This window comes from Quercus lobata, chromosome 4 (genome assembly GCF_001633185.2).
Source record: "Quercus lobata isolate SW786 chromosome 4, ValleyOak3.0 Primary Assembly, whole genome shotgun sequence".
Taxonomy (NCBI): domain Eukaryota; kingdom Viridiplantae; phylum Streptophyta; class Magnoliopsida; order Fagales; family Fagaceae; genus Quercus; species Quercus lobata.
In genome coordinates, this window is record NC_044907.1 from 4,809,545 (window position 1) to 4,881,114 (window position 71,570).

The 71,570-nt window shown below is 32.0% G+C and overlaps 8 protein-coding genes across 8 annotated transcripts; 2 read left to right on the forward strand and 6 right to left on the reverse strand.

Moving 5' to 3' along the window:
• Window positions 1–4,761: 4,761 nt before the first annotated feature.
• On the reverse strand, window positions 4,762–6,715 carry LOC115984436 (transcription factor SRM1-like). Its single transcript, XM_031107461.1, has 2 exons — window positions 6,327–6,715; window positions 4,762–5,059 (listed from the first exon to the last, which is right to left on the reverse strand). The coding sequence occupies exons 1-2, from the start codon at window positions 6,713–6,715 to the stop codon at window positions 4,762–4,764; spliced, it is 687 nt and encodes a 228-aa protein (XP_030963321.1).
• A 4,883-nt stretch (window positions 6,716–11,598) lies between these two features.
• On the reverse strand, window positions 11,599–13,044 carry LOC115984437 (transcription factor SRM1-like). Its single transcript, XM_031107462.1, has 2 exons — window positions 12,614–13,044; window positions 11,599–11,896 (listed from the first exon to the last, which is right to left on the reverse strand). Exons 1-2 carry the CDS (start codon window positions 13,000–13,002, stop codon window positions 11,599–11,601), a joined length of 687 nt encoding a protein of 228 aa, XP_030963322.1. The 5' UTR covers window positions 13,003–13,044.
• A 7,361-nt stretch (window positions 13,045–20,405) lies between these two features.
• Window positions 20,406–20,984, forward strand: LOC115984438. The gene has a single exon (XM_031107463.1). The coding sequence runs from the start codon at window positions 20,406–20,408 to the stop codon at window positions 20,982–20,984; it is 579 nt and encodes a 192-aa protein (XP_030963323.1).
• Window positions 20,985–25,293: 4,309 nt separating this feature from the next.
• On the forward strand, window positions 25,294–31,040 carry LOC115983440. The gene is made up of 7 exons (XM_031106110.1): window positions 25,294–25,627; window positions 28,219–28,392; window positions 28,492–28,584; window positions 28,678–28,746; window positions 29,653–29,859; window positions 30,379–30,504; window positions 30,677–31,040. Exons 1-7 carry the CDS (start codon window positions 25,370–25,372, stop codon window positions 30,830–30,832), a joined length of 1,083 nt encoding a protein of 360 aa, XP_030961970.1. The 5' UTR covers window positions 25,294–25,369; the 3' UTR covers window positions 30,833–31,040.
• A 467-nt stretch (window positions 31,041–31,507) lies between these two features.
• On the reverse strand, window positions 31,508–32,191 carry LOC115984439 (agamous-like MADS-box protein AGL61). Its single transcript, XM_031107464.1, has one exon. It carries the CDS (start codon window positions 32,189–32,191, stop codon window positions 31,508–31,510), a length of 684 nt encoding a protein of 227 aa, XP_030963324.1.
• A 1,448-nt stretch (window positions 32,192–33,639) lies between these two features.
• Window positions 33,640–41,340, reverse strand: LOC115986497. Its single transcript, XM_031109600.1, has 7 exons — window positions 40,977–41,340; window positions 39,415–39,594; window positions 38,627–38,719; window positions 38,464–38,532; window positions 36,435–36,641; window positions 34,388–34,513; window positions 33,640–34,048 (listed from the first exon to the last, which is right to left on the reverse strand). Exons 1-7 carry the CDS (start codon window positions 41,250–41,252, stop codon window positions 33,899–33,901), a joined length of 1,101 nt encoding a protein of 366 aa, XP_030965460.1. The 5' UTR covers window positions 41,253–41,340; the 3' UTR covers window positions 33,640–33,898.
• Window positions 41,341–50,269: 8,929 nt separating this feature from the next.
• Window positions 50,270–54,251, reverse strand: LOC115986498. Its single transcript, XM_031109601.1, has 7 exons — window positions 53,877–54,251; window positions 53,077–53,250; window positions 52,681–52,773; window positions 52,512–52,580; window positions 52,163–52,369; window positions 51,023–51,148; window positions 50,270–50,651 (listed from the first exon to the last, which is right to left on the reverse strand). The coding sequence occupies exons 1-7, from the start codon at window positions 54,147–54,149 to the stop codon at window positions 50,511–50,513; spliced, it is 1,083 nt and encodes a 360-aa protein (XP_030965461.1). The 5' UTR covers window positions 54,150–54,251; the 3' UTR covers window positions 50,270–50,510.
• Window positions 54,252–66,626: 12,375 nt separating this feature from the next.
• LOC115986499 lies at window positions 66,627–70,899 on the reverse strand. The gene is made up of 7 exons (XM_031109602.1): window positions 70,557–70,899; window positions 69,279–69,452; window positions 68,915–69,007; window positions 68,754–68,822; window positions 68,344–68,550; window positions 67,289–67,414; window positions 66,627–67,002 (listed from the first exon to the last, which is right to left on the reverse strand). The coding sequence occupies exons 1-7, from the start codon at window positions 70,827–70,829 to the stop codon at window positions 66,862–66,864; spliced, it is 1,083 nt and encodes a 360-aa protein (XP_030965462.1). The 5' UTR covers window positions 70,830–70,899; the 3' UTR covers window positions 66,627–66,861.
• Between the last annotated feature and the right edge of the window lie 671 nt (window positions 70,900–71,570).

Consider the following 71,570-nt stretch of genomic DNA (forward strand, 5'->3'; position numbering starts at 1 on the left):
ATTAAGGAATATTGTATAAAAATGCAAATGAAAAAGGAAGTCACTTCTATATCTTTAATAATGAGTTAATGACACTAATTAGAAGGTATCGCCGCTTAAAATACTACAAGAGTAATGCTAGAGATACAAACTTTTTACAATAAATTTTACAAACTGCTGATGTGTTGAATAGTTATTAATAAATGAAAAAGTGATGTTAATTGTGAGGTTAGATGAAAACTAATAAGAAATTGGCTACATCAACAGTTTGTAAAAATATTATAAAATAGTTTGTGACTGTAACATTGCTCATACTAAAATGAATCGATAAGAAAGGCATCACTTTGTCCAAGGAAGATGAGTAGCAGATGCAATTGAAGACATGGATGCTACATTTTGTTAGGCACAAGCATTCTCAAACAAGGTTTTCAGACCCTGACCGTTCATTGAATCGTAAAAGGGAGAGGTTCAAGGTTTTTAAAGTCGAACCAAGATCGAACTGGAGTCGAACCGTGATGACATCACAATTAATTTAATAATTAATTAAAGTCTAAATATAGATATTAAATTTTTAAAACTAGCAAAATTGACAATATATCTATATATGTGAGGGAAATTTAATGATTTTCAAGCATATATTCAATAATTAAATAAGAAAGTTAATAAAATAAAATAATAACCATGAAAACATTAAAATTTATTTTAATTTTTCAAGTAAAGTTGAATATCTTTGAAGGATTTTAATTATAATTTTTTTTTATTCTTCGTAAGAGATGGATAATTTAATTAAGAAGAATAAAATTGTGTTAAGTTGTTTTTTTTTTTTTGGAAAAAAAATTGCTAAGGGGTTGGACCGCACGGTTCTCACCGGTTCATGCGATCCAACCCCGGTTTTAGGGGTTCACGAAATTAACAAAAAATCCAGTTCTTTATGCTTAAAAAACCGATTTTCATCTCGGTTCCTAGTTTTCACAGTCTGACCTCCTAGTTCGGTCCGGTCCGGTTCTGAAAACCTTGTTCTCAAAGCGGAGAAAGTGTTTTTGAGCATGATTTGCAATTTGTGTCATGCTTTTTGTCAAAACACAGTGCATCGCTATATAAACTAAATTTTTGATGTAAGATTAAGAATTTTATTTATTCTGGTAACTGTATACATGAGATTATAAAAAATTTGTAAGACGCTTGGTGCTTCTTCCGATTAAACAACAAAGTCATCAACATTAAGAGCCTACTTAGCTAGATATTGTTTGATCTTGTTATGCATGCCGCATTAACTATGTTGAGCATTCTCATCAACAATTGCAAAAAAAAAAAAAAATTAGCATTGACAATTTTAAAACACTACTTTTTCAATTTTAACACCTCATTTTACAATATACCAAACTTCAAAACTTCTATTTTTTTTTACAACTTCATTTAAATATTATTCATTTAAATATTATTTATTCCTTTTTTGTTTTTTGTTTTTTTCATTCTCTCTTTCTTTGGTCTCACTGTCTCTTTCTCTCCTTCTTTGGTCTCACTGTCTCTTTCTCTCCTTCTTGATGACCCACGTTGATGAGACTGATCAAGTCGACGATCCACGTTGGTCACGTCAATGATCCACGAACGCAGACCCACGAACCCAAACCCATGAACTTAGACCCACAAAATCGTCGGAGCACATCATACCATGACCCAAAACGCCAAATTGATAACCCACACAACCACTGCTGAATCTAACATCAAATCACAAACTTAAAAAAGAAAAAGAAAAAGAAGAAACCACTACAATAGAGATTGGCTTGGCTTGATGCTTCGGCCTGGGTTTCATCAAAGAGGGAGGCAGAGACGTTGAGTAGAGGGAGGGAGAGAGCAGAGAAATGGGAGCAAGAATGAGAGACGGAAGAAACGGAAATGAGAGAGAGAAAAGAAAGTCTAGAGAAAGAAGACAAAGAGAGAATATAAAATGATTTTTTTTTTTTTTTTTTTTACAATCTTGCTACAGTGGACTGCTAGAGATAGCAGTCCACTGTAGACGAATTTAAAAGCTTTGATGGAGTTAGCAGTCCACTGTAGACGAATTTAAAAGCTTTGATGGAGTATGCTTTTTAGCATTTATAGCATTTAACATGCTAAAATTTAGCATTTATACCATTTTGCATTCTTAATGAGAATGCTCTTAGGACTTGTTTTAAAGGTACATTATCGGCGCTTCTTCCTATTAAACAACAAAGTCATCAACATTAAGAGCCTACTTAGCTAGATATTGTTTGATCTGTTATGCATGCCGCATTAACTATGTTTAGGACTTGTTTTAAAGGTACAATGTATATGAAGGGGTTTTGCATAAAGCAAAGATGCTATTGCTCATTATATACCAAATAAGCTAAAGCAAATTTTTGAGGGGAAGCTAAAGCAAATCATAATTTATTATAAACTATTAATTGAGTTAAATTCAAATATCATAAAGTGTTCGTAAACAAAATCATGAATACGAAATAATAAATTTAGGCAGTACATTAATCTAGTATTCAATATTCATTATGAATCATTGATTTATTACAAAACAAAGATAATGTATATGACATTTATAAATTCATAAATTAAAATTACTCTACCCAATTAACTTTCACAATCTAATATCAACTATAATTTAGTTACTGATTATTGGCATATATTTGTAAATGGATTAAAAAAATTTGTGTTGTTATATATATACTTTATATAGGAAAAAAAAAATGTTAATCAAGTAATTTGTGAACAAGCTGAAGTTAGTTTAAAAAGAAAATTTTGAATCAAGCTTGAACATATGATCTAGATTAATGGTGAGATTAAACTTGGCTTATTTTCTTTTACATTTGGCAAAAAAGAATTGTGAGGTCTTTGAGGTGAAAACAATATTATTTAAACGTATTTTTTTTTCTTTACTCTATGAATAAAGAGAAAGACTATGAGGTGATTAGTTGTGAAAATCCTAGTTGAATATGATTATATAATAATTAATATCAATTGTGGAATCAATATATGAAGGATCTAGACCACGTCTAATTGTACATGATATATATTTTGTTTTTGTTTTTTTTTTTTTTTTAATACCGGAATTTAGAACTGTGAGCTCACATGCTAATTTTTATGTTAAAAATACATAAAAGGGATGTTGGTGCTATTGTTAAGAACATTATTACCTGCTACTCTGCTATTATAATTAGCATACACAAATTGTTAGTGTTTCAATTTATATCCCCCGAAATGCAAAGTAACCTTATTGTTGTTGTTGTTGTTGTTATTATTATTATTAGGCTAAAATACAAAATTCATCTTCTAAGTTTAACTTCTTCTTTTTTCATTTTAGTCCTATAAGTTTCAGTTTTATCATTTCAGTCCTTAAGTTTCATTCATTTCCAATTGAGTTCTCCGTTAGTTGCTACCATCCACTTACTAAAACTACGTCGTTTTGATTTTTTATTTAAATTTCTTAATTTCAAGAAAACTGAAAAACATTAATTTAAAAAATAAATAAATAAATTACTCATGGGAACGACGTCGTCCCTAGCCACTAAATAACAAAAATAATCCCCACCCCCATTGACAAAAACAAAACTACTCTGAGGAGAAGAGATGCAAGTGTTAAATACAACTTTTTAGGACGGAGAGACCGAGATCGACACTGCTGGGAATGTTTCACGGTCAAGTTACAAGGCTCAAATTCAAATCACTCCTTTTCTATAAATTTCCCCATGTCTGCAGGTCCAGATTGCACTTTGGAATGTTATTAATTTTTAGATTACCTTTTATTTGCAAAGTTTAGAATTTCCTTGGAAAACCTTTCAAGATTTGAAATAGAATTGTTGTTTTATGGGACAAGGAAATCGTTGAGAGATTCTTGATGCATGATTAATGGGAGCATTTTGGTATTGGCCATACGAGTCTGTTTCAAAATCCAGAGTGCCAAAGAAGCGAAACTGTTCAAAACCCATAGAATTTCTTAGATATCGATGGGGGTGGGGATTATTTTTGTTATTCAGTGGATTAGGGAACGACGTCGTTCTCTTGAGTAATTTAGTTCGTTTTTTAGTTTTTTTGAAATTAAAAAATAATAATTTAAAAATCCAAAACAATGCTGTTTTAATAAGTGGATGGCAGCAAATAACGGAACATTAATAAAAGACTTAATTGGGAACAAATGAAACTTAGAGGATTGAAATGACAAAATCCAAATTTAAAGGACTAAAATGAAAAAACGTGAAACTTAGAAGGTGACTTTTTTTGACTTTATTATTATTATTAAATTTTCAAACACCACAATCATAAATGTAGTAGGAAAAAAAGAACCATAAAAAAAAAATATTGAAAATAACATGCCCAAAATATGACTAGAAGGCTTTCTTCTTTTTTCTCCTTCCTTCTAGTTCTCGCTCTCCACCTTTAAACGCAAGTATCTTTTTTTTTTTAAAAACGCAATTCCTATTCACTAATGATAAACAAGATGTCTATAGTCATGACTTATGATGATCAATGGGATGATGGAATCATGGAATATGTGAAACGAGGCATATAGAAATTATACATTAAACGAACTATTAAAGAATCTCAACTATATGACACATTCACACATATAATATAATCTAGATAAAAACAACAAAATTCAATCCATACTAAATTGCTAACATCCACATTCATCTATGATATCCCAAAATAAAGGCTCCAAGTGCAATATAGGTCTTAACATAACATAAAAATTTAAAACTACAGAATATTATATAAAAGCAACAAATGAAAAAAGAAGTTCCCTCTATGTCTTCAATGATGAAACTTATTAGAAGGGTACGCAAAATAAGATGGATGAATAGGAAACGCATCACTCTGCATAGGAAGATGTGTAGCCGATGCAATTGGAGACATGGGTACATCTTTGGAAGTTGAGGCCTTGCTTGATCCAAAGGAGTATGTTACATTTTGTTGGGCGTGAGTCTTCTCGAGGCGAAGAAAGTATTTTTGGGCATGACTTGCAATTTGTGTATTGTTCTTTGTTGAAACATGCCTTGCAATGCTTTTCCAATCTCCCTTACCATATATCTTTAAACCCTCTTCGAACAGCCTGTTTATAGAGATTGAGGAATTAAGAACCAAAAAAAAAAAAAAAAAAAAATTCATTCATTCCCATGAACGTATGATGCATGAGATGTATAAGTACACGTATCAAAGCGGAGCCAGACAACAAATATCAAAATAAAATTAACAACAAAATTTTTATCAATATTACGTTAATTGAGTTCTAAAAAGAATAAATATTTCCTTAGACAATGATAAGGATAAAAATAGTACTCATTCATACAAGGCATAAAGCTGACGATTTTAAATAAGCCATCAGGCATAAGCTGACGGGTATAGCTAGAACCGTTAGCTTCCTCATGTAGTAGTCAACGACTGATGTTCTAGATTAAGGGAATGAGGGAAGATGTTTACTTGCTACCCACGATTGCATATATAAGGAAATACTTTGCCCTCTACGTTTGTTGCTACTCAAAGGATCCCTATAAGGAAAGGATTCCGCCAAATACGCCCAAGAAGACTTCTATAAGGAGAAGACTTCTATAAGGAAAAGACTTCTGCATCAAGGAAGAGATGTCAATCCCTTACTACTATAAAAGCCTCAATACTCTCACTAGCCAAGGTACGCATAATTTACCCTCTCTAGCACTTTAGAATTGTGAGAATAGTTCTAACTTGACTTTCGGAGGGTATTTGGCCAGCACCACACCGGTTCTCTCAGTTAGGTCTTCTCTTTTTGTTGTGCATGTGCTATTTCGAGTGTGCGAGGACTGTGTAGCTTATTGGTGATTTTTTCGACATTATCAGACAACATAGCTAATAACAAATTTCGTACTAGCTAGTATGCCAACCCACAAATTTTGACCAATCATGTTTCATTTGATCAATGAGTTTTCTATTTTCTGTTTACTATTTATTTTCAAATAAAGATCATATTGTTTTCATGTATATTGATATACGTACCTTAAGAAAAAGAAGAAGAAGAAGATATATATATATATATATATATATATTTATTTATTTATTTATTTATCATGTATAAAACGCTAGACCTTCTATTGAAGGGAGAGAAAATAATATCTATCATGGTTTAGGGTTCACTCCACCATGTTAACAAGTCCACAAGATACATATGGATTTAAATTCTCTACATACTATCTACAAATCTGAGTAAGTATTCAAAATTTACTTATTCAAAGAAAAACATGCTAGAGCTAAGTCTTAGTAAAAAAATGTATATTATATATATGAACAGATTCACACTAATGATAGCATAACAAAAACAAGGACAAGTAAAAGTTTTTGATACAGACTCATGTTCTTCTTTGGTCCATTGATCCCCCATTCCTCTTCTCTTCTTTGGTTTTTCTTCCACAGCAGATGCTACTTCTTTTCCTTTTTTCTTCTTAATGGGTATTTCTTCAACAATTTCACCAATTTCACTGTTCCCATAGTTAGGTACCTCAATGAAACTTGGCCTATGCCTTATAAATACTCCTTCAATTAACGACCCGTAGTGTTCCTTAATATCTAGTATACTTTTCGATGGTAGCTCACGAGCAATTCTATCGAAAATATGTGGACAATCAAGAGGAATTTCTTTGATCAATTCCTCAAATTTCTTATTCTCTTCAGGACTCCACACAGCTCGTGGTGGTGATTTGAGATTGTAACGAAGATCTGAAGAAAGCAATGAATTCATGGTGACAAACAAAAATAGAAGAATAAAGGACTAGTGTATGGTATTGGTAGTTGTACTAGAAGAGAAGGAAGTTATTCTTATATAGAGGCTCGGTTATGGTTTGGGTTTACATGTCCTATTCAGACAAGGATTAAGGGTTTACTTGGCAGTCAAATAACTCATAGTCAGATAAGGATTACGTTAAGGAATGTGTTGGCATGCAATGCAAAGATCAAAATTTACCTTTCTTAATGCATTCCAAACCTGTGTCGACAAACTTACATTGCGACGGCCATTGAAGCCATAGCCCAAACCCATAAATTATTATTGTTTTATTAATAAATCAGAAGGCAAATATGTGTCATGCTCTTTTCCAAACACAGTGCATTGTAATGCTTTTTTATTTTATTTTATTTATTTATTTAAATTTTAATATTTTATATAAACTAATTTTTTGATGTGAGATTAGCTAGGATCAATTTTATTTTTTCTGGTAAACTGTATACATGAGATTATAAAAAATTTGTAAAAACCTCGATGCTTCTTCCAATTAAACAATAAAATTATCAACAGAAAGAACCTACTTAGCTTGGTATTGTTTGATCTTGTTATGCATGCCACGTTGACTATGTTGAGGACTTGTTTTGAAGGTACAATGTACATGAAGGGGTTTTGCATAAAGCAAGTCAAAATTAATGATAAACTAAAAATTGAGTTAAATTCAAATATCAATAAAGTGTTCGGAAACAAACTCATGAGTATCAGAGTGAAAACAATAAATTTAGAAAGTATATTAGTCTTGTATTCATTAAGAATCATTGATTTATTACAAAACAAAGATAATGTATATGACAGTTATAAACTTATAATTCATAAATAAATTAAAAATTATTCTATTCAATTAACTTTCATAATGTAATATCAACTATAATTTAGTTATTGATTATTTGCATATATTTGTAAATGGATAAAAAAAAATTAGTGTTATTATATACTTTATATAGGAAAAATGTTAATAAAGTAATTTGTGAATAAGTTCAAGTTAGTTTAATTTTTTTTAATCAAGCTTAAACATATAATTTTGATTAATGGTGAGACTAAAGTTAGCTTATTTTAATTTCTTTTATATTTGGCCAAAAAGAATTGTGAGGTCTTTTAGGTAAAAGCAATATATTTAATTGTATTTTTTTTTCTTTACTCTATGAACAAAGAGAAAGACTATGAGGTGATTAGTTGTGAAAATCCAAGTTGAATATGATTGTATAATAATCAATATCCATTGTGGAATCAATATTTGAAGGGTCTATGTGTTCAGGTTACCAATTGCACTATGTGATGACATGACTTCAATGGTTTGAAATTTTGGTGGGGGCAAAATTACGAGCAGTCTAAAATGACATGGCTAAGTTGGAACAAGATGTGTCTACCTAAGGAAGAAGGGGGTTTGGGGTTTCAAGATTTAAGGGTATTCAATACTGTCCTATTGGCAAAGCAAGGCTAGCGTTTACAAACATGCAAAAATTCTTTGATTCACTGAATGTTTAAAGCTAGATATTTCCCTCATGGTGACTTCCTATCCGCTGAATTAGGTCACCACCCATCATATGCTTAGAGAAGCATTTTCTCTACTTAATCAGTTGTCTCTAATGGTCACTGATGGTAGGAGGGGAATGACGAATCTACTAGGATTTGCAATGATAGATGGCTTCCAAATCCATTCACTTTCAAGCTCACTTCACCACTGGTTGGACTACCTTTTAATGCATAGGTGAGCTCCCTCATTGAGCCTTTGGATAAATGCTGGCATATAGACATGGTTAGATAGACTTTCTCTCCTGATGATGCCATCTCAATCTTGGGCATCCCTTAGTGCTAGATTATCAAATGATCGATTGTTATGGGCTTTTTCCCCCAAAGGACATTTCATGGTTCGCAACGCATACAAGATTGTTCTATCCTTTACTACTTCTGGTTTGGTTCTTGGACCTTCCAATGGGCAAAACAGTGGAGTGTTTTGGAAATCTTTGTGTGGCCTTAATGTTCCAAACAAGATTAAAAACTTTGCATGGCGTGCAAGCCATAATATACTTCCAACCAAAGCCAAACTTTGTCATTAGAAAGTCTTAGACAATCCAACATGTGAGGCTTGCAAAAGCAAAAAGCAGTGGGCACCTATTTTGGCAATGTGACAATGCTCGATAAATATGGACATTCTCTGGAGTTCCGATTGACTCAAGTGGGGTACATTTCAATGAGTTCGTTGATCTTTTATGGCATTTAAAGTTTGTGCAGCATGTTGGCAATGAAATCTTAGAATTAGTCATCATTATTGCTTGGAGCATTTGGTTCAATTAGAATGAAGTTTGTCAAGGGAAAGCTAATCAATCGGTTAGTATAATTATTCACAAAATTAACCAGATTAGTGATAAAGGAATCTTAGGTGGCAAACTTTTGGCCTTCAAGATCATCTATGAATGAAGTGGAACTGTGGATCAAACACCTCCATGGTATAAAATCAACACAGATGGAGCGGTTTTTCTTCAACAGCAGGCAAAGGGTGTGGGCATGGTTATTCGTGATCATGAAGGCAAGGTGGTGGCTGCATTAAGCAATAAGCTTCATTACTCTCTGTGGCCTTTAGAAGTTGAAGTGAAAGCAATGGAGGAAGTTGTGGAGTTTGTCTAGGATGTTGGTATTTAGGATGCGCACTTTGAGAGTGGCTCACTTATACTCTCTAATGCTATTCAAGGCCTGTGTAATCCACTAGAAGCCATCTCTAATGTTGTCACTGGGATTTGTCATAGACTGCAAGATTTTAGATTTGTGTTTATGTCCCATGTTAGTCGTAGTGGAAATAAACCATGCATATTTTAGCTCAAAATGCCAAAGGCATTAGTAGTTTTTTAGAGCACTCATAGCAGTGGTGCTAAATAGCTATATTGCTAAAAATATAGCTATTAATCACAAAAGGAGAGCTGCAGCAGTGGAGGTAAAGTTAAAAAATTTAGCTTCTCCGCTACAATGCACATCTATCTTTAGATGTGCACTGTAGCTCAAAGGTAAAAAAAAAAAAAAAAAAAAAAAAAAAAAAAAAAAAAAAATCATATTTTAATTGATTTCTCTCTCCTCTTTTATTAAATTAAGCTTTTCTCTCTCATTCTTTCTTTTCTCTTCTTGTTCACATTGACTCTTTCTTCTTCACCGAACAACAACCTAGCACTTCTCCCTTTCAATTTTTTTTTTTTTTTTTATTTTCCTTCCTCCAGCCATTTTTTCTTTATTTTTCTTACTACTTCACCTTTCTTCTTCACTGAACCCAGCCCTTCTCTTCTCCACCTTCATTTTCTTATTTCTTTCTTCCTCCAACTCCTCACCACTCCTTAGCCACTGCTCGCCAAGCCGCCAGCGACCCAAGTCCTAAGCCGTTGCCAACACAAGTCCCAAGCCACCGATGACCCAAACCTGGTGATGGTGGGTTTTTTTTTTTTTTTAAATCAAAGTTGTGGGTGGTGGTTGTTGAGGTGGGTTTATGGTGGTGGTGGTGGGTTGTTGATTGGGTTGTGTTTGTAGTCTGTGTTCGTGGTGGTGATGGGTTGTCCCAAGCCATTACTGTTGGCTGTGGCAGTGGTGTGGGTTTTTTTGGTTGGTTGTCCTTGGGTTTTTTTTTTTACTGGATTTGTGGGTTTGTTGAATTTTGGTTATTTTTATGTGTGATTTTGGTTGGTTTTTGAGATGATTTTGTTGCAAAATTGATGGATTTAGGTTGTGTTAATGGTGGCCTGTGGATAGTGGAGGTGGTTATGGTTGTGGGTGGCAGTGGAGGTGGCTGGGGTTTTGGGTTTGCTTCGTGTTCTTCAGAATCCTTAGATGATTGGTGTTTTTTTTTTTTTTTTTTTTTGGGCAGTGGGGTGTATTATTTTATTGTGGTAAATAAATTATTTTATTTTGATGTTTATATTATTTTATTGTGTTGAAAGCTAAAATAGATCCACTGCTGTAGGATGTTTTGTAAAATGAGTAGGTAAAATAGATAAAGTGACTTTTTGTAGTGTCAAATAGCTTAAAAAATAGCTTCACTGCTATGGATGCTCTTAACTTGGGTAGAGGAGAATCCAATTATCATTGAGTTGGCTTTAACTTAGGATGTATTGAATTTATCTTCATCTTAACAAAGTTATCGGTCTTTTCATAATATATATGTGTGTGTGTGAAGGGTCTAGACCACGTCTAATTGTACATGATATATATATATATATATATATATATATATTTGTACCGGAATTTAGATTTGTGAGAGCTCCCATGCTAAATTCTTTTAGTGTTAAAAATACATAAAAGGGGGTGTTAGAGCTATTTTTATGAACATTATTACCTGCTAATCCGCTAGTATGATTAGCATACACAAATTGTTAGTGGTTCAATTTATATCCCCCTCAAATGCAAAGTAACCTATTCAAGGACCACCATCATGCGTGTAGTAGAAAAAAAGAACCATAAAAAAATATTGAAAATAATTTTTTTTTTTCGTTCGTTCTCATTCTCCACTTTTAAACACGTGTCTTAAAAAAACACAATTTCAATTCATTAATGGTAAACAAGATGTCCACATTCATGACTTATGGTGATCAATGGGATCATTATACGGAATCACACAATATGTGAAAGGAGTCATATAATTATAAATTATGTGAACTGTAAAAAACACTCAACTATATGACATATTCACACATATAATCTAGAAAAAAACAATAAAATTCAATATGTTATAACATCCACATTCATGAATGATATCTAAAAGTAAAGGCTCCAAGTACATAATATAGGTCTTAAAATAACATAAAAATTTAAGATTACGGCATATTATATAAAAACAACAAATGAAAAAGGAAGTTCCTTCCATGTCTTCAATAATGAAACTCATTAGAAGGGCACATAGAGTAAGATGGATGAATGAAAAACGCATCACTCTGCACAGGAAGATAGGTAGCTGATGCAGTTGGAGACATTGGTGCATCTTTGGAAGTTGAGGCCTTACTTGATCCAAAGGAGTATGTTGCATTTTGTTGGGCATGAGTTTTCTCGAGGCGAAGAAAGTATTTTTGGGCATGACTTGCAATTTGTGTATTGTTCTTTGTCGAAACATGCCTTGCAATGCTTTTCCAATCTCCCTTACCATATATCATTAAACCCTCTTCGAACAACCTGTTTATAGAGATCGAGGAAGAACCATAAAAAAAAAAAATAATAAAAAAAAAAAAAATTAAGAATTTCATTCATTCCGTGAAAGTATGATGCATGAGATGTATAAGTATACGTATCAAAGTGGAGCCAGACAAAACATATCAAAGTAAAATTAACAACAAAATTTCCATCAATATTACGTTAATTAAATTATAAAAAAGAATAATTATTTCCTTAGACAACATGGCTAGTACTATAATGCCAACCCACTAAATTTATGTCCATCACGTTTGATCAAAGGGCTTTCTTTTCTATTTACTATTTATTTTTAAATAAAGATCTTATTGTTTTCACATATATCAATATACATACCTTAAGAAAAAAAAAAAAGGAGAAAAAAAGAATAAGAAGAAGAAGAAGTAATTGAGTACGTGTGTATGTATATATATCATGAATTAAACACTAAACTCCCTTTTTTTGAAGGGAGAAAAAATAATATCTATCATGTTTTAGGGTTCACTCGGGTTCACTCCACCATGTTAACAAGTCTACAAGATACATATGGATTTAATTTCTCTACATACTATCTACAAATCTGAATTAGTATTCAAAATTTACTTGTTCAAAGAAAAACATGCTAGCGCCAAGTCTAAATAAAAAGAATGTATGTTATATATATGAACAGATTCACACTAACAAAAGCAAGAACAAGTAAAAACAAAAGTTTTTGACACATACTCATGTTCTTCTTTGGTCCATTGATCCCCCATTCCTCGTTTCTTCTTGGGTTTTTCTTCCACAGCAGGTGCTACTTCTTTTCCTTTTTTCTTCTTATTGGGTATTTCTTCAACAATTTCACCAATTTCACTGTTCCCATAGTTAGGTACCTCAATGAAACTTGGCCTATGCCTTATAAATACTCCTTCAATTAACGACCCGTAGTGTTCCTTAATATCTAATATACTTTTCGATGGTAGCTCACGAGCAATTTTCTCGAAAATATGTGGACAATCAAGAGGAATTTCTTTGATCAATTCCTCAAATTTCTTATTCTCTTCAGGACTCCACACAGCTCGTGGTGGTGATTTGAGATTGTAACGAAGATCTGAAGAAAGCAATGAATTCATGGTGACAAACAAAAATAGAAGAATAAAGGACTAGTGTATGGTATTGGTAATTGTAATAGAAGAGAAAGAGGTTATTCTTATATAGAGGCTCGGTTATGGTTTGGGTTTACATGTCCTATTCAGACAAGGATTAAGGGTTTACTTGGCAGCAGTCAAAAAACTCCTGATCAGATAAGGATTACATCAAGGAAGTGTTGGCATGCAATGCAAAGATCAAAATTTACGTTTCTTTTAATGCATTCCAAACTTGTATCGATAATTACATTGCCACCGCCATTGAAGCCATAGCCCAAACCCATAAATTATTATTATTATTTTATTAATAAATCAATAAAAGGCAATTTTTGTGTAAGAATTTAACAAAAAAAATTTTAATTACGTTAGTTTTTCCAAAATAATAATAATACTAGATAATGTAATTTTTTTATGGAAAACAAATCTGTTATAGATTGCCACTTAATCAATGACACGGCAGTCAAAATTTTTGCTAGGTTTAATTTGTAGGTTTTCTTTAAATTAATTTTATCCTCCGGGTGTGCCATACCCACCAAATTGGGATATTATAATTAAGGGTGACAAAATTTTACACGACTTAATGAAAAGACACAAAGTTAGTAGGTTATAAGTTTAACGAGTTTGTATCATATTCGGGTTGACGCAACTAACCTGTTTGGTAAATGTATTGTGTTCGTGTCCAACTCACGAAACCCCTTTGATTTGTTTGATCCGTTTAATTAAATGTTATTTGATCAAAATACCCTTTTAATAATCCTAAGTATATAAACTTATTAATTGTTGTGATTTATTTTATTTGACCAATTGTGATTGATTATTTGTGATGTTAAGAAGTTTTTACTTTTGAATTATTATCTATGATGCAGTTTCTATATTAATTATATTTTTTTAATTTTTTTTTGGTCAAATTGCCATGTGAATTAGTTGGCAGTCCAAGAAAAGAATTCCTAGCCGGAAAAGGATTTTGTTAAAAACTTAAAGGTGTTCTGACACAGTGACATGCGGTGTCATAAAACTACAATTCCTAGCCGAAGAAGGATTTCGTTAAAGAAGAGAAGGAGTGATTCTTGCTTTTTCAATTTTGAAAATTTGACTAGTTAATTTATAAAATGTTCTCCTGATTTGCATCTAATGGGAACTTTACATGAAAATTTGGGAACATAATCATCAATGACTCTGCAAGTTCACTACAAAAAAAGAGGGCTATAGCCACGCTTGAAAAACACAGCTATAGCCTATAGCTGCGTTTCCAAATATGGCCTATACTGTGCAACTATAGCCCCTTGCAGGGACCTAGAGCTGCGTTTCTAAAAACGCGGCTCTAGATCGTTGTATAGCTACGTTTTTTTTAGCCCTATAGTTGCGTTTTTCCACATCCATAGGTTCGGGACCTATAACTACGTTTTGTAGAAAACACGGCTATAGACTCGGTTTGAGCTGCGTTTCAAACATGGCTATAGTCTGAGGACCTATAGCTGCGTTTTATAGGAAACGCGGCTATACTACGATCTAGAGTCACGTTTATAGAAACGCAGCTCAAATTGGGCCTATAGCTGTGCTTTAAACAAAACGTGGCTATAAGTCTCGCATTTATAGGGTGTGTAAAAATGCGGCTATAGGGTTTCCAAAACGTAGCTAGATACCCCGACAGTGGTTTTCCTGTAGCCGCGTTTCTAAAATGCGGCTATAGGTTTTTTTTTTTTTTTTTTCTTCCTTAGCACATTACTGCCCAAAATAAGACCTGTAATTCCTGCCAACACTCAGATGCAACCAATTAGAACCAACAAAACAAATTGCATAAACAAATAATTACCAAAATATTAATTACATAAACGAAATAATTACATAAACAAAACAATTAAGTTCGTTGCCAAAAGATTAATTACATAAAGAAATAATTACATATAAAATACAAGTTCCCAACAAACTTTGGTTTTTACATCACAAAATGCATATCCCTCAACGAATTTCCAGCAAGCATCATGGTACAGCCAATTACCTGTGACAATGAGAACATCGGAAATAAGCTAACGTTTTAAGCTAAAACAAATAGACTCTAAACAAAACCAAGTATTTTGCTAACTGCACTTTAACAAGGTCAACATCCCTTAAATTTTTAGAGTCTTTTTGCTGTAAATCCATTTAAAAGCATAGCATCTTAAAACAAGACTGAGAGTGAGACATAGTTCACTAGCTGCACTTTTAAAGGTTTAAATCTTTCCAAACTCTATACAGTATCATAGATTCCACTCTCTTCAAATTCATATATATACATACATTTACATAATCCATATTCACTGCCATTTTATAAATATAACAACAAATGTTATAATTTCTTAGATGGAATGCTACCTTCCAATAAGGTCTTTTCACATTCAAGCTCACTAGTCATCAAATTTCAATTCTTTCAAGTTTCAACAATAAAATGCGAACAATACTCCATGTCGAGTATACCATGTTTTAATTAACCACATTGCTATTATTATCCTTCCTTTAAAAAAATTAAATTAATAATGGAGTACGTGGTTGACATTTAGCAAGTGTAAAAAGACATGGTTGACATTTTCTAATCTGATTTTATGTCTTATAATACATCTACTTCCCTACTTCTTGCTTCATAATTTGATTTTTTGTTTTTAATTTTTTCCCAATATAATCGTATATGTTACAACGAATAGTTGTATTTGTTTTACGAAATGATTCACAGTTTCATTCCCATGGAGAGTCCCCATCAAGCACTGCCATCCTGAATATATTAAAAGCATCGTATTAATATCACATAACAATGTATTGCAAAAAGTAGTGTTTTGCTAAATACACCTTCAATTTGGTACCTGAGACATTGACAAATCAGGTACACTGCCGGTAAGTTGGGCGAACATTGCATTTATGCACGTCATCACTTCGGCCATTTGTTTTTGGTGCCTTGCTTCTGATTCTTGGTACCTTGCTTCTGATTGGGCAAGTTGTTCTTGTACTTGGGCTAGTTGCTCAGTCAGTCTAAAGGATTTTTTCTCCAACTCCGAAATCCTTTGGGTTGTTCTGCTTGACAACTATGCAGTCGAGGTAAACTGTGAAGCATTTGTGGCGCTTCTTCTAGATGGGGTGATTCCAAGTCCCACCCCACGTAAACGTCCAAGGCGCCTTAGACCAAACACCTGAGCATATGCATCATCTTTGGACTAGAGAATTCCACTACCAGGCTCTCCTTATAGTCGCATGCCCTGTTGGCTCAAAAGTTCTTTCATTCTATTCTGTACGTTTTCCCACAAAAATCAAATAACATATTACACACCATAAACAATACAAACACAAAATACACTAAAATTCGATTAAAATTGTGCTTACTATGTTCTCTTGCACTTGGGGAGTAACAGCAGTCCCATCTCTCCTACGGTATACTTTTAGATACACATCTGCGCACTCGATCGGAGCCCAGTTAGCTTTCATCTACATGATGAACAAAATTTCATACAATAAACACAATTGCTCTCAGATTTGTCATGTTGTTTATCATTTGCATTGACTAAGGTGTTCATGAATTCTAAGTTTATATCTACCACCAACAAGAAAATAATTAAAAGAGTATTTTCAACATTTAGTGTGATTCAAAAGCATAAAATCAGCTTATGTGGTACACGAATACAGTAGCACTTGTAATGCATTTCTTACCATGTCATCAGAAATTTGTGCAAAACTTTGAGCCCCAAATATTGCTATCTCCTTCTGTTTACCTCGACTGACCTTGTTCTTGTTACTTAATGTTTGCAACCACATTACCGGCAAAGTATATGAAAACTAAGAAAAAAAAATGGCAAACCAACCCAACTCATCAATCCTTAAACCCACCGAGTTAGGTCAGGTTGGAGCAGCTACAGCAGATTGGTGGATTGAACTATGGTATTGATAAACTAGCTAAGAAAAAATAAAACATACATGTGTGATGTGTATATGAGATTAAAGGGAAGTCATCATCTTCCTAAGTGTTCCCCCCTCCCCTCTATCTCTCATGAACATAATCTTCCTAAACTTGCAGATTTGGTCCTCTCCCTTATGTTTCAAACTAGTCCACTATCTTTTAAAATGCTTCTATTTAGTTCCTATACTTTTAAGGTCCTCGATGTCAATTATTGGATGGAGAAGACAGACATGGCAAATAATTGAGTTGTTACAGAGCTTCACTCAAGTGATTCCATATTCCATAAACACACGTACACATAACTGATTCCTTACACAAATACGTATACGAAGTGCTTGTAGACCCACCTACCCATCCACACACACACATAGAAACAGTGAAACACTCCCACCCACCCATCAATTCACACTCATTCATGCTGAGTACACAACCTAATCTTATTTTTGCAAAACCAAAAGTACTCTGAATTCTAAGGCTAATAGTTTAACAAAAATTAGATAATGACACCCCCCCCCACCAACCAGAAGCAAAATTTAAATAAACTTTAGACGAAAATTGTAGCTCATTCCAAAATTCTCAAAAATTCATTAAAAAAAAAAAAAAACTTCTTTGGAATTTTCGATACTATGTAATGACCTTGCCTCCTGCAACTAAATCACTGATTCAGATTTACAATCACAAACATAATAAACAGACATACAGAGACAAAGATAGAGAGAAAGAGAGAGATACCAATGGAGCTAAGAGCCTGTGTTGTTGAGGTGGATACGTTGACTACTGTGAAGAACAAACCTCGTGAGATTGAGACTTGGAGGAACAATTCCTACAAATAGGCCTATATAAATGAAGCACATAATTAAAATTCCTAGTAATTATCCATTACCAAAAGATTTAACAAAAAGTAGTAGATATATTATAATAGAAAAACCCTAGATTAAAATTAAAAATTATAAATAAAAATTATAAACCAACAGCCTAGAACCTCAAATCTGCAAACCCTAACCCTAATAGTTTAAATTTGTGGTGCTCAAATTTTACATAATGAACCAAATCAACCTATAGCCCCCCAAAAATCCATAACTCCATGTGCTTAAATCTGCCAAAAAAAAAACCAGAGAGAATTTGCGCTCTGTTTGTTTCTCGGGAAAGAATGAAAGAGTGTGATGAAGAGACCTTGCGATTTTAGGGATTTTCCTCCATTCCTTCCTGAAAACCAAAAAGAGGAAAAAGAACAACAAGAAGAGACCTTGCGAAGAAACCCTAGCTTCCAACCCAGGGAGGTTGGGTTTCAAAAGCCCTAAAGATTGAAAAATGGAATTTCTTCCAAATTAGACCATGAAAATTAGAGAGAGGATCGATAAGAGAAAGAGAGAGAGGATCTATGAGAGAGAGAGAGAGAGAGAGAGAGAGAGAGCTTATCGATTGATGAGGTTGAGAGCTTATCGATTGTGGGTTGAGAGCACAGCGGCGAGATTATTAGGAGCTAGGTTGAGAGTGAGCGGAGTGTTTTTCAATTTAGGGATTCAATTGTGTTGAAATTTTAGGGTTTTTTTTTTTTTTTTTTTTTTTTTTTTTTTTTTTAATTTATAGCAAACCTAGAGCTGCGTTTGATTAAACGCAACTTAAACATGTCTGGAGCTGCGTTTAACCAAACGCAACTCTAAAAATTTTTAAGATACGTTTTTTAAACGCAGCTCCAGACATGTTGAAGCTGCATTTAGAACAACGCAAGCTGCGTTTAATCAAACGCAGCTCTATAAGTTTTTAATCTGCGTTTGTTAAACGCATCTCTAAGATATATTAAAAAAAAAAAAAAAAAAAATCCCAGGATGGCTCTAAAGCTACGTTTTTGAAAACGTGGCTTCATTCCTACCCAGCTAAACGTAGCTTCAGAGCTGAGGAACTGGTTACAATCCAAGTTGGCCAAGTGATGAGATGCTGGTAGGTGGAGAATTGAGCAAGTGGTGTCAATGAGTTCTAACTCAACTTGACACTTCCTCGTAGTTATATGTATTAGGTTGAGGGTGCAATAGTAGATTCAAGCCTTATTGGGTTTGACTGCATGTGTAGCTTACCAATAATTAAAAAGATAAAAATTATTAAATTTTTTAAACTAAAAATATGAGTTAAAAATACGATTTCAATTTAAAAAATGTATATAACAATGTTTGCGTAGCAGGGTGTATGTAACACATAGTACCCTAATTTAAAATATTTAATTGGTCAGACTATCTTATGTTGATCATAAATTCAGTTGTTATTCGGCTTGGGAGTAGATTAGGGTGAAGTATGTTGAGGTTAATCTGTGGAGAATCTGGTTTTCAAAACATATTTCCCAAAGCATGCTTTAATTTGCTAGCTTGCCATTCAACACAGACTCTCAACTAAGGAAAGCTAGTTAATTGGGGTTATAAAAGTGGAGTAATTTTTAGGTATTTTTAGAGCGTAGAGAATAATGTTCTGTACTCTAAATTTGAGAGGATGGAGTAACTAAAAATTTTCCTATATGGGTGATGTACTTTTGAACCTTATGCATGAACAGATTGAAATTTAGGGATGATATCTCTTTTGATTGCTTTCACTCAAAGGATAAGGGAAGTCATTTTCAGAAAATGTTTGCGTAGTAGAAGAATAAGTTGTTGGGATAAGTGTCCTGTGCTATTAAAAAGCTGAAAAGGCAAAAGTCTAAGATAGCTTGGCAAACAGTTGATTATCACAAGACTACTTGGATATAAATACTAAGATTCTTGGGGATAGTCAAAATCGTGTTTGATCTCTTAAAGGTCATTGTTAATAATGTTAGGGGTTGTGTAGCTTGTTTTAGAAATGTGAAGAATTCTATCTTAAATAAATAAATAAATAGAGCTATTTTTAGTTTATGGAGGATTATCCCTATGTCCATATTTATATTTTATCATGTTTAGTTTGCCTTGCTTAGCTTCGTTCTTTTATGATGTTTGATCTTTAGGCTCTTGTTTTAGCTAGACAACTAGTGCTGCTTCTTGTAGTGTATTTGTTTCTTTTCGTTAATGATACCATTGTTTTAAATGGTAGACATATAGAAGGCTCAAATACTTCTTATTAATGCGACTTTATTGAGTCATTGAAAAAAAAAAAATTTGATAAACATTTTATTGAGTCATTGAAATTTGTATAATCTTGTGGAACCTCATCATTATGGGAAAATGAATAACCTTTTTTAATAGGAATCATGACACAATTTCTTAGGGGTACGGTGGTATCATAAAATTAGCTTAAAAACTTCTTTTTATATTTTAATTTTTTCATGTTAGATACATCTATTTCTAATAGGATAAAAAAAATATTTTATACATCGAATATATGTAGGAGTGTGCAATCAATCCACCAACTCGTCAAAATAGATCCGATCCAACCTAACCTGCAAAGTTGAGTCCGGTTTTTAAAGATTAATATCCAACGTAAATCTGCCCTTAGACTTTGCCGTGATATGGAGGAATATGTGAAGGAGTTTAGGCATGAAAATCCCCCCCCATGTAAGTCTTCTAGACCTTCTACTCCCCCTTGGAAACCGCCAAAACAGGGCTGGTATAAAGCTAATGTGGATGGGGCTGTCTGTAAGGAGAGAGGCTGCTGTGGCATAGGTGTAGTGATCAGGAATGCAGAAGGGCAGCTGATGGGGGCATTGAGTAAAAGGCTGGCCCTTCCTCTTAAGGCCTTGGAAACTGAAGCTATGGCAATGCAGGTGGGGATTCATTTTGCGTGGGATCTGGGATTGAAGGATGTAGTGTTTAAAAGTGACTCGTTGACAGTAATTTCAGCCCTCTCAAGCGGTACCCCTCCTCCTTGGTCGATTCAAAAGGTGATTGAAGGAATCAAGCAAGACCTCAAGTGTTTCAACACTTGGTCTGCAGTCCATGTTCGTCGTAGGGGGAATATGGCTGCCCATCTCATGGCAAAAAATGCTATTACAGTGTTAGATAGTCTTGTATGGGTTGAGGATATCCCACCCGTTATAGCTATGCAGGTCTCAAAAGATGTATCAAGCATGAATGCTGTTTCTTTTTAATGAAATTCCAGAGTTTCTAATCAAAAAAAAAAAAAAAAAACTACAGCAGCCAAAATCCTGCATTAAGAAAAAAGAAAAATTACTGTTTAAACGACTTGTAGCAATCCCATTACCCAATTACACCACTTCCCAAAACCCCACGTTTAAAATTCCTCTCTAATTCAGTAATAATATTATTACAGTATAATAATCACCCATTACAAATACATACCTTCCGTGTACCTTAATCATACGCAAACAAAATCGCACAATCCCAGGAATCTTCACCTGATATCACACAAAATCGCCACGTGTACACCCAATACCAATTTCAAGTATATACGTCGCGTGTACACTTATCACACGCAAACCAAGCTCCCCTCCACCATTTAACACGAATCTCCAAGGCACAATGGCTAACGTGCGCCGCAGGTCCGCTTAAAAGTCAACCACATGTAAGAGTATATGAACACAATAAAAATAAATTTGTTAACTCAAATATTAGAAAAAATATTGTAAATTTTTTGTGTGTAGGTAACATTGGTCCGTTACTCTTACACACAGTGACACCCATTGAATAAAGTAGCCTATAGATACAAAAATTTTTTTTGACTAAATTCTTAAAAATCTTTCGTCTCGCAGTTTATTGATAGTAGATAAAAAAATAATGTCAATGATAAGTGTAAATAAGAACTAAAAATAGTTTGTCAAATTGTGTGTTTGTAACACAAAATTTTTTCACAACTGTAGATGTGATAGATTGTTAGTAGCGGATAAAAAAATGATGTTAGTATTTGGCCTAGATGAGAATGAGTAAATGCTTGCCAACTCAATTGTTGTGATTTTTTTTTTTTTTTTTTGCCATTGATTGAGTTACTTTTCATCAAATTTCAGTGATGACTTATGTTTAAATGATTTAAGTTAAAAGGGAAATGTTAATGGTTGTTCTAAGTGAACTATTTAAGAAAGTTTTTATGAAATAATAAAAAAAACATTTAATATTTTGATAACTTTTTTTTTGGGTAAAAATGGTGTCAACATTTTTCTAAAATGATTTGTTAATAATTACTTTAAAGGGAAATTGTTAACAATACCTTAAATTAAAAATTGAACTTGTTTGGTTGGTTTAATAGGGGATCTATCATGTCTTGAACCCAATTATAAGGATAGGCACGTGACGACCGCCGCGCTTATAAAGTAAGCACCCTACAAATGTGCAAGACCTTCTTAGCAACTAAAATTTATCCTCAAAAATTAAATCAAATAAATTCAAAATACTTCAATAATTTCTTTATGAATAGGCCTCCAATAATTTAATAGGAACAAAATCCAAACCTTATGTACAAAATGCCAATTGGCTAATAAATATAAAACTATTAGAAGACCATCTAATCCCAAAATCACTAAGCTTCTTTTCTTGTTCACAACACAACATCAAAACTCCCAAAACTTCCTATTCTTCACAATTTGAAATTGGAGGGGAAAAAGGGGGTGAGTTGACAACTCAATGAGTAACTTAAGTCCTAATAAGTTCTATTAAGTAATAGATCTGTAAAGAATAAGGTGTAAAATGTGTTTTCAAAAGTTATAATATACTATGTGTTTTCAAAATAACTAAAGAAGTTTCATAGTCTTAAAATAATAAGTTGCACATAGATCACATACTTTAATCTTACAGATATATCATAGATGGTTTAGAAAATAGTCAGTTTTCCATATATCAGAAGTTATAACTTACAATTGGTTCAAAAAACACATAAGCAGCTTTAGTGACTTAAAATAGTTCAAATACTCAAACATTTCCAAAATCATATATGTAGTTTTAAGGACTTAAAATAGTTTAAATATTCAAATGTAATTCATATTCTTAACAATCTTATGACTATGGTCACGCTATATCCCGGTGACTGGGTATTAGAGTACCAATGAATAACCTCTATTAGCTGAGTATCAGAGTACCAATGAATAACCCCAATTGGTTTGGGTATCAGAATACCAACGAAAAACCCCCATTGGCTGGGTATCAGAGTACCAATGAATAAACCCTATTGGCTGGGTATTAGAGTACCAATGAATAACCCCCATTGGCTGGGTATCAGAATCAATTTATAGTCAGTTTGTCCATAATCATATATATGAAATCATAATTTCTAACAAAAATATATCTTATTCAAGCATGTATATAAAACTCATATACTCAGTTTTAAAATATATTTGTAATAATCCTTTACTTGAAATCAGTAATACAATAGAAATAAAAATTCTAACAATTATAAACAATTTTAAGTAGTTAAAAATACATTAATATAAGCAAAATAAAACCCAATTAGGATAAGGTTACTTACCTCCAAAAGCCATACCAAAAAGAACTTCTTCCTAACATTTCTTCTAAAATCCTTAGATATCACATAAAACAATTTTGCAAGTACCATTTATTCAATAATCAAATAATTTAAAAATAACTTATAACAGTATTCGGTCAGAATAAAAACTGCTAAAAATATCTATCTTATATATTTCAAAACTATTATTAATTTATCTATATAATTTCTGTCCCCTCACTAAGCCTAACAAAAATTCCCTGTTTCTTACACCAAACTCAGATAGTCAAAATATTTTTGTTTCTTTACTTTCTACCATAAATAGTTCCCAGGAATAAAACCTATAGAACATACTATACTTATAGCCATATAGGGTCTATACGTGTTTTTTTTTTTCTTTTATTTTCTTTCCTTTTTCTCTTTTTGTCTACCACCATTAGTTCTTCTGAGTCGGGGACAAACTAAGTACTATATCATAAAAAAATCAAAGCACCAGGACATTTACGAATACACCATACCATTCTTTTTCTTTTCTCTATTTTTTCAAAAGCATGTGAGTCTGCCATTGGCCTCAGTAGCCTATTGGCACCCAGGTATCCTTGTGTCCTGATGCTCGGGGATTCTAGCCCCCGCAAAATCACCTAGCAAAAAAAAAAAAAAAAAAAAGCACATGTGAGTTTATGTCATACCTCAAAGCATGCCTAGACTACTAGGCTTTTGTATATCATCAAGTCTAGTACTTAGGCCACTATTCTTTAAGAAAAATTGTGCAGAAACTTCACACCAACCTGAACAAATCTTAACACGACATAAAAATTTGCCGTTTCTATTGCAGTTGACACTCTTTATTAGAGGAGTTTGAGTAATGTTATTTGTATTTTTTTGATATATATATAAGTAATAAAAATGTGTGAAAATATATGAAATATTGTTTAAAAATTAAAAACACGTATTTGACTATGCTTACCAAATAGGCCTAAAGTCTTGGAAAAGGTTAGATTTTCGAGATAAGAACAGTTGCTTAGCGTCCAAAATAGCAAAGATATAAATCTAAATCCTTCTTCTTCGTTTACAGCATAAAACACACTAGATATTTAGATATTTTTACTACTGGCCAAAAATACTCACATAAAAATATTATAATTTCATATAAAGCCTAAATTTGACAAAGAATGAGATTTCTTAAGCTCTTACCTCAAGTGTGCCGTCAATCTTTCACTACTCAAACAAACTCATAAGTCCCCCTCCAAAATATTTATCGTTATACTCTAACTTATTTAGCTTATATATATATATAGTTAGCGTTTCAAACCTAATTTTTTAAAAACTCTTTTAATAATATTAATTATAAAAATTGACCCCACAAAAAGATTTACTTAAATTTTTTTTTTCTAGTATTACAGAATCAAAGCTAAAATCGATCTGATTTACACTATTCTAATTTAAGTATATATTTGAGTGAAACTCTCCTCCTAGGACTTAAATTTCAGCTCTTATTCCATGTCATAAAAAACACTTATACTTGTAAAGGAACTATTACGACATTGATTTTTTTTTTCTCAAACTCTTTAACAGTTTATGACTTTATGTTTTTAAAATCATAAAGGTAAATTATAACTTACCTACATGTAGTTTGGTTAAAATTCAAGTTACTGTGATTTGAAATTTGACACTTTATCCATCTAAGGTTAGCTTAGTTAGACTTAAGAAATCTACATCTATTAAAAACAGAGTTAAATACTCAACTTTTATATGTATTTTCTCAAAAAACACAAAAAGACATAAAAATATTATAAAGAATCCAACAAAATACTTATTTCGTGAAATTTCAAGACAAGTTTTTTTTTTTTTTGATAAGCAATTTCAAGACAATTTAAACAACCTAAATTTAAATTTCGGTTAAGCCACTCAATCATAAATTTAATCCAAAAAAAAGGCTAACGTGCGCCGAGGGTCCCGCTTAAATACTCAAACATAAAAGCACCAAAAAAGCAAAAAAGAAACCCAACTCACTCTCTCTCCCGCCATCCCAAACTCTCTCACCAAAAAAAAAAAAAAAACTTTTTGATATAATTTTTTAACGGAATGGAGCTACCGGTGATCGATCTGAAAGAATATCTGGCGTTTCTAAACGGAGATCAGTCGACGGAGAAACCCGGACCCGAAGTTATCGGGCTATGCAAGGAAGTGAGTCGGGTATTGAGAGAAACCGGGGCGCTGTTGGTGAAGGATCCGCGATGTACGGTGGAGGATAACGATCGGTTCATAGATATGATGGAGAAGTACTTCGAGAGACCCGTGGACTTCAAGCGCCAACAGGAGCGTCCTGCTTTGCATTACCAGGTTCGGTTCGTCTCTTTTCTTTTGTTTGGTTGCGAAGATAATTTGATTCCCAAATATGGATAGTTAGTTCCTTCCGGAGTTTAGCTGTTTGGTTGGAAAGAAAATGTGCGAAAAAAAAAGAGATAAAGGTTTTGGTCTTTACTTAAGATCTTAGTAAGTTTATTGTTAATTTTATGAACGGTTTAGATTTAACTTAAATAAATGTAAAAATAAAAAAAGTGTAAATTAATTTATTTTAATGCTGATATGGCACGGACACCAAATCAGACTTATTGGAGTTTGATTGATTTTGTCGGAGTTTTTTTTTTTTATTTTTTTTATTGTGATTGAGGCTAAGTACCGAGATGTCAATTTATTTTTTTATTTCCATAATAAATATATTATGTACTTGTTATAATTTGTTTTCCTTATTCGATTTATTTTATATCCATATGTAATTTCATTATGCATATTTATCTATATATTTTATTATTTTTATTTGGGAAATGCTAAATCTGAAGGCTAAACTTTAGCTTTTCCCAAATAAAAACTTAGGTTATGTAACGGTTTTTTGTTTTCTATTTTCAAAGAAAAAAATTTTTATTATATTTTTGAAATAAAAAACGTGTTTGTTTAGGTGAAATTAAAAAGATTTTTTTGAAAAAAATAGAAAATATTAAAATATGTTGTTACTGTAATTTGAATTCTAATGCTAACTCATTAAATGAGACAAATTTATTAAATTAAATGCGTGCTTTTATTGACTTTTAAAATTTAGAAACTGAAAACAGGTTGTTTTTAGTTTCTATGTTTTCAATTTCCTTCACAAATTGAATTTTGAAAATAGTTTTTGTTTTTTGTCCATTTTTGATTGTCAAACAAGTTTTTTAGTGTCAAAAATAAATTTTTTTTTTTAAAACAGAAAATAAGGGAAAAAACAGTTACCAAACATATTCTTATAAATTTAAAAAAGCTTATAAATTGAGGGCAAGACTTAGTTACAATATTTAGGTGCTGTTCCTTATGTTTCTTTCTTGAGATTATGCCATGTGGATTTTTTTTTCATGGGATGAAAGTATATTTTTTAGTTAAACAGTTATATGGCTAAATCTTAAGAGGAGAACTTAAGGAACAGCACCTAAAGTACTGTACATAAATTTTATCCATAAATTGAGATTGTAGTGAATGTGATTAGTGCCATTTTCATAATATAATAAATGAATTTCTGAATTACTCTTTTTTTTTTTTTTAAATTGGTGACATGTTGATTTATGCAATAAAATTATAGCACTTTTATTTCTTGGTTTGGTATCTCGTTTTGAAATTATACTTTCAAACAAAGACTCGAAGTATATCCTTTTTAAACCTTACTGCTTTCAATATACAATCCTTTAAAATAGCCCCCTTTTTTTTTATTGGTATAATTCAAATTCTAGTTGAGGAAGGGGGATTCAAATGTTAGATCTCTATGTTGAAATACTAAAAAGTGTTAGTTGAGTTACAAGACTTTTGAAAAAACAGCCCCATTTTCAAAAGGCTGAAAAAATAACTCTCTTTATTTCCACTATCTAAAAGCATATCCTTATCATTTATGGATACATCTTTAGATTTGTAAAATTTAATGCAAAATATGAAATGAATACATTTCGTTGGAGTGGATCATTTTTCCTATAAAAAGGACACAAAGTATACCATTCAATTGACCTTTTCCAATGGCTTAGTCCTCCCTAAATTTTCCATTGAATCATGATGTGGTAAAATCTAAACAACTTTTTTAATAATGAGTGGTTGAAACTTGAAATATTAACAACTGAGTTGTGGAGTTAGGGTAGTGTTGGATTTAAAAACCTTCAAAAGTTCACTTTTTTTTTTTGTTCTGGTTGTTTGCTCGGAAAATTAGAGAAAAGAACAGGAAATTGTATTTAGAAATGGTAAAAGGTTTATTCAAATTTTAAACATCAAGTGTTGAACCTTTTGCTGTTGTGGGAATATGGGGTACCAATTAAGTGTGCTCAATATAGTTTACTTGTTGAGGAAATTTAGGCAATGAAAGAGGAAGTTTGGAACTTTGAAAGTGGGGACTGGAAAAACCAACTGTTGTTCTCTTCACTTTTATTGTTTTGTTTGAATGTTGTATAAGATGTGATTAAAACTAATGTTCCATGGCTGTTAAATCAATTTTGCACTTTATACTGTTTTTCTCTTTTGAATGAAATGATTGGAATTCTGGAAGTATGTTGGGCTTGAAGACTAGAGGCCTGAAAGACCATAACTGATTAGCAATTAGAGGGCACACAGTACAGTATTTCTGTTTTAATGTGAAGTAGGTCATTAGTGGCTTCTTTTGAAAGTTCATTTGTAGAGGAGGTTAAAGCTTTGTCTCCTTTCTTTTTTTCTAATGGCTTTAGATGTTGATTCTTGTAATTAAAGAAAAAGAATGGCATGGCAAATGCTCATTAATAATTAAAAAAAGGTCCTTCAGTAGTTGAGTATTGTCTTTCACTAAAGATATATATACTTGATGCCCCACCCTGTTATGGGCACCAATTTAATATGTAAATTTGCACTGATTTATTAAAATATTGAATTTTTGGCTCAAATGGGGATAACAGGTTGGGGTAACACCTGAGGGAGTAGAAGTTCCAAGAAGCCTTGTTGATGGAGAGATGCAAGAGAAGTTAAAAGCAATGCCGAAAGAGTTCCAACCAGCCACTCCTGAAGGACCAGATCGCAAGTGGCGATACATGTGGAGAGTGGGTCCTCGTCCTTCAAACACCCGATTTCAGGTCTCACATTTTTCCTTTTCAATTTTTTTTTAACATTATTATTATTTTTTATATAATATGATTTGATTTGTCCTTTTAATTGCCATCTCTCTTGTGCAGGAACTCAATGCAGAGCCCGTCATACCTGAAGGTTTTCCTGATTGGAAAGATTGCATGGATTCATGGGGATATAAAATGATAGCAGCAATAGAAGTAATTCATCAGTGTGGTTCAGTTAATTTGTGAGACTCCTTATGCATAATTTCTAAAGTTATTGTGTAACAATATTTTATTTTTTGGGCTCAGGTTGTAGCTGAAATGGCAGCAATTGGGTTTGGCTTGCCAAAGGATGCATTCACTTCTCTCATGAAGCAGGTAATACAAATGGTCAACAGTTACAGGTGTCTCATCACTTGTGTCTCTTTGTCTGTCTCAAACTCATTGATGCTTGTTTACTTTTTCAAAGTAAAAGTGGATGGTAACAAAGAAAGGATCGTTGCTTGTGATTTTTTGAATGATATGATGACACATCTCCTTAAAAATATTTTCCTACTTTCTGTGGGAAAATGCATACTCCTCAAATTTTGTGTTATGGGATGAGCGACATAGGGTCCCCATTAGTCCTTTCCTTTTTGTTCTCCTGTCTCTCACTTGCTCTCTCTCTCTCTCTCTCTCTCTCATGTTATGCAATTTTGTCCAGTTATCTGGTAATAGCAGATTAAGAGTCTAGAAGTTGCAGATTGAATATTTCTCTCTCTCTCTCTCTCTCTCTCATTTCCCTTGTATAATTCTAATCAATTGCTTTATGCATGGGGGTTTTTCCTAGAACTGTACAAGTTAAGAGATAAAAGAAAAAAAAAAGAAAAAAAGAATATAAAGGCAGTGGGGGACATAAAGCCCCAGTTTTTAAGGTATCTAAAGGGTTGAAAGAACTAGATGCTCCATAAAATTTCTCTTCTCAGCTTATCAAAAAAAAAAAAAACTCTTTTCAGCGCAGTCTATGTTTGAATAAGTACCACAAGCCTTCTTAATTCCCTATTGATATGTGTTTCCAAAGGCTTGGGCAATGATAAATAGGAGAGAAAAAGGAATGGGAAAGATGTGTTGTGTGCATCTTATCTACTAGCCTTTTTCACGCTTTAGCAATTTTTCTTATGCTATTTTTTGTTGGTAATAGTTAAGGCATTGTATGAATCATATTTTTTTTTGTTCCATTATCATGCTTCTATCTTATTAGCTTTGTGCACTTTATAACAAGGGCATTTTCCTTTCAAAACCCAGGGACCACATCTTCTTGCTCCTACTGGGAGCGACCTCCGGCGTTATGGCCAGGAAAGTACTGTTTTTGCAGGATATCACTATGACCTTAATTTTCTAACCATTCATGGAAGAAGTAGATTCCCCGGTCTCAACATTTGGCTCAGAAATGGGCAAAAAGTTGAGGTGAAGGTTCCTATAGGATGTCTTCTCATTCAAACAGGAAAACAGGTAATAGTAAAGACTGATGTTTGGTGTTTATGTTTGTGAACTAGTATATGGGAAAAGCAATTAAGAGGGAAATCACAAAATTTGAGGCAAGATGTTATAGGGTTACACCATGTCTGGCGTCCTGATGGTAGGAGCTACCTGATTATTGACATTTTTATTTGGGTTGCCTATTACTTGGCTGCTTAAAAAATGAATATATATATATATGTGTGTGTGTGTGTGTTTTACTTGTAACTCAATTGAGTGTGATCATAGAAAGTGTCAAGTCATTTATTTGTACAAATAATAGAAAATATATTGTTTATTTATGATATATATTTAAGTATAAGACAATGTCATCACATATAGGAACTCATTTGCCTTTACTCTTCAACGTGTTCTGGTTTTCATCACTTCTATCCTTAATTCTTTGGACAAGGATTCAATCAAATTCTCAAGTAGTGCGATTGGCTAGCTATGATATATGCATTTCTAATTTGTAGATTAATTATCTCCCTTTTGCATTTCTTTTATGCACAGATAGAATGGTTGACTGCTGGAGACTGCATAGCTGGAATGCATGAAGTAGTTGTCACTGACAGGACGATCGAAGCAATCAATCGAGCAACAGAACAAAATCGCAGCCTATGGAGAGTATCTTCAACGGTTAGTAATCTCAACTATACCAGTATCAGAATTACACCATCGTCATATTTTCTATGAAGTTGGCATCTTTAGTGATCTCAATGTGAATGACTTTTCTATGTCATGTTTATTTATGAACATTTCTTTTTTGATGTAGTATTTTTGACTTCTTTTATCTCTGTTATATATATAGTTGTTTTCCCACATAGCATCAGATGCTGTGTTGAAGCCCTTGGGTCACTTTGCTGAATCACCACTCGCCAGCAAATATCCATCTATGTGTGCAGGGGAGTTTGTTGAACAGGAGCTTTCAGTTATCAATCTGAAAGGGAACAAACGAGAGCCTTGACAACCGGTAGCAATTAGTTTCCAAACTGCATCTTAAGGCTTTCTGGATTGATGAGCTTCAAAAAAGAAGGCTGACATTCTGACAAAATGTAATTTCATTGTTCTATGGACAGAAATCATATTGTTTCATTGTTGTATGGCTAGAAAAACAGATTTGATGGCACATTAGAGCTGTTAATTTCAATAATTTACGTGGTTTTTTCTTGCTAGTTGTTGAAATGTCTTTAAATTTACAGAATAAACAAAATAGTCTCCAAAGTCAAATCCACTATTTTCCTTAACGTGCAAGGAAAGTAGGTCTTAACTTAATTTGTGTGCTCATATTTCTAGCTTAATTTGGACAACAAAAACAACTATTTTCTTTTTGGCAACACAAACAAAAACTGCGATTCTTTAAAATGTGACTCCTATTGTTTAGGATTAAATCATCAATGATCATCACTAGAGCTTTGTAACAATTTGGATCTTGTCTTAATCCAAACAAAGGAAGATTTCAAGAATAACTACAAATCTGGAATATGGGGAGGAGAAAAATATCATTGCAAGACATTATTCATAAAAAAAAAAAAAAAAAAACCTTCCTAAGATTAAAAGATCTTCTGTAGTCTATTACTAACATTGTTGCCAAGAGGAGTTATAGAAGAGCTTTTTCTTTGTCATATCAGTGATAAGATGGTTAGAAGGCATCAAAAGTCAGACAATCCAAGGAACTATTCAATTCCTCATTCTGCCTTTGAGCTTGCCATTCCATGTCTCTGTTTGATGTTTCTGTGATAAAAGCTCCTACCAAATGGGTGGCATCAGCGGATGGCAATGACCATGAAGAAGAGGAAGAAGAAGCCCCATTATATAGCTCGTGAATTCGAGCATGAATTTTCTTCTTAAGGTTTTCCAATGACAATGATAATTGTTGAAGATCACGTAGACCAAGCTCTTCAATAGGTGCTTCCCAGATAAGTTTTTGTTGGATCTCCTTCCTCAACTTTTCAATTGCCTCTCCTCGCTCTTTCTCGATTTCCAATTCCTTAAGTTTCATGTCGAGTTCCTTGCTAAGCTCCAGAATTGTAGCCCGTTGGAGAGACTCCACAATACCACCTGTACCAACATTTGTTTGTGGATTTCCACTGACATATTGGTCTATGATTGTGTTGATATCTGGGTTTCCAAAACAGAATGGCTTGCCTGTAAGGGAGAACACAGCTATGCCAATTTTTGCACCACATAGTATACAAAGCTCACTTGCACTCTTGAAGAGCCCACTTTTGCGCTTTGAGAATGTAACTTCACGACAACGATAGTCTGTTATTAACTTGTTTTCAATCTTCTGTCGACCTTTGCTTTTAGCTTTGTTCATTGACATGATTGAGAAGTAAAGAAAACTGAGTCTTGTAGGAAAATATATAATGGCTTGTTGGATTTCAATAAAATGGAATGGAACAGTGATTTATAGGAGAAATGGAATGAAAATTCAGCCTTGCAGAAAATAAATAAAGGCTTGTTGGATTGCAATCAAATGGAATGGAACGGTGATTTTTATAGGAGAAATGGAATGAAAACTCAGCCTTGCAGGAAAATATATAATGGTTTGTTTGAATTTTCAAATCAAATGGAACAGTGATTTATAGGAGAAATCCGGAAATATCTTATTTCAATGAACAAATCAACATTATTGCTAGCCCGAGCATTTATAAACTTTTTGTGTTTCTTTTACTAGGTGAAACGCAAAAAAATAAGGCATAAGCATATGTTGTGAAGTGTGATACCTGAAATGCAAAAATCATTGAGAGTGCATTAATGTGCATAGTGGAACATTTTTTTTCCAAATTGACTTAAAGATTAATAATTAAAAAAAATGTTAGGAAATCTTATAATATGATTTAAATTCTTTTTTATTTTCCATAAAATACATAAATCATCTAATCCTCCCCTGCCCCATATATAAAAAATTGAATTGAAAAACGTTGATTAATATATAGATTATAAAGTAATTGTTACGTGGGAATTAAAACATGTAATCGAAATACAATCTGTTTCTCATGATTTTGACTGAATAAATTCGTTACTCTTTGATGCTTTTCAGATCTATAAACCATGATTTTTTTCTTCTTCTCTCTGTCCGTATGATTTTCTTTATGTTTTCCTTGCCAGACTTGTTGAAATGTGTTAACAATGATTTCATCTATTGATTTTAGTTCACGTTTTTGGACAAGTTCATAGACCCAAAGGTCATCTCACTTCCAATTGTGTTAAATTGATTGAGGATTACTCAAATAAATACTTGCCTAATTAAGAAAAGACATTATAGGTAAAAAGCAAAAAAGAAAAATGAAAAAGGAGGAGGGCATATGTATTAAAATATTGTTATAATTATCAAAAGAATTAAAGAACAATGAGAAGAGTCAACACAACTTAGTTCAATGGTTACATTTGACCTTCGAAAGTTTGAACTAAAATTGAGATCGATTGTTGGGTTCCCTCCAGAGAAATCTTAACGATTTCATCTTATTCCAAACCTTAGCTAATTAAAATGTAATAAATTAAAAAAACTTGTGGGGCTAAATTGTGATGGGATCAAACCTCTAAGGGATAATTAATTTGTTTGTCTAAAAAATGCAAAATATATATTGCTAATTTGAACGGAATTAAGAGCCTTGTAGAGTTGTAGTTCAATTAGTTGGCACTTTTTGCTATTTTCAAGATATTCAAAGTTCAAATCCCCTTTCTTCTATTATAACTATTAAATTATATATATAAAAAAAATATAGAACTCAACAGTTTCATTTTAATCCAAATGTTAGAATACAAAAATAACAATTAATTTTTTTTGGACTAAATTATAATATGATCAAACCATAAATGGGTAAATTATAATGTACCCCATAATTTATTTTCAGCAAATATTACAAAGATCTAATGGCAATAACCAAGTCCATTAGTTACAGTAAATTTAAACATATATCCACAACCATCAAGAACACTCCACAACCCCCACACAAAAAAAGAAGAAAATGAGCAGCTCGTCAGCCTTCTTTATTGTAACATATATAATGCAGATTGATAGAAGCTATCATGCTTCGTTCCCTTTCAGATTAAGAAAGGTAAACTCCTCTTCCATAAGCTCTCCTGCATAAAGTGGTGGATAGTTGCTGGCAAGTGGTGATTCTGCAAAGTGGCCCAAGGGCTTCAACACAGCATCTGATGCTATGTGGGCAAAGAACTACATATGACACAAAAGAAACAAAAGAAGAGGTCAAAAATACGTGACGAATGATGTTTCGTCACCATATGTCCTAGGTGATGAAATTAAGACATTTCGTGATGAAATTTTTTCGTCACTATAAGTCTTGTTTGTTGTAGTGAAAAGTCATTCACATTGATAACGATAACAACAATAAAAATCATGCCTAGTTTTATAATATTATGATTAGCTATATTTCTTTAATGGATTAATCAAGATCAGTTACATGAAATTTTTTTTTCCTGTTATTCTATTCTTTTTGAAATCATATTTTTAATAAAAAGAACTATATGGTAATGATTGGTTGAGATCACTTACAGTTGAGGAGACTCTCCATAGGCTGCGATTTTGTTCCTTTGCTTGTTTGATCGCTTCAATAGTCTTGTCAGTGACAATTACTTCATGCAGGCCGGCCATGCAGTCTCCAGCAGTCAAATATTCAATCTAGCACATAAAAGCAGTGCAAATGGGATAAAATTAATGTACAAATTAAGAATGCATTACTATAGGCTATAGCTAGCCAGCCGCATTACTTGAGAACTTGATTGAATCCTTATCCAAAGACTTCAGATTCAGGTTAAAAGTGAAAACCAGAGTATTTGTCTTATACTTGAAATATATCATAACAAAAACAACATATTTTCTGCTATTTGTATGACTGAATGATTTCAAATTTGCTATGATTATAAATGATATACAGTTTAATTAAAACAGAACATATATATATATATATATATTTTGATAAGAGAACATATTTTTTTTAATGTACATAAGCTAAGTAATATGAAGCCCAAATAAAAATTGCCAATTATCAGTTAGCTCCCTACCATCATAAGGACATCCGACATGGATGTAACTCCACGATGTCCCATATAAGTGAAGAAGTGATGTTACGATTATTATAAATTTTGTTATATAAACTCTATAAATTAATGTTGTAGAGAGTGAAATTTTCTACCAATCATAAATTGTCACATTAAACCACTAAATTCATGTGGCACATTTAAAACGGTCAATTACAACACACCATATGCTACTTAGTGGGTTTCACTGTCATTATTTAGAGGCCAATAGAAATATTCCAAGTGTTTCTGAATAAAATTATAAAGAAAACCCAAGAGCCTATCACGTCAACATGTGTTAATTTAAATGACATAAGCAATCTAATTAAAAGTTGCATGTGTTATTTTAAATTAATACACTTTGGCTAATCACATAATGCCATGTGTACCTTGGAGAACAAGACATAAAGTCCATCCATTTAAATTATGACTAGTGTCATTGCTCATACCCAATCACGTGTGATCATACCTCCCCAAGACTCCTATAAATAGAGACTCTCCTCAGTCTTATGGCAGAGGTTCATACACATTCAGAAGTCTCGAAGCTTTATCGGAATCAATCTCCAAAGCCTCCAAGAACTTCAAGAACTTCGCCTTTGAAGACGAAGAACATTCAAAGCAAAATCATTCAAGTCATCCTTCTAGATCTCAAAGTTCATTGGAATCAAGCTCAAATGCCTCTATAAACACCAAGAGACTACAAATTAGTGAAGCTCTATAGATCCAAGCCTCCAAAATCTCAAAAAACTTTCACTACAAATCTTCGAAGAAGAAGAACATTCGAATAACATCCATCCAAATCATTCTTACAAGTCTTAAAGTTCTACTGGAATCAAGTTTCAAAGCCTCCAGAAAACTTCAAAGACTTTGATCCATTGAAACTTCATCGGATTCAAGCCATAAATCCCTCAAAGAAATTTCACCATGAATCTTGGAAGACTAAGAACATTCGAAGAACCTACGAAGAATGCAAAGAACAAGAAATCTCTAACAAGCACACAACTAGAGATTCATTGCAATTTCATTCCAAGGAGCTTTCAATCCACTTTCCAATCCAAGTGGAGGGCATCTTGTGTTCGAGTCAAGACTACATTGATGCTATACTTGAATTGAAGATTTTTTTAAGGAGATCGAATTAGAGAATTATTCTATTGTATTAGAATCAAATCATAGAGATTTGTACCTACAAATTCATCAATACCAATTTACACTTGTGAAACATATTCAATTGTTTGATTTCCAAACTTGAGACTTTGGGTTTATAGATGTCTCCTTTAAGCGGCAAACAAAAGAGTAATTCAGAAATTTATTCATTAGGTTATTAATATAGTACTAATCACATTCATTGACACATAGATTTGTAATTTAAAAAAAAAAAAAAAATTTTTAACATTTTTCATAACATATTGTATACTGCTTTGACTCTCTTAATTGATTTTACAATTAAGTCAGAAGTTTTGTGTAGCAAACTAACTCATAATATGCAACCATGAACACCAAACTCACCCCATTACTACTCATACCTGCTTTCCTGCTTGAACAAGAAGACATCCTTCAGGAATTACCCCCTCAATTTTTTGCCCATTTTTGAGCCAAAGGTTTAGACCAGGGAATCTACTTTTTCCATGAATGGTGAGAAAATGAGTGTCAAAGTGATATCCTGCAAGCACAGCACCTTCCTGGCCATAACTTTGGAGGTCACTCCCTGTTGGACCAAGAAGATGCGGCCCCTGTATTTTTAAAAGAAAAGGCACTTGTTATATGTACATATTAATATTATCGCACAATTAATATGGATATGAAAAAGAATATAACTCATACAATGCCTTGCTTAGTCATTACAAAAAAAAATTAAAAATTCTAAAGCTTGAAAGAACTTTTACAAGGTTAGTGAAATACTAAAAGGCCCTACAAGAATTCACAATAATTTCATAGCATTTCTAAATTAGTCTATTACCTCACATATGGACCATTTAAAAAAAAATAAATGATAGATTGTGGTGGGGAGTAAGCTAATTTGGGAATGTTGTGAATTTTTATTGTCCCTAGGTTTATTGTTTAATACAATATTCTAGGAGTACAATAATGTCGTATTCACTTCTCTCATATGAATTATAAATCCTATTATAAATTTAATTAATAGAATCTACTATTAGTTGCAAAGGAGCACTACGACATTGTTAGACTTCCATAATATTGTATAATTAATTCAATTTGATAAGTTGTGATTAAAGAATTATCACTTTGACACAAATCTATTATTAAGGTTATTTTTATTATGCATCAATCACAATAAATTACATCATTAATTATTAAAAAAATTATTAAAATTTTGTCTTCTTGATACTGGGAAGGCTAGTAGGCAAGATGCACATTGCATATCTTATCCCTCCATAAAGGACTATTCACTACAGCACCTAATCAAGTTGTTCAAATAAAAAAAAAGTTGTCACATTGTCTGAAATATGTAATACACGGTCATCTCATTTTCATAAAAAATATGAACAATTATGCAGCTTTCAAAAATCCTCTTTTGTTGCTTTATGTCCAGATTTGAAGCAATTTTGCACTATGCTTTTAGTGAAAATGCAAAAAAGTCCGGTATGGTTTGTCCATAAATCACAAACCCCACGACTTTGAAGCATGACACATAACCTTCTATGATGTGGACTATATTGTGTTACTATTATGTGTGAGTTTGGAATAGTTAAAAAAAAAAAACTTTTTATATTTTTTCGTTTATTTGTTTAGGTAAGTCTCTCTCTTTTTTTATTTTTTTATGCTTAATTTTTCTCAGCCAATTTTCCAACAATTAAGAAATAAACTCAAAGTAAATAGTAAATCCAATTTTTTTGAAATCATTTGGGATGATGTGTGATTTATGTGTTTACGGGAATTTATTGGATAATAATGGAGCAAGAAGCATATAAGAGGAAACTTGACGAGATGAGAGTGGATCAATATGTGTTAAATTACTGATTGTTCTAAAAACTTAAATTATTAGGATATGATAAATTTAATCATTTAATCACATATTTCTAACATATATGGATGGATATGTTGTGGTTGTAGTTGGTGATTTGGGGTTTTGCGTTGGTGGTGACATTGCTTGGTGGATGGAGGCCCTTAGTTGGGGATCACTAGCAAATCAAGGTAGGGGTGTCCTACTTTGGGTTTCATCACTTGGGGTTTGTGCTTTCCTTGCAATTGACGGACAACTCAACTCAAAATGATCACGTTTTAGTGCAAGCTTTTATTTCCTAACAAACTTAAAATGATCGCTTTTTAGTCCCTAAAAGTTTAGAAGTAGTCAATTTTAGTTACTAATGTGACTAAAAGTGGCTAATGGAGTGATAATATATTAGTATTTAGTTTGACTACATAATTTAAAGGACTGAACACGATTACTTTAAGGCAACACACAAACATTGTATTTAGCGAAATTGAGTATTTAAAAAGCTCTCCATAAATTAAATAAGCCAAAATGGGCCAAATCCAACAAGTAGACACGAGTATAAAACAAGCTGAACTGTTTAGTATTGAATACGTAACCTGTTTCATAAGCGAAGTGAATGCATCCTTTGGCAAGCCATACCCAATTGCTAACATTTCAGCTACAACCTGAACAAAAATTTTTGGGTACACAATAACATTAAACAACATGCATAATAAGCATTAATACAAGTGAGCTAAACCACGCTAGATAATGGGTTACTTCTGTGGCAGCCATCATTTTATATCCCCATGAATTCATGGTTTCAACCCATCCAGGAAAACCTTCAGGTATGACCGGGTCTGCATTGAGTTCCTGCACAAGAGAGATGGAATTTAAAAAACAGAAAATAACGCAACAAAGTTTTAGTCCCAAAATGATGCTCTTTATTTTTTTGGTTTAGATTTAATACTACAAGAAAAATGCTAGAGATACAAACTTTTATACAAAAAAAATTTACAATTTACAAACTGCTGATGTGGCAAGTGGTTATTAGTAAATGAAAAAGTGATGAATAATGCTAGAGATACAAATTATTTTACAAAAAATTATACAAACTATTGACGTGGTGATTGATTCTTGATAAATGAAAATGTGATATTAATGGTAGGTTTAGATGAAAACCAACAAGAGGTTGATTACATCAACATTTTGTAAAAATGTTGTAAAATAGTTTGTTGCTGTAGAATTACTCAAAAGTGGTGGGTTTAGATGAGAACTAAAATTTTTTTTGCTACAACAATAGTTTGTAAAAATGTTATAAAATAGTTTGTACTTGTAATACTATTATAAATCTAAATGTATATCAAATATTATGATATTTAATTTTCAATGACGTGACACTACAAAAAAAAAAAAAAAAATCTTTATCTAGAAATAGATTTTATTCATAGCATACTAATCTAGGTCGTTCAAAATGTATAATATGAAATTGTATATAGATACAAGTTTAATTAAAAGAAAATAATCAGTTAGATCATATGAAATTGAAGAAGGGAAAGATGTGAGACCTTAAATTGGGTTTTTGAAGGACGAGGACCCACGCTCCACATGTAACGCCACTTGAGATCTGGTCCTGTAAGAGTGGCTGGTTGGGACTCTTTCGAATTACACATAGCTCTTATTTTCTCTTGCAGTTTTTCATCAACCATGGCCCTTGGAACTTCCACTTTCTCTGGTGTTATTCCAACCTTTGTGACATAAATTCTTTTCAATATATCTATATATTGTAATAAATCAATACAAACTCACATGTTAAATTGGTGGCAACAACAACTCAAACATTGATGGTACTTACGCTTCATTCATCCTTTTATTTTCTCTGTAAATTATGTAAACCTTCAATTACTGTTTCGTCAACCACTTGATTGATTGGAAGAATGAAAGAAGCAAAAGTTTATATGGTTTTAATTTCCTCATTTAACACTAAACAAAAGTATATTTGAGCTGCATGTGTTAACCGTTTCATCCACAGATATGAGGTCTAACAGTTTTCTTGTTCACTGATCTAAGGTCTGGTGGTCTCCTCAATCCTCATCCCCATACTAACTCCACCGACCATACCTGACCACCCTAATAGCAATCAATCACATCAATGCCGGTAACTATTGCTGATTGATTGGCATCGATTGCTCTCTCCACCACCTCGAATAGGTTCAGTTCAATTCGACTCAGTATGGAGTTTTGCCAAACACATGGGTTTAAGTACAAAAAACATTTCAAATGACTATTTTCTTTTTTAGAAACAAACACACACAATGGAGAGGGGGGTGTGGTTCTAAATCAAAGACAGTCACAAAACTTCACTTAAAATCCATAGTAATTGAAATCGACCAGAATTATGAATCTATTCACTTTCTTCACATTGTTTTAGTTGAGAAACTTAGGTATGATTCTTCAACTGTTTTACTTTAGGTTCCCCAACTAAGTTCAATTGCATGGATGCGTTCCCCAATGAATCATATGATTGACTTTAGTTGTTCTCAAAAAAGACAACATTATGTTTGTTGCATTGATTGTGGTTGATTTTAATAAAAAAAATCTAAGATGCAACATCTAAAGAACATCACCAAAATTTTATATTTTCTATTTTGTCACATTATCAACATCAAACAAACTTTGCTTAGCATTATTATAATACTTATTTAAGTATATTTTTTAACGCATCAAATTCTAGAATCTTCTTTTTCACACATATTTTCTTAATCATTATTTTTTCTTTGATGACATGGGTATTTTGGACTATTAGAGTATTTTTTTTTTTTTGAGAAACAAACACATACACAAAGGAGAGAGAAATAGGTTTTAACATAAAAATACATTATAACTCCACTCAAAAGTTATGATAACTTTTAAAAAGGTGAGACAAGTTATATTACAAGTACTTGATTATTCCTTGAGTATATACATCTCCATCCCACACAAATCAAATAATTATAAGACCAACCGAGAAACATTCCTTACCCTAACTACCTTATAATACAAAAAGTTTTTTTCTTGGTTGATAATTCGATAATATAATAGGGAGGAAAATTTGAATCTTAGTTCCCCATAAAACCAAACCAAGCCAAACCTGATAACGCAAGCTTGGTCGCTCTTGGGGGCGCTTGTATTCCACAGGAGTCTCATAGTATCGCTCCATCATCTCGATGAACTGCTCGTTCTCCTCCGCCGAACACCTTGGGTCCTTCACCACCACCGCCCCCGCTTCACTCAGAACCCGAGCCAACTGCTTACACGACTCAGTCAGCTCAGGTCCCAGCTGCTCTTTTAGCTTTGACGGCTCGCCGTCCAGTTTGTCCATCACGGCCAGATATGCAGTCATATCGATCACCGGAAGTAGCTTCATTTCGTCACAATAATTAAAAAACACAAGATATTATTCTGAGTGACTGTGATGGCGGGAGTGTGTTATATATGGGATTGAATTACGTTAGCTTTTTTTATTGAGGTAAATTGGGGTCCATTTTTAGGACGATTTCACTGTGTAATAATTGTTGTTTTGTAGCATTGTGTGACTCCAATTCTCTCGTAGGTACATATTGATGTGGAATTTGCTGAGTGGGTCTCGTCCTTTTCAGGTCTCATCTTGATGAAGCCATGTCATCTTTTCTGCGATATTGCCATCTGATCTGACTCTTTGTGCACGTAATGCTAATTGATATATGTTCACATTGCGTCGGCATATTATTGGAGCATTGGAAGTAAGCCAAAAGTAGAGGCATATTGTGTTATCATGCATTGTGATGCAAATGAATGTTTTGTGCTACATTATTTGGTAGTATTTGGAATGGTGGCAGAGCCATTTGTTGACAGGTAGACAGGAGGGCCAAACTATTGAATTTTATTTTTTAATAATTATATTTATGTATTTTCTTAATAAAAAAAAAGTTATATTTATAAGCAGATTGTTGGAAAAATATCACTTGGAAAGACTTTCATTTACGCAACTATTGGAAAGCAAGTCATTCAACAATTCTAGGTCCTTATTTGGTATAATATCAGCCAGGCATTTTAGCGAAGCTAAATTGATTGAAGAGTCGGTAATTTATTATGAGAATGACTCTACTAGATTTGTCAAGGTCCGATTAGTGTGATAATTGGAAAAACAATCAATGAAGACTTGCAAAGAGTCAGAACTGTTTCATTATTGCATCTATTGGAATGTGAGTCATTCAACAATTCTAGGTACTTAATCTATATCTATACATATCTAAAAGGTGAAGCGTAGCATTTATTGTTGCTACGTTTCTGTTGAACCACGTTAGCGGCCATATGACCTACTTATTTTCAACTATTTCTCTTTTATTTTTTGACTCTTTTTATTTATTTATTAATTTTGTAGTTTACGGTTACATTTTCTCTAACTTTTTCCATTCCCTTTTATCTTCTCATCTTTCCACTACTATTAACATTTAATATCACTTTTCCTTTATTCCTTCATCTTCCTTTTATTTTGACTAGCTATTCTTATCTCCATCCTCTTACTATAAATTTGCTAATCTCTTTCACTCTATACATATTTTATCACACAAAAAGGTTATTACTTTCTCTCTTTCTCGTGTTTTTCTTTTTCTTTTGGAATTTTTTATTTAAATATTGTTTGTATCTTTACTTTATATTGATGAATTTTCATGTTCTTTAGAACTCTACTATTATTCTCCCTCTCTCTCTCTCATGTTTATTTTTTCTTTTTTGTGTGGATTGTTTTATGTTTGATATCTTTACTTTAGGTTAATAACTTCTCTTATGAAAGCAAGTTACAAATGCTCTAGTAGTTTCCACATGTTTTACCATTTGATGTATACTTGCATATTTGGAATTGCTTATTTTCTTGAAAAAGTAAACTTAACCAAAAAAAAGAGCACTTTATTTGTGAACTACTATTTTATAGTTCATAAAAAAAAAAAATTATTATGCGGGTGATAAAGGAAGATAACAAAGTGAGAATGGAAAATGAAAACAAAGAATTAGGGGTTTTCTCTAATATCATTTTTCTATAATTTAAAAAAGAAGATTCAAATCTTAATTCTCTTTATATAAAAGAAAATCATACAATAATATTATACTACTTAAACTTTTGTGCTCGGGAATATGTGGCATAGGGTCTCCGTGACAGTCCTTTCGCACCTCTCCAAATTGATAGGTACATGCTCCATTATTTAAAATCCTTTTCGATTATTGGTGGAGAAATACATACAACTTTTTGCTTTTTAATATCTTTATCTATTATTGGTGGGAGAATGTTACTACTCAAACTTTTGTATCGGGGGATAAGTGACATAGGGTCTCCATCAGTATCATTTTCTCTCACTAAATCACTGGTTAAATAGTTATGTACTTCCTCAGTTGTTACATTTACTTTCTCATCTCTCTCTCATCAGGCAATTTTGTCTAGCCATTATAGATATTAGCGTTAATAAAAAAAGTTAGTAACTTTTTCATTTTTCCATAAAACTTTTCTTAAAATAGTTTATTAATATATGCCATTAGAGTATATGTTAGTAAAATCCAAAATATTAATAGCAATATAGCAGTAATTCAACCAAAAAAAAAAAAAAGCAGTATAATGGTATAGATTGTTGCATACTTAACATTTTTGATCTATGATATATTATTTAGTTTTTTTAACTTGCTACGCCCTAGCCTATAGCCCTAAACCAACATCTTCATCTCTCATTTGAGGAATATATTAGTATCAATCCCATCTCAACAAGTTTCCTCTTATATGATTCTTGCTCAATAAATATCGAAAAAAACAACATAAACAAATCGAAACACACATAATCCTCAAATGCTTTTAAATTTGTAATAATAATTTGCCTGGGGTGGACACTCATTAATTTTGGTTTGAAATGGATCCACATATACATGGAATTAATACTCATTAATTTTTTGAATGTTGATTCCTTAATTTCTTATATCTTACCAGAAAATTTATTTAAGTTTTGTGTTCAATAATTTATTTTCTCGACGTTTGTTGATTTACACTAGAGGTCATCTTCAAGGGTATAAAATAAAAAACAGTTATTTCTCTTTCCATTCTCTTTGAAAACCAAAGAAGGGAAAAAATTTGTTTCCTCTTTTTTTTTTTTTTTTTTTTTTCCTACATTCAAAAACACGTAGAGGAAGATATTTTCTTTTTCCCTTTCCTTTCTCTTTCCATTCTCTTGGTATTTTCTTTTCTCATCTCTTTCCCTACAAGACATAGCCTAAGATCATTTACATCAGTTCGTACAAAAATTTATGTCTATTTTAGCATAAAAACTTATTTTTTCTATTTTACCCAACCATTTTTCAAAACACCAACATTAAGTTATTTATTCTAAACTATATTTTATCAAAATATCAAATTTTATTATTTTTAAAAATTATTTCTTTATCTCCACACAGTACAACTACCATCCATCCTTTATCTTTTCTTCCTTTATCTTCAAAAAAAAGAAAAAAAAGAAAAAGAAATGCACAACAATAGTGCTTGTGTATATTTGCACAAATACCATAACAAAATTGCATTTTTGACAATAAATTAATAAGCTAATGTGATGTTTTTTAGGGTTAATGGGCATTATGATCCTTATGCTATTTTACAACGGTTGAATGCTCTAAATAAGGCATGCTGCTTCATACTTCACATCAAAATGGCAAAATAAATCAATGGGGGGGTCTTAATGCTTCTTATGGGCATGTTGTGAACCAGAATACCAGATACGTGTCTTTTACCATCACTCATGACAAAAGATACGAAAACCTTGATGTAAACATTTTTGACCACATTGCAGATGACGAACGCATGCACAAAACTAATCGTTGTCTTTTTCCATCACTCATCACAAAAGATATGAAATCCTTGATGTAAACATTTTTGACCACATTGCCACTAATGGTTGTCTTTTTCCAAAAAGATGTGAAATCCTTGATGTAAACATTTTTGACCACATTGCCACTAATGGTTATCTTTTTCCATCACTCATCACATCACAAAAGATATGAAATCCTTAATGTAAACATTTTTGACCACGTTGCAGAGACAAACACCTACACAAAACTAATGGTTGTGTGGCACTTCAAACCAATACATACTTTAAACGAGTGGCCTTTTATCTTTTCTCGGTGGATGTCCTTTTTATCTCTCGTTAGCATCTTCGTACTCCACCTGACGCTTGTCAAAGAGACATTGGTTTGGAGTCTTTGGACACCAACCAGTTCAAAAGGGGATTGTGTGTACCTGTTAATTTGAGGGCATGTGGCACCTCTAATAAAGGGTAGAGTTAGTGGAGCTGAAATATAATTAAAAAAAATTATTATGAGATTCTAAATAAACATCCATTTTTGTATTAACAAATCGTCAATAAAGAAAAAGATATTGTTTTTTAATACATTCCAAGTACAATTATTTGTTAAAAGATAACTTGGTATTTTTTAAATCTTGAAAATTATCTATAATTGAATTTGTATTACAATATCATAGTGATGTCACTTTCAATAAATAATATCAAAGTGTCCATGAAAAAAACTTTTCTTCCATTGCGTTGGAAAGACTAGTTTTGATGACATTCATAATTGGAAATGGAATTTGATAAAATAATCGAATAGTTTAGTTCATAAATTAGATGTGATTCAAACTTTTTTAAGTGTTGGTAAGTGAATTTAATGAAGCTAATGAATAAGTTATTGAGTTGGGAAAATTATTAAATATTTCCGGAGTACCATAAATGTATATTCCCCCCTCTCATATGAATTGTGGATTCTACCATGAATTTAATTTGTGGGACTCACAATTATGTAAGAGAGGAGAGTACGCATATATAATATTCCGGGAGTACTCAATAATTTCTCATTGAGTTGAGGTATTGATGCTAGTCCAAGAAAATTAGAAAGAAAGAAAAAAAGAAAAAAAGAAAAAAGAAGTGATTTATCATTTGGATGACAAAATCTGTCTCTTAATTATAAAAGAGATTAAGGCTGTGTTTGTTTCATGTAAAATATTTTCTGGAAAATACTTATTTTCCAGAAATGCTATTTTAGGAAAAGAAAATCTTTTTAAGTGTTTGGTTGCATTTCAGAAAATGTTTTGAAAAATATTTTCTGGTGTTTGGTTGTGTTCTTGAAAATACCATAGAAAACACATTTTTTACTTGTTGCTCACATTTTCTCACATTTTCTTAGCTGCCAAACAAATAAATAATTTCATTCCTCAATCCAGAAACACAAATAAAACCCAGAAAAAAAAATTGATAATCCGGTCAAATTGAGAGAAGAAGGAAGAGAGAGAGGCGATTGGGTTCGACGAGAGGCGAGATCGCGCGGCAAAGGCGAAGGCGAGATTGCGTGGCGTGGTGCTGTGATTGCGAGATCGGCGTGGTGCTACAACGATCAGACTCGGTTCAAAAGGGAGAGGGAGATCGAGAAAGAGAGAGATCGGCGGCGCGAACTTGACGGCACGATCTCGCCGCTGCGTCTGGGGTTGGGCTGTTGCTCACTCTCCCTACTCTCTCTTCTTTCTCTCTCTCTCTACCGTTTCGCTGCGTCTGTGAGTCGTTCTTTCTCTCTCTCTTTCTCCCTTTGCGCGTCTCAGTTCCGGAAGTTATTTGAAGGTAAAATAAAAACGGAAATGCTTTTCCGAAATTAGAGGGCATATTTTACGGTCAACGGAAGTTATCCTATTGAGTTACAATGCTATTGACAACCATCAGTACGGTTAAATATGCCTTAATTTGTTCACTTAAATTATTTGTTAATAAAGACCCTAGTCTCATATATATATATATATTGAAAAAAGAATAACAAAAATCATTTAATAAAGTATTAAGGCACTAGTTAACAGAGGCTCTCAATATTTATTTATTTATTTTATAAAAAAAAGCTCTCAATATTTAGGAATCAGGATCTGAATAGAATATAGTCCACAGATAATCAATCAACATATATAAAGCCCTACATACAAATCGCGGAAACTGAGAAATAAGTGGTCCACGGGAAGCTTTTATTATCATTTAGAAGTTACTACATGTGAGTAAAAGTTTTCCAGGAACTTTTTTTGTTTTGCTAATATGTTTTCCTGGAACTTAATTCATATAGGGAATGGATGTTTAATGTTAGAACTCCCAATGTTGTGGCACCTTATTCTATTTAATGAGGCCATTCCCTCCTTCAAAAGAAAAACAAAAAGTTCAAGCACTGTAGCAAGTAAACATAAATGGGTTAAGTGCTTTGCCGTTCAACTGATACAAACTTTTAGAGTTGAAAATTCAACTCCCCCTCTCTTATTGTATATTTGTATCTAATTGAATTATTAAAAAAAAAATCCAAAAATAAACGGGACCCTGATGAATGAAAAATTATACAATATTTTGATGCTCAGAATAATATAACTGACCATTGGGGTTTTCCATTGGGAACACAAGTCCAGCAAAAATGATAATTTTATTTTTAAAGAAAAAGGCAAAAATTAGAATTGGAAATATAGAATGCAACTTGAAGAACAAATCCTGCTAACATTAGGAAAAACTAACAAAATTTCATAGGTTAACTAATGAAAGCAAGCTTGCAATTGCAGAGAGGATTTGAACCTAGCTAGCTAAATTCTCTTTATGGAATTTGTTAGATCATGACACAAAACTATAAAATTCATGGCAACTAGTGAAAGCTATAAGAAAATATAAATCATGCATCCATAAGTTGAAAGCTAGCACAAGTAGATTTATAGGGATTAAAAAACTGTAGGGTTTTAGGGAAATTTCACCGTGAAGTTCTTAAAATTTTATTCATATATTTTGAAATGCATTTATTGGAATTTGTCCCATCAAGATTTAAATAAACATGGGTTGTCAATATTTAATAAATAATTAAATTATTGAGGATATTGTAAAATACCATCCATTCATTTCAAAATGGATACATATGGTATTAAGAATTTTCTAGTGGTGTTACTTTTAAGAACCTAAAAAATTACGTGCAAATTAACTTGAAAGGTTACACATGAGTAATGACTTTAATTATTGAATGCATTACTACCGGCACTCTTGGACGATGGTCACTGCATATAAACTTAGATTAGACTAGAGTAGAATTCTATCTTTCTCCAGAAAAAAAATATTGAAGGCATTGATTGTATTTTGCTGTATCAAGATTCGACATTGGCTATTATCATTTTAGTGTGTATATATATATATATATATATATTAAAATATTGATAATGTAACAAAATTCAATTATTTCATTTCAAAAGATGAATAAGATTTTAAGAATTTTATTCCATTAACTGTGGTTCCCTGTCTAGATTGTTCTCAATCATATGCCTCTCCAACCCTCTGATGGAATCCCTACTCTCTAGCGGAGTGTGGCTAAAGAGAACCACAAATTGAGGTTAACATTTATCACCACTAAGGATAACAAAACATCATACAAAGAAAGAAAGAAAAAAAAATCATCAACCTGTCAATTGTAACATCCTAGACCACCACCAAACAACCGTTATCTTCATTCCATATTTGAGGAATACACCATTATTAATCCATACCATCATGCTTCCTCTTAATAATTCTTGCTCCATCATTATCCAAAAAAATCACTTTCACAAATCAATGACACATAATCTTCACGTCTTTAAATTTGAAACATTAATTTGCCTTGGGTGGCCACTTTTGCATAGAAAGTAAAACTGCCTCAAAGTGGAGGGGGAGTCCAATCTAAGAATATAACCAAACATGTGATATGTAATAGACCATGAGAAAGTGGTCCAGTGAATGAATGAGACTACAATGGTGAAAGGTTGGCTTTTCTGTAGCGTTAGGAGTTTAGTGATGATTTCCTGTTGCCTCTCTCAAGTTTCTATCGTTCCATGCTTAACTTCTTCTACATTTTTATTTTTTGGTATCTCATCCATGGTTCCATTGGTGTCTTGGTTTGAAATGAATCAGCATATGAGAGTCTCTAGGTATTTTCTACATTTTTAATTTTCCATGAATTGGGTCAAATTGATATTATTGGTAGCTCATTCAGCCTTCCATTGGTGTCTAGGAGCTCCCGCCTTGTCCCATGGTGTGGAGCCAAAATTTCGCCCCATCCTTGCCCTACCACGTTTAAGTGGACGGAAAACCCATGCATGGTGAAGCAAGGAGAGGCCAGTCAAGCGAGGTGGAGCAAAATTGCCACTGGAAAGGTTAATAGGCAAGATGCACACTACATATCTTATCCCTCCATAAAGGACTATTCATTAGAGCACCTAATCAAGTTGTTTAAATTATTAAAAGAAAAAAAAGAAGAAGCTGTCACACTGTTTGAAATATATAATACAAGGTCATCTCATTTTCATCACAAAAATGGACAATTATGCAGCTTTTAAAAAGCCTCTTTGGTTTCTTTATATCCAGATTTAAAGCAATTTTGCACTAAGCTTTTAGGGAAAATGCAAAAAATGTCCCATATGATTTGTCCATAAATCACAAACCCCACAGCTTTGAAGCATGACACATAACCTTCTTTGATGTGGACTATATTGTGTTACTATTATGTGTGAGTTTGGAATATTTTTTTGAAAAAAATACTTTTTACATTTTTTCGTTTATTTTTTTAGGTATGTCTCTCTTTTTTCTATGCTTAATTTTAGGTCCATTTTACTTATACTATACAAATATTACTTGTACAACATTCCTATGACTACTTATATAAAGGCAATGCCTTATATAATTTTAAATATTAGTGTAGAAAAAAATTGATCCTAAATTCTAACATAGAATCAAGGCCACTATTATGTCGTTCCAGTGTTGAAAAAAAGGTAAAAATATTTATAATTATTTGAAAGAATTAAAGAACAATAAGAAAAGTCATTCCCTATTGTTATAATTAATTAGGGAAAATTACAACTTATTTCATTGTGATTTTTGACACTATTACAATATAGTCTCGTAAACCTATTATTGTTACATTTTTTATTGATAAACTTTTTATTGTTACATATGTTCTAAGGTTTAGACTAAAATGAAATCATTAGGTTGTGTCCAAAGTATACCTAACATTTCATCTTATCTCAAAGGTAATCAAAATGTAACTATTAGAAAATATTGTGGGGCTAAATTATGATTGAATCAAAATCATAAGGGAGTAGTTTTATTTATTTTTGATAATACTATAATTGATAAAATGAGGGAGGGAGGATTTAAACCTTAAACGTCTTTGTTAAAAACACTAGAAAATGTTAGTTGAGCCACAAGATTTTGGTACAAAGAAATAGTTTGTTTGTTTAATAAATATGCAAAATGCATTTAATTTGGATGGAACCTAGTTTAACCGTTTTATTTTAATCAAACTTTATGTATCAAGTATAACAATAAAAAATTGTTGACTAAATTGTAACATGGTGAAAGGACAAAGGGGTAAGTTATAATTTACCCTCTAATTTATTACCAGCAAATAGTACAAAGATCCAATGGCATATATGCCACGGCCAAATCCATACATAGAAGAAGAAGAAGAAGAAGAAGAAGAAGAAGAAAAATACTGAAGTAGAAAATCTACAGCTTCTCAGCCTTCTTTATTGTAACTAATATCATGTAGAAAACCTTAGGATGCAGTGTGCATCTACTAAACCAATTGCTACAATCTTTCAGCCTTTTAGATTCATAGCTGCAAGCTCCTGTTTGATAACCTCTCCTGCATACATAGGTGGATAGTTGCTGGCAAGTGGTGATTCTGCAAAGTGGCTCAAGGGCTTCAACACTGCATCTGATGCTATGTGGGCAAACAACTACGCAGAAGAGAAAAAAAGAAAAGAAGAGGTCAGAAACATTGCATCCAAAATGAAAAGGTCCTAAAATATAAGTATAGAGACGTAAAGGTTTTTACGATCATTGATATTCCCTGTTTGTGATTAATGTATGATAAAAGTTGTCTGTTATGGATCAAGTAAAAGTGATGTTGCTTCAATCAAATTAAATTATAGTTCACAAATGTGAAATAAATTATAAAAAACTTTGTGTCCCTAACGTTAATACTCATAAGCATAATATAGAAAAGTCACTCACATTGAGCTCTCTAAAAATGCCAACTGAATAGAAAACAAAAATAATGGTAATGATGATTAATCTCCTGATTGCTAGTATGGTTGAGATCACTTACAGTTGAGGATACTCTCCATAGGCTTCGATTTTGCTCCAATGCTTGTTTAATTGCTTCAGTAGTTTTCTCAGTGACAACTACTTCATGCATTCCAGCCATGCAATCTCCACCAGTCAAATATTCCATCTGGCACATAAAAGCAGTGCAAAAGGGAGAGAATTAATGTACAAATTTAAAAAGCATGTACTATAGCTAGCCAAAGGCATTACTTTGAGAACTTGATTGAATCCTTGTCCAAAGAATTTGATATTCTACCCCTTTTCTTTTCTAGAAGGCATGGTTTTCGACTTAAATATATCATAATAACAAAAACAACATATTTCCTGTTATTTGTATGATTAATTGATTTGAAATTTACTATGATAATACTCAATAGATATACAAACATGATATTTTCATTTTTTAAATATACAAGCTAAGTAATAGCAAGCCCAACTAAAAATGTCAATATATATTAGAGATATAGCTCCTACCTTTTTAGAATCATATGAGTGATGTTGTTATTACAAAATTTATTATATAAATCTTAATTCATGTGTCAATTTTAAAACAAAAAATCAAAATGTTAGTTTTAAATATTTATTTATTTATATTAAGTTATCGATGTGATCTAATCACATAATTTGCCACTTTTTATTTATTTATTTATTTCTATTTTTAAATACCATTCTCTTTGTTTTTTCATTCGGAAAAAATATAATTTTTCTCCCTAAATTTTACCAAAAGTTTATTACTCATCCCTAAACTATAAGATGTTTATTTTTCGCCTTTAAATTATTGAAAGGTTCATCTTTTGTTTCAAATTATTGAAAATGTTTTATTTATATTCTTCTACTTAAAAAAAAAAAAGAATTTTTTTTTCCTATCTTTTTCAGTCAAAAAAAAAAAAAAAACTTTTTTAATCCTAAATTATTAAAAAATTTATTTTTTCATTCTTATTTTTGTCTCTAAAATATTAAAAAAAACTATGTACAATGTTTAAGGATGAACAGAGAACCTTTTAAAGCTTATGGATGGAAATAAATTTTTTTTGTAAATTTTAGGAACCAGTATTTTCTCTTTTTCATTTCGATAAAAGTCAGAAGATTCACGTAGCAAACTAGCTCACAACCATAAACACCAAACATTTATTACTCCTACCTGCTTTCCTGTTTGAACGAGAAGACATCCTTCAGGAACTGACCCCTCAACTTTTTTCCCATTTTTGACCCAAATATTTAGAGCTGGGAATTTACTTCTTCCATGAATGGTAAGAAAATTAACGTCATAGTGATATCCCGCAAGCACAGTTCCTTCCTGGCCATAGCTTTTGAGGTCACTTCCTGTTGGACCAAGAAGATGCGGTGCCTGGTTTTTCAAAGGAAAGTCACTCGTTATAAAAAGCGCGTATTAATATTATTTCACAATAATGGAAATGAAAAAGAAAAAAGCCAAAAAGTACAAGTAGACTCGAGTATAATAACACAAGTTGAACTGTTGAAAACGTAACCTGCTTCATAAGAGATGTGAATGCATCCTTTGGCAAGCCAAAACCAATTGCAGCCATTTCAGCTACAACCTGAAAAAAAAAAAAAAAAAAATTGGATACACAATAACATTAAACAACATGCATAAAAAAGCATTTTAAGTGAACTGAACCAAGCTAGGTGATGAGTTACTTCTGTGGCAGCTATCATTTTATATCCCCATGAATTCATGGTTTCAGTCCATCCAGGAAAATTTTCAGGTATGACAGGCGCTCCGTTGAGTTCCTGAACAAAAAAGATGACATTTAAAAGACGAAAAACAACACAACAAAGGTTTAATCTAAAATGATCTATCTTCATTAGAAATGACGTATTCATATTAAATATTACAAATCTAATAAACATGCATGTATAATCATGTTATTTAATTTTAAATTGTGTGACATTTGGTACATGAGACAATGTTTTCCTTAAAAGAAAAATTAGGGTTGTTTGTATTATATGAAATTGTATGTGAAATAAAAAGAGTTAAAAGGAAATGATGGATTATGTTATATGAAATTGAAGGAGAAAGTGAAGATGTGAGACCTTAAATCGGGTATTTGCAGGACGAGGACCCACGCTCCACATGTAACGCCACTTGAGATCTGAGCCTACAAGAGTGGCTGGTTGAGATTCTTTGGGCAATGCTTTTACTTTCTCTTGCATTTCTTCATCAACCATGAGCCTTGGAATTTCTACTTTCTCTGGGGTTATCCCAACCTGGTATCTCCAATTGTGTAAGAGATTATTTTCAATAGTTTGATAAATCAACGCAAACTCACATGTTAAATTGGAACCAACAACAAGACAGGTATGATGGTATTTTAGTTATGCGCTATTCATCCTTTAATTTTCTGTCTGTATATAAGGAAGCCTTCAATTAGATTAGTCAACTACTTGATTCATTGGTAGGAATAAGAGAAGCAAAAGATTAAGATTTTAATAAAATCGTTTAACAATAAATAATTAAGATTTTAAACTGTGATGCGAGAAAGAACGAGAGAGAGAGAGTGATATAGAGAAGAAGAATGAGAAGAAACTGTGATGCGATCTCAAGTCTCAAAGTTTAACAGCATCTAACGGTGTTTGAAGCTACAACAACGGAGATCAGCTTCAATAAGCCTGTATATAATGTTTTTATTTTTATTTTTAAGTGGTTTTTAGGGTTAAAAGAACCATGTTGGCGAGAGGCTTCCGGATAATAATATAAAATGCAAAATTTGGTTCCTGTATTTCTATACACTGGACCCAACACAAAGCATGTTAGTGTTGTATTAGGTCCAATGCATTAGAATACAAACTTAAGCTTTCGTGTCCTGTACTTGACAAAATCAAATGAACCAAACCTGATAATGAAAGTCAGGTCGCTCCTGGGGCCGCTTGTACTCCACAGGACTCTCATAGTACCTCTCCATCATCTCAATGAACTTTTCATTCTCCTCTTCTGAACACCTTGGGTCCCTCACCACCACAGCCCCAGCTTCTCTCAAATACCTAGCCACTTCCTTACACGACCTAGTCAGTTCAGGTCCCAATTCCTCCGTTATCTTTGATGGCTCTCCATCCAGTTTGTCCATCACCGCCAGATAGGCCTTCAGGTCGATCACCTTGAGCTCCATTTCCGTTACAATTACAGTAACAACAACAGCAGCAAGAAACAGTTGTTTGAGTTTGTGATGGCAGGAATGGACGTGGTGGTTTTTTTTTGTTGGGGGGGGGGGGGGGGTTTACTGAGCTAAATTGGGGTCCATATCCGGATGTTGTTTTGTAATAATGTGTGACTCACTCTTAGCAGGACCAGCTTGCACGTGATGAAGATATGTGAAAAATTGCTGACTAATTGGGTCCTTGTTCTTTCAGGTGTCATGTTATGGATCTTTCTATCTGTATTATTGCCATCTACGTGTACAATAATTCTATCATGAATTCACTGGGTAGATCCCAATTGTGACCATACAAATCGAGGCTTGAGATACAATCTTTATCAGTGTGCATGATTTTAGTTTACATGATGTAATGCTTACCATGTGCATGATTTTTTTTTTGACTGATTTCTGGAAATCAAACAAGCACAACTATATTTGTGGAATTGGTACTCTCTCATACTTAGGGCACTTTTAGTACACTGTAATGATTATTACATGAGAATAGAAATAAGTATTACAAATAATATACTAAGTTAGAATATAATAAGTATTATTATTCATTAGTTTGGTGACTATTTAGGAATAGAATTTTGAATATGCATCCACAATTTGGTAGAGTATGAAAAGAAGGTGGAATGAAATCATTTTTATGTCAAATTTTTCTAAAATACTCTTATGTTTTTCAAAAACAAAAAGTGGGAGAAGGATCTAGCTTATTATGTATAAATTTAATAAATAATATATATGTGTTTTGTTTAAAAATTAATAACTCCATAAATGTCATATAAGAGAAAATAAAATGATACATCTTTTATTTGTATTTAAAAAGAAATATGACAGAAAAAAGAAAAAAATTTCATGAACTCGCCAATTCCATCAAATTAATTCCAATTTCATAGATATTACTATTTTTATTTTGAGAAGATTTCATAAATTAATATTGATCACAAAACAACCACCCAAGTATCATATGATGTTAAAAAATAATATTGATGAACCTTTTTTTTTTTGAGTGAATTAATATTGATAAAATGGACGTTCAAAATAGAGCTAATAATTAACAATCATTTATTATAAGAGTAATGCTACAATCGTAAACTATTTTATAACATTTTTACAAATTGTTGATGCATCCAACTTCTTATTAGTTTTTATTTAGGTTCATCATTAATATTACTTTTTTATTTACTAATAATTAGTCATAACATCAGCAGTTTGTAAAATTTTTTATAAAAAAGTTTGTATCTCTAGTATTACTCTTATTATAAAGTGGTAATAGGTACCAAAGCAGAGAGAGCAACACAAATTTATTTTCTTTCCTTTTGAAGATGCGGCAACTAATGGTCTTTTAGGAAATTTTTTTAAAATGTTATTACATAAGGTTAAGGAATAGACATTCAATACTTTTGATAAAGAATAATTATTCCATATTTTAAAGAATAGCTATTGATTTTCATCTAGGCCCATCATTAGGATTACTTTTTCATTTACCAATAATTACTCATTAAATCAGCAGTTTGTAAAAATTTTTGTAAAAAAGTTTGTATCTCTAGTATTACTCTTATTATAAAGTGGTAATAGGTACCAAAGCAGAGAGAGCAACGCGAATTTATTTTCTTTCCTTTTGAAGATGCGGCAACTAATGGCTTTTTAGGAAATTTTTAAAAAAGGTTATTACATAAGGTTAAGGAATAGACATTCAATGCGTTTGATAAGGAATAGTTATTCCATATTTTAAAGAATAGCTATTTATAAGTAATAATTATTCATTGTAATAAAAACATAACTAAACAACCGAATAGTTATACCATAATAATATCTATTATATTACAGTATCTATTACAGTATACCAAATGTACTCTTAGTTACTTACTTAATACCTCTAATGTGGCAAATTGCACGTGATGATCCATGTAGAATTTGACTCAAATTATTATCCTAATTTGGTTTGGATTTTCTTTGAGAGAAAGGAAATGGTTTATCGTTGTTTGGAAGTAAAGAAATTCTCCTAAGTATAGAAGGAAAGTTCCATACCGAAGACATAATTGATCATTCTTTATCCACCTTAAGGAATAAATTTGGAGATTTATAAATAGACATTGTTCCAAAATCTGGTGGCTTTTGTCCAAGGGTCCTCTTGAATGTGGAAAGGAAATGACTCCTAGAAGAATATAGAGTGAGTTAGAGTAGTTTGAGTATGTCTATTTTGTCCAAAAGAGTTATTGAGTGTATTAGAGTTTTAGGATTGTGAGTTCGTGCGTGTGTGTGTGTGTGTGTGTGTGAGGTTTGTAAATTAGTTTTTATTTTTTAAAAGGTTTTGTTTATATTTGCATTGTTTTTTAGTGTTGTTTATATAGTATGTGAGTATGCATGTGAGTTTCGTTTATGAGACTTGGTTGAGTGTGATCATAATACATATGGCTGATAATGGATTTTGATTAGCGTTACCTACTGACATAGGCTTTGAGTTGAGTTGTTTGAATCATGTTAAATATTACTAATTTATGTAGTTTTATTTTCTTATTCGTATGACCGTGTGCTTCTACTAACTTCGAATTACAACAAATTTGTGGAATCAAACAAGCACAAATAGATTGTCAAAAAAAAAAAAAAAAAAATCACTACTATATTTGTGGATTCAGTCCTCTCTCTCTCTCAATTGGTTAGTTACATGATACCTCTTATTTGGAAAATCGCAAATATTGATACAAGTGGGAATTGTAAAATGGATCTTTTGTGCCTTGGAATGTCTGTCATAGGGTCTCCATGTCAGTCCTTCACCTCTCCAAATTGTTAGGTACATGCTGCATTATTTTAAAATCCTTTTCTATTATTTTTGGGGAAATACATACAACTTTTGTCTTTTTAATATTTTTATCAATTATTGGTGGGAGAATGTATTGGGAAATTTAAATCCCGATTGATAGAATTAACAAGTTTTAAATCCAAGTTGTTAATTAGATTTATTATGAATAAAACTTGTTAAAATAAACAAACATCAATATCATGTCAAAATCATGTAGCGGAAAAATAAATAAGACAAGATATGATGACTCAAGAAAACCAATGAAACAAACTAGTTTCACAGTAAAAAACCTGGGGAGAAACCTTCCGGAAAAGCAATTCACTATAGTAAAGAGAAGTTTCAGATTTAGTGCAAAACCTTTGTCCCCAGACTCTACAATCCCCGTAGATGAATTCACAGCAAAAATCTTCTACCGCTTCAAAACCTCTGAACTCTTCAATATATGAATGCCATACTTTTTGCATGGATCCCAGTACGTGATTAACCAATAATGCACGGCTCCCAATACGTAACTGACATACCAACTAGAAGAAGATGTTGGCTGCAAAGTTCTTCATTTCATCAACAATGAAGATCAAGAAGCACTTGGTTACAAAACTCTAAGGTGCAAAGATGCAGTAGCTTCTTTCAGAGAGAATAAGGCATTGGTCACCTTTTGCATATATTCTCCTTGTATTCTCTTATGTGACAGTCTCTAAAATAAACCTTATATATGTCTAGGGTTGTGAGAAAAGAAACCCTACACAAATACATAAGCATGGGCCGAAAATCAGATTTGGAAATCTGAATTTCGTAATTCTCGATTGATCGAGGAGGTGTCGAGGGGACAGAAATTTGCTTGATCGATCGACCTAGCTATCGAGATTGAGATAAGAAGCAACTGAAGAGCTCGACAGATAAGCCAGGTGTCGAGAGGTGTCAAGCAGGTGTTGAGCTTTAATGAATCAGCACTTCTTCACTTGTTTCTTGGACAAATTTGCATGGCTTCAATACTAGACTTGAACTCTTGTTCTTTGAAGTATTAAACACATCCTAGATCTACCAAAATACAAGTAAAGTACATTTTGTCAAAGAATTAACCAATTACATAAAATAGTGACATATGTTCCTAACAAGTGAATCACATATGTCCTAACAGAATGTTATAACTCAAAATTTTGTGTCGGAGGATAAGTCACATGGGTCTCCATCAGTCATTTTCTCTCTCTGAATCACTAATTAATTAGTTATATACTTCCTCAGTTGTTACATTTACTTTATCATCCCTCTCTCATTAGGAAATTTCTTCCTGCTATTTTATTATATATTAGGGTCTAATTAATGTATGTTCTTAAGACATTTACTAATCATTCATTTTTTTAAAAAAATTATAAAAAATCAAAATATGTTGGCGACTTTTTTTTTTTTTTTTTAAATAAAAAATTTCTTAGAATGGTTTATTAATTTATGCTCTTAGGGCATATGTTAGTAAAACCCTGGATATTAATAGCAATGTAATAGTAATTCAAAAAAAAAAAAAAAAACTCAATATAATGATATAGATTATTGCATGCTTAACATTTTTATATTAGAATTATGGTTAAATAATTAAATTTACTATTTCCTAATAACTTAAACTTGTGGAAGAATCGGTAATTTAATATTGTATCAGAGCAAATAATTCTTAGTTTGATTCCTCTTATTTAATTTACCATTTCTTATTGGTTTAAACTTTTAGAATAGTCTATAATTTAACATTTTCCAGTCTTTCTTCTTTTTAATTTGATTCCCTTTTCTATTCTAGTTAATTTCTTTATGCATAGGAGTTTTTCCTTGCCCACTACAACCCCCACTCCCCCTCCCAAGAATTATACATGCGTGGTTAATTTCTTATATATAGTTGTTTACAAAATTGTCCTCATCAATTTAATTTTTTAAGAGAATTTTAATTTTAATTTTAGTGAAAAGGGGTATTGACTTTGAAAATAAAATAAATAACAAATTAAGAAAATTATTATTATTGTGTTCATTAATTTTTAAAGACAATTTTTTTATATAGATATGTTAGGTTTTGAAACTATGATATATATTTTTAGTTCTTTAACTCGCTACAGCCTAGCCTATAGCCCAAAGCAACAATCTTCATCTCCCATTTGAGGAATATATTAGTATCAATCCCATCTCAACAAGCTGCCTCTTATATAATTCTTGCTTAATAAATATCGAAAAAAGTAATATAAACAAATTGAAACACACGTAATCCTCAAATGCTTTTAAATTTGTAATAATAATTTGCCTCGGAGTGAAGGAGAGTCCAATCAGGAAATGTAATCAAACATGTGGTGTGTAATAGACAATGCGAAAATCCAGTGATTAAAATGAGACTACAATTGCGAAATTCCTGGTAGTCTTTCACCCTTTCTCAAGTTTCTCTCTCCACACTTAACTTTATTTACATTTTTTTTTTTTTTTTTTTTTTACAAGATGGAAGAAATTTTAAACTAGTCTAATTTAAGTGTATGTGTATGTGAAACTCTCTCTTAGAGACTTGAACTTTGGCACTTGCCCCCCAATATCTCATAAGCACTTATACTAGTGGAGTGATCATCGTACTAAGGGTATGCAATAGTAACTTTATTTACATTTTTGTTTCTCCATGAATTGGATACTAGAGATTGTAGAGTAATTGATCAAGGGATATCCATTAATAATTGGTGACTTGGTTTTGAAATGGATCCACATATACATGGAATACTCATAAATTTTTTGAATGTTGAATCCTTAATTTCTTATATCTTACTAGAAAATTTATTAAGTTTTGTGTTCAATAATTTATTTTCTCTACATTTGTTAATTAACACGAGGTCATATTCAAGGATATAAAATAAAAATAGTTATTTCCCTTTTCATTCTCTTTGAAAACCAAAGAAGGGAAATCATTTGTTTCCTTCTATTTTTTTCCTTCCTACATCCAAAACACACGAAGTAAGATATTTTCTTTTCCCTTTCTTTTCTCTTTCCCTTCTCTTGGTATTTTCTTTTCTCATCACTTTCCCTAGAAAATATAGCCTTAGATCATTTACATTAGTTTGTACAAAAATTTATGTATATTTTAGCATAAAAAATTATATATATTTTTTCTATTTTGCCTAACTAGTTTTCAAAACATCAACATTAGATTCTTTATTTTAGACCATATTTCATTAAAATATCAAGTTTTCTTATTTTTAAAAATTATTTTTCTATTTTCACACACTACAACCACCATCCATTTTTTTCCTTTATCCTCAAAAAAAGCAAAATAAGAATAAAAATTTGAAATGCACAACAATAATGCTTGTGTATATTTATACAATTACAATAACAATAAATCATTTTGCACAATAGATTTATAAGCTAATGTGATCCTTATGTTATTTTACAACTCTAAATCTAAACAGCCCATGTTGCATCACACTCCCATCAAAAATACAAAATCAATCATGTGGTGAACCAAACAAGTGCCTTTTTCCATCACTCATGACGAAATATATGAAAACCTTTGATGAAAACATTTTTGACCACATTGCAAGGGACAAACACGTCCAAGAAACTGACGGTTGTGTACGTGACACTTCAAAAAGATCCCGCATCTTTGTCAAGCAACTAAAACACTAAGGGCATTTGTCAAACCAATACATATGTTAAAAGAGTAGTCTTTTCTCAGTGGATGTCCTTTTTATCTCTCGCACTCCACCTGACGCTTATCAAAGAGACATTGGTTTGGACATTTGCGTCTTTGGAATCCGACGAGTTCATGGGGATTGTGTTTGTGTGTACTTTATTAATTTGAGAGCATGTGGTACCTCGATTAATAGGGCCAAAGTATATAAATATAAATAGAAATTCATTATACAACTCTAAATAAACGTCTATTTTTATATTAACAAATCGTCAATAAAGATGTTAGAAATATATATGCCCAATAGTATAAATTTGCACACATAAAATAATTGGATTTGTGTCTATATTATTGAGTTAATATATATCTTTAACAGAAAAAAGAAGAAGATGCAAAATCATTATTTCTTAATATATGACAATAAAATTATTTGAGAAAAGATAATTCGATGGTTAAAAAAAAATGATAATTTATTTTTAAAGAAAAAGGAAAAAATCAGAATTGGAAATATAGAATGCAACCTGAAGAACAAATCCTGCTTACATTGAATCCTGCTTATATTACAAAAAACTGACACAATTTCATGGGTTAACTAATGAAAGCACGATGTTCCTCAAAAGAAAAAAAAAGAAAAAGAAAAAGAAAAAAAAAAGAAAAAGAAAAAGAAAAAACTAATGAAAGCAAGATTACAACAAGTGTAAATGAGGATTTGTATCTAGGTTCTCTTTATGGGATTTATTAGGCCATGCCACAAAATTACAAAATTCTTGGTAGCTAGTGAAAGCTAAAAGAAAATATAGACCACGCATCCATAAACTGAAAGCTAGCACAAGTTGATTTTTATGGATTAAAAAACTCTAGGATTTTAGGGCAATTTCACCATGAAGTTCTTAAAATTCTATTTATATATTTTAAAATGTATTTATTGGATTTTGTCCCATCAAGATTTAAATAAACATGGGCTGTTAATATTTTAGCATATATTTAAATTATTGATGATATAGTAAAATATGATCCATTCATTTCAAAATTGATGCATAAGGATTTTATAGTGGCGTTTCTTTTAAAAACCTAAAATATTAACTTATTAGGAGATTCTGGCACTTTACCCTTAATTTTTAAAAAAATTGGCAATATGCCCCTGTTTACAAACTCTATAGGGGCGTGCCCCTATTTTGATACTCGATTACTCTAAAATCGAGTTCAATTAAATACTCGATTCATAGAAAATCGAGTTATGCCCGATCAAACTTTAAAAAAAAAAAAAAAATTTGCATGAAACTCGACTTTCAGGAAATCGAGTTCCATGCAAAAAAAATTTTATGAGTGTGATATTCAGGTAGCCCTATAGCGGCGTTTTCATGCAATTTTTTTTATGAGTTTGATTGCTCCCATAATGAGGGAGCCCTATAGTGGTGTTTTCAAGCCATATAGTGACATTTTAAAGCCCTATAGCGACGTTTTCCTACAAAAAAATTTTCTAAGTGTCACCATACCAAGTTTAGAGAGTCCTATAGTGGCGTTTTTAATCCCTATAGTGACGTTTTAAAGCCCTATAGCAGCGTTTTTGAACTCGACTTCCCTAAAATCGAGTTCCATGCATTTTTTTATTTTTATTTTTTATTTTTTTTAAGTTTTATTAATCATAACTAGATTTCTACTAATCGAGTATTTCATTGAAACTCGATTTTAAGGTAATCGAGTATCGAAACAGGAGCATATTCCTATATAGTTTTGAAATAGGAGCATAGTGCTAAATTTTTTAAAAATTAAGGGCAAAAGGCTAGAATTCCCTAACTTATTAAGTTCAAACTTGAAAGGCTACACATGAATAGTGCCTTTAATTATTAAAGGCATTGATTGTATTTTGCCGTATCAAGATTTAAATAAACATTGGCTATTATCATTTTAGTGTCTATATATATATATATTAAAATATTGATAATGTAAGAAAATTCAATCATTTCATTTCAAAATTGATGAATAAGATTTTAAGAATTTTATTCCGTTAACTGTGATTCCCTGTCTAGATTGTTCTCAATCATATGCCTCTTCAACCCTCTGGTGGAATCCCTACTCTCTAGCAGAGTTTGGCAAAATAGAACAACAAATTGAGGTGAACATTTATCACCACTAAGGATAACAAAACATCATACAAAGAAAGAAAGAAAAAAATCATCAACCTGTCAATTGTAAAATCCTAGACCACTACCAAACAAGGTTATCGATTCCGTATCGTACCGGTTGGTACTGTCGGAATATACCGTACCGACCAGCAATCCGGTACGCTCGACCTCCCTGTTTCATACCGGAAAAAATACCGGACGTACCGACCAATTTCGTGCAATACCGGCAGATATCGGGCGTACCGGCCGGTACAAAAAAAAAGTTTTTTTTTTTTTTTTTTAAGTTTTGTAATTTTTGAATTTTTGTTAGGACAAAATGGTAACTTATTTGCATTAACTTATTAGTATTATTTGTTTTCTTAGTAAGCAATGGTAACTTTTAAGCTTTTTATTTTATTTTATTTTTCCCTTTTAAGTGATACTAAAGTCTAAAACCATGAATAATTAGTACTGAATTGAGGAAATGTTTTATGGTAAACTTTTATATTTATTATAATATATATATACACAGACACATACATACATACATATTTATTTATTTATAAATATAAAAAATAGTGGTAAACTCGAAATAGTACACCGGTATTGACCGGTATCCGAAATATATTGTACTGGTGGCCAAACCAATATGGCCTCCGGTACGGTATTGACATCCTTGCTACCAAACCGACATCTTCATTCCATATTTGAGGAATACACCATTATTAATCCCATACCATCATGCTTCCTCTTAGTAATTCTTGCTCCATTATTATCCAAAAAAATCACATACACAAATCAATCACACATAATCTTCACATGACTTTGAATTTGAAACAATAATTTGCCTTGGGTGGGCACTTTTGCATAGAAACTAAAAGCTGCCTCAAAGTGGAGGAGAGTCCAATCTAAAAAATATAACCAAACATGTGATATGTAATAGACAATGAGAAAGTGGTCTAGTGAATAAGTGAGACTACAATGATGAAAGGTTGGCTTTTCTGAAGTGTAGGAGCTTAGTCATGATTTCCTGTTGTCTTTCTCAAGTTTCTGTCATTCTATGCTTAACTTCTTCTACTTTTATATTTTTCCATAAATTGGGTAAAATTGATATTATTGGTAGCTCATTTAGCACTACAAAAAAAAGGCCTATAGCTGCTTTTAAAACACACTGTAATAGGTCACCTAGCTACAAAAACGTTGTCTTAGGCCGGTGTTTTTAGTAGTGCAGGCTTCCATTGGTGTCTTGGTTTGAAATGGATCAACATATGAGAGTCTCTAATTGTTTTTTTTTTTTTTTTTTTTGTTGAAAATATTCATTCATCATTGTGGAGATGCTCCTATTTATAGCCACTACTAAGTGAACGTGCCTTGTAACTAATAATACGTCTGCCTCAAACTTTGAAATTCTACAACAGATAAGGCAATTTTCATAAATTAATCACATTTTTTTACACAAACCAAATTATATTTCAAAGCTATGTGGACATGAACTATCCCATGTGTTTGTCCCTAACATGTGGACAAAAGTGTTACCATTATTTTTTAACTTTATTTTCTGAGAAGTGCTGTGAAAAGGCCCTATCGAAAGCACTAATTAATCGCCTTTGATTTTTTTTGAGTTAGCAAGATATGGGCTCATGGGCTGCCTTCCACTATAGACCAAACTAGGTAGACCACCATGGGCGCCAACAAGAAGACGAAATTAAACTTCCAAATCTTGGTGTCCAAGAATAGCACTTAACTACTTCTCTTCATACTCAACCTGCCATGTAAAAGAAATCATTTGAAGTATTTATGAATTTGGATATTGACATATTGTAGTCCACATATTCATGATCTAAAAACCGAGTAATGTGCTTTATAGTTAGGAAAATTCTCCTTTGTTCACATCAATGTAGCAAGGTAAAATTTCTTATTGTCGAATAAAAATTCTGAACTTCAAAGAGAGAGAGAGAGAGAGAGATCATATTTTAGTGCTCATTACAATTAATTAAATAAAATATCCTAATTTCAAATTCGTATACCAAAGTGACAATGAAATCTCCAAATATCTTCTATTTTTTCCGTTCTTTTTTTTTTTTTTTTTTTTGGTGAAAAATCCTCTTAATATCATATTACTATAACTCACAAGTCTTCTAAGAGTTTCTAAAATGTAATTATGGTTTTCCTTTTATACCTTATAGTGTTGGACAAAAACTTTAAATGTTTTCGCGGGCTTGGGCTTGATTTAAATTTTGCAGAATTAACATATTTGCAATTGTCAATCAGTCGAGTCTGATTTTTGATCGGTAGAGCTTCACAAAACTTGAACTCTCCTTTTTGCAGCTTGAATGTTCTTGAATCTTGATTTGTACAATCTTGAGCAATGTCTAACACCTAATCTAGACATGTTTTTGTTCTCGGTTTGCCAACATATACAAAATAAAGATCTAAATATTTAATCATAAATATTTAGAACCTGACAGGTATAAATTATCTCTAGTGAGGAGGATATTTGATCATGCTCACCATACAAAGGTGCAAACCTTAGGGGGACCTTTACCCTCCAGATTCTTCTCCAAGTAGTTTCTGATATAATTATTATGTGACGTATAAATCACATAACATGTGATTTGAAATCATATATACACAAACTTACCAAATCTTCTTTTGTATAAAAATTTCGAAATATATACAATATAAAAAGAAGTTTTCAAAATTTTCGACATATAAATGATAATGAAATAATTCTTTTAAAACTTGTTGTTTTGTGATATCTATTTATTTTTAGATATAGAGTAAATAGATTCAATTTATAATGAACACATATTATGAGTTACTATGATTTTACTGTTACCAACTAACTTAATGAACACACAGTGGGTTTATGGTTATCAACTATAAACATAGGGACATGTATTCCTATACTATCCTTGTATTGTGTTGTAATACACAATTCTGAATAGTAATAATGTAGTTGTTAATGGTTTTTCATTGTAAATGTAGGAGTGATTTTTTGGAGTAACTTTTTTTTTTGGAGTTGTAATCTTTCTCCAAAAAAAAAAAAAAAAAAAAAAAAAATTGTAGTCTGTCTTACTGGGAGTGTTATATTTTTGAAAGCGTACAAGCTCAACATGCTTTGGGAAATTGGGTCCATTTTACTTTACTTATACCATACAAACATTACTTGTACAATATTCCTATGACTATTTATAGAAAGGCAATGCCTTATATAATTTTATTTATTAGTATAAAAAAAATGATCCTTAATTCTAACATGGAATCGAATCCACTACTACGCCATTCCAGTGATAAAAAAGGTAAAAATATTTAAAATTTTTTATAATTATTTGAAGGAATTAAAGAACAATGAAGAAAGTCATTCCCTACTGTTGTAATTAATTAGGGAAAATTACAACTTATTTGATTGTGATTTTTGACACTATACAATATAGTCTCTTAAACCTTTTATTGTTACATTTTTTTATTGATAAATTTTTTATTGTTACATATGTTCTAAGGTTTAGACTAAAGTGAAATCATTAATTAGGTTCTGTGCAAAGTATCCTTAACATTTTCATCTTATTTCAAAGGTAATCAAAATGTAACAGTTAAAAAATATTGTGGGGCTAAATTATGTTTGAATCAAAATCATAAGGGAGTAGTTTTATTTATTTTTGATAATACTATAATTAATACAATGAGGGAGGGAGGATTTAAAACCTAAATGTCTTTTTGACACTAGAAAATATTAGTTGAGCCACAAGACTCTTAGTAGAAAGAGATACTTGTTTGTCTAATAAATATGCAAAATGCACTAATTAATCTGGATGGAAACCTAGTCTAACCATTTTATTTTAATCCAAACTTTAAGGATCAAGTATAACAATAAAAACTTTGTTGACTAAATTGTAACATGGTGAAACCACAAAGGGGTATGTTATAATTTACCCTCAAATTTATTACCAGCAAAGAGTACAAAATCCAATGGCAGATATGCCATGGCCAAATCCACACATTAAAAAAATAAAAAAAGAAGAAAAAAACTGAAGAAGAAAATCTACAGCTTGTCAGCCTTCTTTATTCTAGCTTATATCATGTAGGAAACCTTAGGATGCAGTTTGCATCTACTAAACCAATTGCTACAATCTTTCAGCCTTTCAGACTGATAGCCGAAAGCTCTTGATTAGTAAACTCTCCTGCAGAGATAGGTGGATAGTTGCTCGCAAGTGGTGATTCTGCAAAGTGGCCCAAGGGCTTCAACACTGCTTCTGATGCTATGTGGGCAAACAACTACACACACGACAGGAGAAAAAAATATAAGTACGTACAGAGACATAAATTTTTTTACAACCATTGGTATTCCTTGTTTATGATTTGATTTATGACAAAATTAAATCAATGTAACAAATGTGAAATAAATTATATAAAGATTTGTGTCCCTAACAATACTCATAAGCATGATAACATAGAAAAGTCATTCACATTGAGCTCTCTAAAAATGCCAGCTTTATAGAAAATAAAAATAATGGTAATGATGGTTGATTTCTTGATTGCTGCTATGGTTGAGATCACTTACAGTTGAGGATACTCTCCATAGGCTTCGATTTTGCTCCAATGCTTGTTTAATTGCTTCAGTAGTTTTCTCAGTGACAACTACTTCATGCATTCCAGCAATGCAATCTCCAGCAGTCAAATATTCCATCTGGCACATAAAAGCAGCGCAAAAGGGAGAGAATTAATGTACAAATTAAAAGAAGCATGCACTATATAGCTAGCCAAAGTCTTCTACAATTTTTTGTTAGAACACACGGTTTTCGACTTAAATATATCATAATGACAAAAACAACATATTTTCTGTAATTTGTATGATTAAATGATTTGAAATTTACTATGATAATACTAAATAGATATAGAAACATGATATGTTCATTTTTAAATTTACAAGCTAAGCAATAGCCCAACTTAAAAGTCAATATATATTAGAGATATAGTGATATAGCTCCTATCTTCTTAGAATTCGTATGGGTGATGTTATTATTATTACATAATTAAGATATAAATCTTAATTCATGCGTCAATTTTCAAACACAAAACTAAAAAGTTATTTTTTTAAATTTATTTATTTATATTAAGTTATTGATGTGACCTAATGACATAATTTGCCACTTTTTATTTATCTATTTATATTTTTAAATACTATTTTTTTTATTTGGATAAAATACTATTTTGAATCCTAAACTTTATTAAAATTTATTATTTATTCTTAAACTATAAGATATTCATTTTCCGTCCCTAAATTATTGAAAAATTCATCCTTCGTTTCAAAATTATTGAAAATGTTTTATTTCTATCCTTAAACTTAAAAAATCTTTTTTATCTCAAAATTATTGAAAAACTTTATTTTTTCATCTCTATCTTTGCCTCTAAAATATTGAAAAATTTTTGTACAAAGTTTAAGATTGAACAAAGAACCTTTTAAAGTTTAGGGATGATTGGATACAAAAAAATTTTTTTTTAGTAAAATTTAGAAACTAAAATAGAATTTTATACTTTTTATTTAGGTAAAAGCCAGAAGATTCACGTAGCAAAAGTAGCTCACAACCATAAACACCAAATATTCATGACTCCTACCTCCTTTCCTGTTTGAATGAGAAGACATCCTTCAGGAACTGACCCCTCAACTTTTTGCCCATTTTTGACCCAAATATTTAGACCTGGGAATCTACATCTTCCATGAATGGTAAGAAAATTGGTGTCATAGTGATATCCTGCAAGCACAGTTCCTTCCTGGCCATAGCTTTGGAGGTCACTTCCAGTTGGACCAAGAACATGCGGCCCCTGGTTTTTCAAAGGAAAGGCAGTCGTCATAAAAAATACATATTAATATTATTGCATTATAATGGAAATGAAAAAAAATATGACCCATACCATGCCTTAATTAATCATTTCCTGTCAGACTAAAAATTACATTACGCATAAATTAAATATGCCAAAAAACAAAATAAAAAAGAAAAAACCAATTGAACTGTTGAATGCGTAACCTGCTTCATAAGAGATGTGAATGCATCCTTTGGCAAGCCAAAACCAATTGCTGCCATTTCAGCTACAACCTGAACAAAAAATTTTGGGTACACAATAGCATTAAACAACATGCATAAAAAAGCATTACAAGTGAACTGAACCAAGCTAGGTGATGAGTTACTTCTGTGGCCGCTATCATTTTATATCCCCATGAATTCATGGTTTCAGTCCATCCAGGAAAACTTTCGGGTATGACAGGCCCTCCGTTGAGTTCCTGCACAAGAAAGACGACATTTAAATATTACAAATCTAACAAAAATGCATCATGTATCTATAGTCATGCCATTTAATTTTAAATTATGTGACATTTTGTACACGATTAATTAAGAAGTTAAATTCTTCATCGTTAAATGGAGACGATATTGTCCTTAAAAGAAAAATTAGGGTTGTTCAAATTGTATTATGTGAAATTGTATGTGAAATAAAAAGAGTCAAAAGAAAATGTATATAATATGAAATTGAAAGAGAAGGTGAGGATGTGAGACCTTAAATCGGGTTTTTGAAGGACGAGGACCCACGCTCCACATGTAACGCCACTTGAGATCTGAGCCTACAGGAGTGGCTGGTTGGGATTCTTTGGGCAATGCTTTTGCTTTCTCCTGCATCTTTTCATCAACCAAGAACCTTGGAACTTCTACTTTCTCTGGGGTTATCCCAACCTGTTATCTCCAATTGTGTAAGAGATTATTTTCAATATTTTAATAAATCAATGCAAACTCACATATTAAATTGGTGCCAATAACAAGACAAACATGATGGTGTTTTAATTATGCTCAATTCATCCTTTAATTTTCTGTCTGTATATACGGAAGCCTACAATTAGTGTTTAATTATTCAACTACTTGGTTCATTGGTAGGAATAAGAGAAGCAAAAGATTAAGATTTTAATAAAATCATTTAACAATAAATAATTAAGATTTTAAGAAATTTATAATATAGTTATTTTAAGATTTTTAAAGGTGTTAAATTAACCCTCCCACCTTTGGAGAAAAATCTTGTGTTTTCACTACATGAAATAGAATACTACTTCTAAACTCACATGTCCTAAATGTTATACTGCATTTATTGAAAACATAAGAAACCGCTTTCCACTTCGAGTAATTCTTAGGTATTTCCGGAATATGGAGAATGATACTCCTTCCTCTTACAATTATATTAGAGTCCATTCATTAAATTTATGGTAGAGTCCATTATGAATGTGAGAAGAGGGAGAACAATTTCTCTATACTCTAGGAGTACCTAAAAATTTAATCAAATGACATAGATTGTTGGCCATCGATTAGCTTCTTAAAAGATTTTTTTTTGGGGGTGGTTTGTTCCGTATCGATGTTGACAATTTTGTTTGAAATAAATGAGTTTATATATCTTTTTTAATAAAATATTCAACCATCTTTTAAAATAAAATTAAAAAAAAAAAGAGGAAAAAGCTTGTCTTGAATTGATTTGTAAAGGTGATGAACTAAAACAGGTAAGTACATTTTTGTTAAAATGTGGATCAAAACCTTTCCTTGCCTAGGAGATGCTCTAAATCCTAACACTATTCAATCGTCCAAAATAAATAAAAGTCTTCTTATTTTTCCTTACACTTTCTTTCCATTCCTCCCAATAGTTTCTTATCTAACCATTCTCACTAATTTTAATTTTTCAGTGTTTCTAGATATTGGACTTGACATAAGTGTGTATATATTGTAGCAGGTCTAACGCATTAGAATACAAATTTCAACTTTCATGTCATGTATTCCACAAAATCAAACAAACCAAACCTGATAATGAAAGTCTGGTCGCTCCTGGGGCCGCTTGTACTCCACAGGGCTCTCATAGTACCTTTCCATCATCTCAATGAACTTTTCATTCTCCTCCTCCGAGCACCTTGGGTCCCTTACCACCACAGCCCCAGCTTCTCTCAAAGAACTAGCCACTTCCTTACACAACCTAGTCAGTTCAGGTCCCAGTTGCTCAGTTATCTTTGACGGCTCGCCGTCCAGTTTATCCATCACCGCCAGATAGGCCTTCAGGTCGATAACCTTGAGCTCCATTTACAATAACAGTAACAACAACAACAATAATAAGAAACAGTTGTTCGAGTTTGTGATGGCGAGAATGGGGTCGGTGTTTGGGTTTTTATAGAGGTGAATCGGGGTTCATATCCTTACGTTCTCACTGTGTGAAATTATTGTTGTTTTGTAATAATGTGTGACTCACTCGTAGCAGGACCAGCTTGCACGTGTGGATACAGCCACCTACGTATACAATAATTCTCCCATAAATTCGTTGGGTAGACCCCAATTGTGACCATACAAATCAATGCATGAGATTCAATCTTTATCAGTGTGCATGATTTTAGTTTACATGATATAATACTCACTATGTGCATGATTTTTTGACTGATTTCTGGAAATCAAACAAGCACAACGATATTTGTGGAATCGGTACTCTGTCATAATTAGTTACTTACATGATACCCCTACTGTGGCAAATCGCATGTGATGATACATGTAGAATTTGACTCAAATTTCTATTCTAATTTGGTTTGGATTTTCTTTGAGAGAAAGGAAATGGTTTATCATTGTTTGGAAGTAAAGAAATTCTCCCATGTATAGAAGGAAAGTTCCTTATCAAATAATTAATTGATTATTTTCTTTATCCATGTTAAGGGATAAATTTGAAGATTTAAAAATAGACATTGTTGCAAAATTTGGTGGCTTTTGTTCAAGGGCCCTCCGCATGGGAAAAGGAAATGAATCTTAGAAAAATATAGAATGGGTTATAGTAGTTTG

Bases quoted from the DNA above. Each gene is read 5' to 3' on its own strand.
- LOC115984436 (XM_031107461.1), bottom strand. From the start codon at position 6,715: ATGAATTCATTGCTTTCTTCAGATCTTCGTTACAATCTCAAATCACCA. The intron at 5,060-6,326 runs GTCTGTATCAAA...CTCTATAAACAG, and splicing joins TGGACCAAAGAAGAACATGA to GCTGTTCGAAGAGGGTTTAA.
- LOC115984437 (XM_031107462.1), bottom strand. From the start codon at position 13,002: ATGAATTCATTGCTTTCTTCAGATCTTCGTTACAATCTCAAATCACCA. The intron at 11,897-12,613 runs GTATGTGTCAAA...CTCTATAAACAG, and splicing joins TGGACCAAAGAAGAACATGA to GTTGTTCGAAGAGGGTTTAA.
- LOC115984438 (XM_031107463.1), top strand. From the start codon at position 20,406: ATGGAGGAATATGTGAAGGAGTTTAGGCATGAAAATCCCCCCCCATGT.
- LOC115983440 (XM_031106110.1), top strand. From the start codon at position 25,370: ATGGAGCTACCGGTGATCGATCTGAAAGAATATCTGGCGTTTCTAAAC. The intron at 25,628-28,218 runs GTTCGGTTCGTC...TGGGGATAACAG, and splicing joins GTCCTGCTTTGCATTACCAG to GTTGGGGTAACACCTGAGGG. The intron at 30,505-30,676 runs GTTAGTAATCTC...TTATATATATAG, and splicing joins TATGGAGAGTATCTTCAACG to TTGTTTTCCCACATAGCATC.
- LOC115984439 (XM_031107464.1), bottom strand. From the start codon at position 32,191: ATGTCAATGAACAAAGCTAAAAGCAAAGGTCGACAGAAGATTGAAAAC.
- LOC115986497 (XM_031109600.1), bottom strand. From the start codon at position 41,252: ATGAAGCTACTTCCGGTGATCGATATGACTGCATATCTGGCCGTGATG. The intron at 38,720-39,414 runs GTCTCACATCTT...TCTCTTGTGCAG, and splicing joins CTTCAAAAACCCAATTTAAG to GAACTCAATGCAGACCCGGT. The intron at 38,533-38,626 runs GTAACCCATTAT...ATTTTTGTTCAG, and splicing joins AAATGATGGCTGCCACAGAA to GTTGTAGCTGAAATGTTAGC.
- LOC115986498 (XM_031109601.1), bottom strand. From the start codon at position 54,149: ATGGAGCTCAAGGTGATCGACCTGAAGGCCTATCTGGCGGTGATGGAC. The intron at 52,581-52,680 runs GTAACTCATCAC...TTTTTTTTTCAG, and splicing joins AAATGATAGCTGCCACAGAA to GTTGTAGCTGAAATGGCTGC. The intron at 51,149-52,162 runs GTAGGAGTAATA...TTTATGTGCCAG, and splicing joins TCGTTCAAACAGGAAAGCAG to ATGGAATATTTGACTGGTGG.
- LOC115986499 (XM_031109602.1), bottom strand. From the start codon at position 70,829: ATGGAGCTCAAGGTTATCGACCTGAAGGCCTATCTGGCGGTGATGGAT. The intron at 68,551-68,753 runs GTTACGCATTCA...TTGAAAAACCAG, and splicing joins TCACATCTCTTATGAAGCAG to GGGCCGCATGTTCTTGGTCC. The intron at 67,415-68,343 runs GTAGGAGTCATG...TTTATGTGCCAG, and splicing joins TCATTCAAACAGGAAAGGAG to ATGGAATATTTGACTGCTGG.